The sequence below is a fragment of the Phaseolus vulgaris genome, chromosome 10 (genome assembly GCF_051622355.1).
Source record: "Phaseolus vulgaris cultivar YP4 chromosome 10, ASM5162235v1, whole genome shotgun sequence".
Classification (NCBI taxonomy): domain Eukaryota; kingdom Viridiplantae; phylum Streptophyta; class Magnoliopsida; order Fabales; family Fabaceae; genus Phaseolus; species Phaseolus vulgaris.
This window is the reverse complement of record NC_143507.1, coordinates 35924100-35996188: the sequence shown is the minus strand read 5'-3', so window position 1 is coordinate 35996188 and position 72089 is coordinate 35924100. Positions and strand designations below refer to the sequence as shown.

At 31.6% G+C, this 72089-nt stretch overlaps 4 protein-coding genes and 1 pseudogene across 5 annotated transcripts in view; 1 reads left to right on the top strand and 4 right to left on the bottom strand.

Annotated features, from left to right (window-relative positions):
* The window catches only part of LOC137819420 (uncharacterized), a 15770-nt gene extending 11509 nt beyond the window's left edge, over positions 1-4261 (bottom strand). The window contains exons 1-4 of the mRNA XM_090296142.1: positions 3341-4261; positions 1232-3265; positions 782-1039; positions 1-529 (exon numbers count right to left, since the gene is read on the bottom strand). The exon at positions 1-529 is cut by the window's left edge and continues 170 nt beyond it. Coding sequence (XP_090152268.1) covers positions 1-529; positions 782-1039; positions 1232-3265; positions 3341-4261 — 3742 coding nt within the window. The remainder of the gene's footprint in view (positions 530-781; positions 1040-1231; positions 3266-3340) is intronic.
* A 27434-nt stretch (positions 4262-31695) lies between these two features.
* LOC137818499 (F-box protein PP2-A13) lies at positions 31696-34611 on the bottom strand. Of its 2 annotated transcripts, none has more exons than XM_068621958.1 (3): positions 33620-34611; positions 33253-33371; positions 31696-32462 (listed from the first exon to the last, which is right to left on the bottom strand). In XM_068621958.1, exons 1-3 carry the CDS (start codon positions 33932-33934, stop codon positions 32051-32053), a joined length of 846 nt encoding a protein of 281 aa, XP_068478059.1. In that variant the 5' UTR covers positions 33935-34611; the 3' UTR covers positions 31696-32050. The 2 variants fall into 2 exon arrangements, with proteins under 2 accessions (XP_068478059.1, XP_090152625.1); XM_090296499.1 differs by having other exon boundaries at positions 33242-33371; positions 33620-34609.
* A 5402-nt stretch (positions 34612-40013) lies between these two features.
* LOC137817958 (protein ALTERED SEED GERMINATION 2 pseudogene) lies at positions 40014-41508 on the bottom strand (annotated as a pseudogene).
* A 15993-nt stretch (positions 41509-57501) lies between these two features.
* LOC137818304 (putative methyltransferase PMT15) lies at positions 57502-64244 on the top strand. The gene is made up of 6 exons (XM_068621636.1): positions 57502-58404; positions 60128-60338; positions 60540-60843; positions 61923-62315; positions 63076-63153; positions 63745-64244. Exons 1-6 carry the CDS (start codon positions 57709-57711, stop codon positions 63983-63985), a joined length of 1923 nt encoding a protein of 640 aa, XP_068477737.1. The 5' UTR covers positions 57502-57708; the 3' UTR covers positions 63986-64244.
* Positions 64245-66038: 1794 nt separating this feature from the next.
* On the bottom strand, positions 66039-68413 carry LOC137818999 (uncharacterized). Its single transcript, XM_068622689.2, has 9 exons — positions 68285-68413; positions 68136-68191; positions 67904-68033; positions 67599-67808; positions 67421-67504; positions 67226-67339; positions 66949-66995; positions 66419-66502; positions 66039-66294 (listed from the first exon to the last, which is right to left on the bottom strand). The coding sequence occupies exons 1-8, from the start codon at positions 68354-68356 to the stop codon at positions 66436-66438; spliced, it is 780 nt and encodes a 259-aa protein (XP_068478790.1). The 5' UTR covers positions 68357-68413; the 3' UTR covers positions 66039-66294; positions 66419-66435.
* Positions 68414-72089: the final 3676 nt, after the last annotated feature.

Here is a 72089-nt window from a genome sequence, read left to right as displayed (position 1 = left end):
TGCTTAGTTTAGGAAAGTTAAATCTGGCTCTACCCGTGATGGTAGCTTCCCTTTCGGCAACAATTTCACTCAATCCACAGCAATTACAAACCACAAGAGATTCAAGATTATCAAGACTCCTGGCTACAGAAAATGGAAATATATATTCCAAGCTGTCACCACAATCTTGTGCCCACATTTTCTTCAGTTTGTTAAACTTAGGAATCCCTATTCGGTCTTCATTATTGATTTTCCATACAAGCTTCAATTTTGGCAGTGTTTCTAAATAAACATCTTGCAAGTTATTAGCTACATCCCCAACTTGCTCACGTATGTTAAATATTGCTTGCATGGACCTGCAATTTGTAACTCTCAAGTTGCATAGACTCCCAAATATTCCCTCCATTACATTTTCAAGTTTGCCACACTCCTCAATGATTAGAGTATCTAGTTTGTTAAAGGAGTCTGAAGGGAGTTTCGGATTCCATATCTTGCTCAGACTCTTCATGCTGCCAAGTTTCATATTCTTCAATTTTGGAAAGATGCTACCCTATTTTGGTACACAGTTACTATTAGTTAATGGAATTACATGTAAAATAGAGAAAACAAATTAATAAACAGAAAAAGCATGAAGTAATTTGGTTATAATAAACATTAAAAACTATTAAAATTTAAAATGGACTAATATAACATTTATAGATCTACAAACAAACAACATCAATTATTGTACTATTTGAAACTACGATTGTGGGTTTGCAATTTCAAATCGTAACATTGAATCTAATCAGACCAATCTTCTTACCATAATATCCTTCTCTGAATCTTGTTCAGGGAAGAAGATGCTTCTCATCTTATCACATTCACTTACATAAAGGCTTTGAAGATTCACCAGACTCTTGGCCATTGTAGATGAAATCAAATATGTTAATTTCCAACAACCATTAACATCCAAACGTGTCAAACTTTCAAAAGATAATCTTTTTGAATGATGGTCGACACTCCAAATAACGTCAATCATGATTGAGGACAACTCCAGTCTCTCTAATTTTGAAACTCCAACCTGCAAAGAGACACACGTGATTAGTGTCTCAAAAAACTAAGGAATTGATCAACTTAATTTTCGTAATAGACAAATAAACTTCTTCTATTTTAAAGTTTAACTCCTTACAAACTCTTTTCTATTAGTTGAACAAAATAAAATGTGAAAAAAAAAGTTTTAGCAAAGAAATTTGGAGGAGAATTATAAACGCACCTTTTCGTGGAAGAGTTTTGTTTTCCCTCCTTCTATCGGAGGAATGGCATCAAACCCAATAAACTCAGACAAAGATTGTAGCTTCAAATAGCGTAATTCAGGAAGAGTAAGAAACTCAGTTTTTTCAGGGTTGCTTTGTGATCCCACACCGATAATTTCCTTCAAAGAATTACATTCAGAAACTTCAATTGTTTCAAGAACTTTTAAAAGTCTAACCACAGAAATTGAGAAGACATTCTTCAAATCACCACAGAGATTGATCTTGATGACTTTCAGTTTACCAAAAGAGGGTTCAGAAAGTTTACATGAGCATAATTCATTCATCTTCAGATTATTGAGACATAATGACTCCAATTTTGGAAAAGCTTTCTCAGGGTGCTGCCGGTCCTTTGGATGGATCAGAGATTGAATGGTAGAATTATTTACAATCCACAAATGTTTGAGATATGGAAATCCTTTTAAATTTAATCTATAAAAAAGGTCGTGGACAATATTATGGGCTTCATGGACACTATTATTAAGTTCAAGAAACAAATTTTCAACTCCTTCAAACAGCATTTTGATCCCCTTTAGAGAATGAATCTCAGATCCATTTTTCAATTGCAGTGCCAAAAATTTCAATGTTTCATATTTCTCTGGCATCTTGAAATCAGTCTCTAAAAATGAACTCAAATCTCCAATAACAATCTTGTAACTATATAACTTGTCAAAAAACAAATTCCTTGGCAAGTAGGAAACATTTGGGATTTGTATGTCTAGAGTTGTCAATTGATTCAAATGTTTCAGATCAGAAAGAAGAGCTATTTTACTTTGACGTGTTTGCTCTTCATCCTCCCATTGAATCAAGGTATTTCTCATATACAACTCCTCCAAACTTACCAAGCTTGATATGACACCATATGGAATTTTTTTAAGTTTAGAGCAATTACATATGTCAAAAATTTGTAGCATTTTTAACGCATTCAACTCATCTGGCAAACTTTTAATATCAGATCCTGAAAAACTAAGAATTCTTAACTTTTTCAGCTCTCCTATGATGGATAGTTCCTCATCTAGCATGCAGCATTGCTCCAAACAAAGCATTCTAAGTTTATGCAAGCATGAAATTGAAGAATCAATGAGGGGGAGATGAATACCAGTCAATATCAACACTCTGAGTTCTTTCACTCCTTTGAAGAAGTTTTTAGGTATTTTAGGACGTGTATCATTGTTGACAATTTGAAGGACTCTAAGTCTTGGATAGTTTATTCTCCTGGGAAACTCTTCAATGTAGTCACATTGATGTAAGGAAATAGCAGCATACCTTTCAAGTTTATCAGGCCATTCATCCACTTTTCCCTTTGTCATTGTAAATAAATGATTTTCCTTATATGCTATTGACAAAGCTGCGGTACGAACAGTATCCGGCATGGTAAAATGGTCACTTGAATAACTGTCAGACAACAGACCTGACTCTTTTAGCTTTGCAACCAACGTATGTACTTTGTCTCTGGTTTGCCTTGCTGTGTTAATTTCTCGAAGAAAACCAAAACCAATACAATATTTGACCAAGTCCATAATCAATGCATCATGAGCCAGGCGAGCACAAAGCAAGCAAGTGTGCTTGAGTTCCTCATCCAAAAGCTCATAACTCAACTTTGTAGAAAATTCAGGTGCTCCAGTTAAGTTTTGAGATTCAAGTTTTCTGTTAGTTTCCTCCCATACAGAAAGGCTCTTATTTTTCAGTGCCCTTGCAGTGGTAACTATTGTCATTGGCAACCCTTTACACTTCTTGGCAATTTGAGCTGCTAATTTGTCAAATTCAGAATTCTTGCCATCTATTCCAGCCTTTTTCTTGAACAGCATCTCTCCTTCCTTCTCCTTTAAGACTTCCAAGGGGAAAATATACTCTTCTTTCCCTTCCATTTGACTTAATAACACTTGCTTGATTTCAGAAATCATCAAAATCTTGCACCCTTTGTACTGAGGAACAGTTTTTTCTCTTTTCACCAGATCAGAAGCATCATCAACGGGGGATTTTCCTTCATTGGCATTCTTCAAACCACTACCAAGGATATCTATTTGTTTGACACTCTTCACCCTATCAAGAGAACTGGGGGATTTTCCAACAGTGACATTCTTGAAGCTATCAACATCAAGGGATTTTCCTTTGAAATTTGTTACGCCATCATCTTTCTCTAATTCAGATGGAATCCCCAGCAGGTTAAAGTTCACTTCTTCCCAAAGATCATCTAGGATTACAAGCGTGCTCTTATTCTCATTATTCAATATCTGGTGAATCCTAACAGCTCTTGCAATGTCACTTTCCTCCTCCAATACAACCCCCAACATATCAACAATTTGTCCTTGGATTTTTCTTACGTCAGGGTTTTTTGTCACACTTGCCATGGTCACCACTTCGAACATCTTATCTTTCAAGGCTTTCTTCACAACTTCTTTCACCAAAGAGGTCTTGCCAACGCCACTCAACCCATGAAGACCGATCATTCTAACACCTGGCTTTTGGAATTCATCAGTAATCTTTTTCACAGTGTCATTTCTTGATGTATAGCTTTCATAACCAAGGTTTGAAAAAAATGCAGCCATGGAGGGTGGCCCAGACCAATAAGACAAAATGTCAAACTTTGTATTTTGCAGCAACCCATTTGCCTGCTTTGTGATATCATCTGCTTTTCTACTTCGATGATACCTTATCCCCGGCTTCGGAAGATAACCACTTTCGAAAAAGTCAAACACTGCACAGTTATGGCATTTTTCGTCCTCGTGGAAATCCTTATATGCGAGAATGAGTTTATCCACACTCTCTATCCATTCTTTAACTTCAACGTGAATTCTTCTGCCATGTCGACGTTCTTCCTCATCAACGGTATGCTGAATAGTATCTCTCTTCTTCTTGAGCTTCTCCACAACATCTTCTACTTCACGAACTCTTGCCTCGTACAAGTTAAGTTGAATCAATTGCCTCTTTAGCCACGCCTTTGCACGAGGTGACGATGTCAGGAATTGATAACACGCGACCAGAGAAGCCATGTTGCATCTCAACTACATCTTTTCTGCATGCATACGTGTAAATCACAGTAAAATATTAATTAAGAGATAATATAGTAGAAGTAATGAATCGATAAATATAGATGAGAGATGATGAGTTTTGTTGTTCTTTGAGATAACAAAGTGTAGTTTTCTAAAATTCTTATCTCCAGAGATCGATTTCTTTTTGTATTTCACTGAATAAATTCTACAGTTCTTCTATATATGTTCATCCTTCGGGTTATAGATGATTGTCGGTCAGTTTTTCTATTGGATAGGGAAATGTTGGACAGTGTACTTGTAGCATATGAGATTGTAGAAGAAATAAGGAGGCAGAAGAAAAGTGGGATTTTTATCAAGTTGGATTATGAAAAGGCTTATGACTCATTAGTTGAGAGTTTTTGTACCATATGATGAATAAATTAGACTTTGATGAAAATGGATTTGTTGGATTAAAGGATGTGTGGAATCAACATCAGTCTCTATCTGGATTAGTGGAAGTCCTACAAAAAGTTTAAACTAACTAGGGGTTGAGACAAGAAGATCCTCTGGCTCTTTTTTTATTTTTTATTGTGGCTGAGGGGTTGGCAGGATTAATCAAGCAAACAATTAAGAAAAAAAAATTTCAAGGATTGAAAATAGGAAGTTTAGAAGTTGAAACCTTTATTTTGCAGTTTACAAATGATATCCTTTTATGTGTGAGGCTAGTCATAAGCACATTTACATTTAAAGTCATTCTTAGATATTATGAGCTTGCTTCGGACCTTAAGATTAACTATCATAAATCACATATAGCCTCTATTGGCCTGCAGAGGAGAACATCAAATTCCTTTGCCAACACCTTAAATTGCACAAAAATGGGTATTCCTTAGGATTAATGGTGGGTGGGAATCCGAGGAGAAAATAGTTTTGGGAGCCTATTATAGATAAAATTAGGTCCAAATTAAATGCATGGAAGGGGAGACATTTCTATATGGCGGGTAGAATTTATCTTGTTAAGTTTATGTTTGTTGCTCTTCCCCTATTTTATCTCTCCGTTTTTTAAAGCAAGTATATCAATATTTCAAACAATCAAAAATATTCAGAGAAAATTCATGTGGGGTGGGGAGTGATCACAATTATATAGCATGGGTAAGTTGGGAGAAACTTTGTAAATCTAAGGAAGAAGTGGGCTTAGGTATTAAGGATATTTGAACTTTTAACTACGCTTTTTTGGCCAAAAGAAAATGGCGTATGGGGGATGAGGATAAAGGGTTATGAAAAGAAATTTTAAGATCTAAATACGAGAAGGAATCAGGTTGCGTAATTAACCAAGCTCGCTATCAGTCTTGGTGGTGGAGAGACCTATGAAAAATATATGTGGTGAGGGAGAAGGGATGAATTGGTTTAATAATGGCATTGGCTGGAAATTAGGAGAGGGTGATAGAATTAGACTATGGGAGGATAAATGATTAGACCAAGGATGTCTTAAGAATTTGTTCCCTAGGTTGTTTTCTCTATGTGTTGTCTGTGCGGGGAGGAGGAGGAAACCACATCCCATCTCTTTTGTACGTGTAAAGTCACTTGGCTCGTGTGACCCAAGTGTTATAAGTGGATAGAGATGGCAACGACGCTACATAGGGAGCCAAAGAAACATTTTGAAGGCTTCAGGTTGGTTGGGGTCAAGGAAAGCGTTAATCAAATTTGGGGAGGTGTATGGATAGTAGTCATAGGAGAACTATGGTTTCATAGGAATAGGAGAATTTTCAAAGGAGGAAGGGTAGATCACGCCGAAATTTTTCATTTGGCACAGATGAAGGCTTGGTCATGGGTTTCATCCAAAACACATGGTATTAGTTTTTCGTATTCAGATTGGTGCCTAGAACCTTTGATTTCCATGAAGTCGGTCAAAGGTTCTAAGAGATTGGGAGGCCCGATCTAATAAGTCGGCCTCTTTGTTTATATTATGGCTAGGTGGTTCGAGATTGAGTATCTCAACCAATATTTTGTATAAGGGTTGGGTTATCCCTGAAATAACTCATATTAATTCATACGCTTTTTGCCGATAAAAAAAAGGTTGTTTTCTCTATCTCTAGGTCAAGGTAAAAAAAATAAAGGATTTAGGAGTTTGGTCTGAGTTAGGTTAACAGTGGAGACTCAACTAGAGAACGAATAGGTTTGAATAGGAAAATAGTTTAGAAGATCAGCTAATTATGATGTTTGAAAGTGTAAAATTGCATAGGGAGATTGACGATTTAAGGCAACGGATGGCAAATGAATTAAGCTTGTTCTCAGTTAAATCGGCCTATAAAATGTTGCACACATTTGAAGAATCTAAAATTTGTGGTGTTTTTAATTCCTTTTGGGCAATAAAAGCACTTTCGAGTGCGCAAACCCTTGCTTTGAGGGTTTTACTAAGTAAACTTGCTACTACTAGAGTTAATTTATCTATAAGAGGGATTATACTAAGTTCAACTTCATGTCTGTTGTGCCAATTAACGGATGAAACGGTAAGGCATCTATTTGTAGAGTGTGTGATAGAAAATGTTATTTAGAATAAATGTTATAGATGGTTAGGTGTTTTGTTTGTTCATCATGTGGAGTTAATGTCTCACTTTAAACAATTTCATCTTCTCAACATTAATCTAAGGCAAAACCTAGTTTGGAAGGGTGTGTTGATTGTTGTGATATGGAGTATATAGGACCATAGAAATAGGGTAGTCTTTAAACAAGGGAAGATTGATGTGGAAGAAGTGTTTAATATGACTCAATTAAAGACATGGGGTTGGTTGAAATCAAAAAATTCAAAATTTAATTTTGCTTTTTCTGATTGGATCATGAACCCACATGTATGTTTGAAAATTTGTTAATAGTATACATATTGCATCCGTTTGCTTAGCTTAATCATGTATATTCTTTTGACACTTCTCTACAAAAATTTATGTTATGTTGTTGCTCTTGGTATGTGCTTATGGGCTGAAAAGGCATATCAGATCTCGTGTTGGAAGTGCCAAGGAATTTATGTTGTTTCATTTGTTATTGTTAGGTCTAATGTTGATTCCTAGGTTCTTTATTTATGGTTTTTATTATATGTGTTGTAATCAATGGTATGTACTAAAAGGAGATAAAAGGTATTTGTTTAGATGTGATGTAGGAATATAAGAATTATTATCTTACAATTAAGGAATCCTTGTTGTAAGCAAACCAAAGATTTTCTCTGGTGGTTTTTTTTTTTATCCGCAAGAAACAATTAAATTAAATCGGCCCACTTAAGGGGTGGTCTAACCCTCATACAGAGTAAGAAAGAACAAAAATACCTTTCCACATACACATCTAACACCCATTAAACAATCACCTACTGTCTTCCCCAACACTACCAACTAAAGAAGAAACATTAAATGAAATACATACATACCAAGGGTTCTAAAAACCAGTCAGAGAATGAGAAACTCGTTGACGGTATCTTTAAAGCGATCCAAGACCAAAACCTTAACCTGTGCCAGGGAAAAGTTTCAGTATGATCAACCACACCTCCTTTAAATAAACAATTATTCATGTGTCTCCAAATCTCACTAACTAACGCTATCCAAACATTACCCTTAATAAGATTAACTAAATTAGATGCATCCAGAATTTTGAAATGTTCGAAATGTGATCCGTGGACAATAAGATCAACCGAACTCACTCCTAACCAGTCATAACAGAGATTCCAAATTAGCCAAGCAACTCTGCACCCAAAGAATAAATGATTTGTTAACTCCTTAGACATCCTGCACAAGCAGAAAAGATTGTTCTCGATCCCTATCCCTCTTCTCTCCAGATTTACCTCGGAAGCTACCTTGTTTTCAATCACCCTCCAAGATGTGACATGGGCTGAAGGAAACGCTTTAATCCTCCAGAAAAATTTGTACAGTCTCGAATCTTCCTCTCCTTTGTCTCCCATTAATATCTCGTATGCAGACTTGACTGAAAACATTGTTGTATCACTATCCTTCCAAACTCATCTATCCCCTATCTCCAACTCGAACCTCTTGTTAGAAATCATCTCTAAGAGTTGGCTTACTTGATCCTCCTCCCAAGCAAACAGACCCCTTTTTCACATTAAGTTCCACTCACATACCCCATTAACTCATAATCCACAATCACATAAATTTGCTTCCTTAAGAAAAGACAAAGAGAATAACCTCGAAAATCTACATTTCAAAACTCCATATCCTACCCAATTGTCTGTCCAAAACAGGATATCTCTCCCATTTCCAACCTCCAAATAAAACGATCTTCAAAATTTCCCTCCGCACTCCTCTAAACTCCAGACCTTCATCGAATCGCTCCACCACAAAAAAACTTTATTGTTATTAGTTTGTTGTTCCTTCAGGCCTCTCCATCCACCATACTTAGATTCGATGACCTCCCTCCATAATCCCTCCTTGTCCGATGGTATATGCAGGAGTAGTTATATGCAGTGCACACAGTCTTTGGAAGCAACATATTGACAACATGTGGGATGTTAACAATATGTGGTAGCTATGGGCACTTGAAGTCTTGGCATATAAGTTTTCCCTGATCACGACTGAAGGTTCTTGGAGGTTGATGGCTCAAGACTATGAAACAGATTGTGGTTGTGAGACATGCAGGGGGAAATATGAGGCAAAAAAAAATTCTAGCATCCTCGTGCCAAGGATAGTAATATCTAATGAAGATTGTGGATACCAGCAGCTACCAGTTGTAGATATGTACTACCTGTGATCCATGCTTGGTTGGGATAATATTTTGTTTAATATCTATATGCTTTGCTGAGAATTGGTACTGTTGTAGAGTTTGTTTAGCAATTTTGGCTATGATGTAGGTAGTAAGGAGGTAATCTTAACTCTCTTTTGTATATAGGATTGGTACATCCATCAAATATGCCTATTAATTTATTTTTTCTATCTGATAAAAAAAAATTGTTTAACCTATAAGAAAAACAATACTTTAACAATTGAAATAATCATTTGACCATATAATAATATAAATAAATAATTGATAAATGAAGTTATATCTATGTATTATTCCTCAATCGATCATTCTTGTTCTAAATCAAGTATTTTAAAACACTTATTTTAACAATACCATTAAATATTCCGTGGTTTATGTTTAGGTAAGACTTAAACAAGCACTAGTACAAGAAAATCATTAATAAATATTAATTTTAGAGATCAAAATAATTCGTCACTACACTGACTAAATTAGAAATTATTTTAAAAATTAAAAAGTTATTAGTATCTAAAATAATTTATATTATTAATAAAAAATTATAATATATTTCGAATCAAAAGATAAAGAAGTGATTATTAAAAAAATCAAAGAAACAAATATATATATATATATATATATTGTGATAAAATAAGAAAATAAATTTTAAAAATGGATACTTAGTTATGTATTCTCAGACAAACTTACATTTATTTATTTTATTGATAAATTTTTCATGTGTGTTATTGCTGAAAGTGAGTAGAGTATTGTTTTCTTGGAACATGTCTTAGAGAGGAAAAAGAGTAGTAAATATGTGGTGATGATTTCACTACAAGAAAAAAGGGTTTTAACGGAGGTTATTTAGCGAAGGTTGATATAATCCTAGGAATTTATTTAATTAACGGAGGATTTTTTAACCTTCGTTAAGTTCCAAAGGTTATTTAAAAACCTCAACAAAATAACAGAGGTTTTTTTAACCTTCATTAAATTTCAAAGGTTTGTTTTAAAACCTCAATAAAATAATGGAGTTTTTTTAACATTCGTTAAATTCCAAAGATTTATTCTAAAACATCAACAAAATAACGGAGGTTTTCTTAATCTTCATTAAATTCCAAAGGTTTATTCCAAAACCTTAGCAAAATCACATAGGTTTTTTAATCTTCGTTAAATTCCAAAGGTTTTTTCAAAAAAACTCAGCAAAATAGCGGAGGTTTTTTTAACCTTTGTTAAATTCCAAAGATTTATTGTAGAATCTCAATTAAACACTCATGATTTTTCAAACTTCAGGAAATAAATATAATTAAATATATTTGTAAATAAATAATTAAAAATTACATAGTTTTAATATATTTTATAACTAAATTCTTTAAAATAAGTGTTTTTTTTATCGGCAAAATTTTTTAAAGTGTAACTTTACATTATAAATAAGTTTTCTAAAGTTTCAAAAATTTATTTTAAAAACTCAGCAAAATAACCTTGGATAATAAGTATAATCAAGAACTAACCTTGGATAATAAGTATTTCAACAATATTTGCATATTTTTTATGATTGATGGTAGTTGGTTTATATAATTCATAGTTTTTTTTTCTTTACAAGCTCATACTTCAAAAAAATTGACTTATTTTGTTTTAACTTTTGATGTACGTATATTTTATATGTAATTTTAGTTTTAGTTATAATTGTTAATATTTAATTCTCATAATTTTGATATATTTTAAATTAAGGTTTTTATTTTAAAATGCATCTAATAATTAATTCACTGTGAAAGTGAGATGTGATAAAGTTAATTTTTTCTCGCAATATGTTCTTGCCATCTTTAGCCAAGAAGACACATGGCTTTGAAGCCCGCATCTAATAGATAATGTAATTGTTTAGGATATATAAAGTAGTGATAAATATCAGTTGTTGTGGAGTTAGGTAATAGTGGCTTGTGACCCAAGTTGGGACAGTAAGGTGATGTAAGAAGCAATATTGGAGTAAAAAGAAGATAGTGCCTTATTTAGTATTTCTTCTCCTTAGATATAATAGACATAAGTGTGGTTGAATTGTGATTCCTTGTTAAGACTGTCGTCGACGACCATTGAGCATGTGTCGGAGAGCAGTGTGTCTACGGTGGAAGAGAGAATTCAAGAAGATCGTTAGAGATGGTAAAAAATGGGGTTGAAGGTTATTTCAAACGGCAAGCATTTTACGAAAATTTTGAAACTCATGGTATTTTACGAAGGTTTTGAAACCCATGGTATTTTATGAAGGTTTTGAAACCCATGGTATTTTACGGAGGTTCTTAAACCCATGGTATTTAACAGGCTACTGAAAAGTTTTTCCTGAGGTTTAAAAGAACCCTAGGGAACATGTTCCTCAATGATGTTTTAGTGAGAGAAACTGCAACCCTGGATAAATGACTTAATAGAGGTTTTAACCTATATAATGTAAAAATAAATCCCCGTTAAAACTATTTTTCTTGTGGTCTATAGAATATGGGGCACAAGGAAGAAGGAGTTGATACTACTAAAAAAATTTGTGTTTTTCAATATTCTATAATAATATATAAAAGATTTCCTATTTGAACGCATATATTTCATATTTTTATTTTATTTTAATTATATTTTTAAATTAAAAATAAAATAAACTTTCAATATTATAATTATTATACACATTTATAATAACACGTTTCAACATCATAATTATAAATTATATACAATTTTTTATTGTAATTATTATTATTAATTTATTTTAAAAAATAATATATTCCAAATTATTTACTAGTTTTATATAATAATTATTATTATTACTATTATTATTAATTTCATTTTCTTATAATAATACAGAGGCACGGATGTGAATTCCTATTAATTATACATAAAGATTAGTTATATATATATATAATTATTATTATACATATTCTTTTTTCTTTTATGATAGGAGTTGTGTTTTGATTTTGTTATTAGTATACACATTATTATTTTAATGTTATTTATGTATATATTATTTATCCATGTTTATCCTTATAAATATAATTATTTTATTTTTTTAATGATTTGTAAAAAATTATAAAGACTCAATGTCATCTTCAATGTAATTTTTCACAAATAGTATTGTTTAAAAGCTAAACAATGTTTAATAGATCTCATCACTAGAGAAAATAACGTGGCTTTACTTCTATAAGTCATCTTTATGCTTGAGATAATTTAAAAAATGAAATTATTTAATATAAACAACTTATTGATGGGATTCCTTGTGAAAGTTGACTTAAGAAACAACAAATTTTATTAATAAAATTTCGTGCTACAGAACATGCACATGGTGTTTTCTATTAGAAAACTATTGGTTAAAATATTTACAAGTAGGTAAGCTCAAGGAGAAAATATTTTAAATTCATATGTATATTAATTGTAGGATTCACACAAATAAATTTCAAAGTTAAAATAAAAAATCATGCATATAGATGTTCTTAAGCAAATATACATTAAAATTGTAAAAACAAAATATAAAGGACTAAAATTTGAAATCATAGAGAACCAAAATTAATAATTTAATATAAAATATCTTCACCACTTATGATTGATTAACAAGTACTTAAATGAATTTCATGATATAGAGGAAGAAAATTACATTACCATTTACATTAGAGAAGATCCACAACCGTCACATGCTTAAAAATAACTTCACAAGACAAACCTGTAATATAAAACATGATTCAATCAAAATTACTTCATTTAATCATTTTACAAACTTCCAAAAATCTTAGAAATTTAAGATTTTTTTTCATACTCCTTCGGAAATATATATAATTTGTACAAATTTGGATTAAATTACTCCCATTTACTAATTTATAATTGTTTATATACTTGTAGATTTTCAAAACTACTTTCACTGCATAATCTCTGTTATTGAAATAAGTTTTGTTACCCCAACTTTGGATATAAAATAATCAGCATATATATTTTGAAAAAAAAAAAAACTAAAATTCAGAAAGTTTTGAAAAGGTGGGAGTATGTTATACTATACTGATTTCACTGAATCTGTGGCAACAAAATTTTATAAATACTGACTTATTCTTATTCACAAATTCAATCATATTTTCTCATGATTAAAAGAAATGATCGATTGAAAAATTACAGTCCAGTGTATATACATAATATGAAATTTCCTTTTCTAATAGCATCAGTAATGAAAGGTGAACTTTCAAGATTGTTGAATTCAATAATTTGATCTGTGAAAATTTTAGTAGCAGCAAAGTTAGAGAGTTGAAGATACTAAGAGGATTTAGGTTATAGATAGATTAAATATGCATTGTTCCATGAATGGAACAAAATGACTAAACCTAAACTTCAAATAAGAAAGAGCAAGTAGTCATTATAGTGTTTACCTGACTACAAAGAAGACAACATGAACAACCAGAAACTATGAAGAATGCAGACAAAGAATCATCGTAGCTTCCTCCAAAGATTGAAAATGAAGTTGCAGATACTGAGAGGATTTAGATTATAGATAGACTAAACATATGCATTGTTCCATGAATGGAACAAGATCACTAAACCTAAACATTAAATATGAAAGAGCAAGTAGTGATTATAGTGTTTACCTGACAACAATGAAGAGAAGATGAACAACCAGAAAGAAACTATGAGGAAGAATGCAGAGAAAGAATCATGGTAGCTTCCTTCAATCACTTCAAAGCATTGAGATCAGATTCAAAATGAAGTTGTCAGAACACACTCAAAGGAAATCTGCTTTCAATATACCAAATACAGCCTGGAAGCAACCTCCAATTAATGCATTGAATTTGAGTTTTACAATATATATAAATTTGTTTTGGTTTATGCATTTGCTTATTTATTGGAATACTAAAACTATAAGCGTGATGAACGTAGCGTATATAATAAAACATTTTATGACTAGTTGACTTTTCAAGTCGTCTTAGAATATTGTTGCGTGATGATATTCCTAGTGAAGACAAATAGCACAGCAAGAGGAAAGGTGTTATAAAACCAGCAAACTACACAAGAGAGTTTTTTATTAAAGAAGGGAGGAAAACAATTACAATTTTATGGTTTAGCTAATATTTAATTAATACTTTTAATTGAGCTTCTACTTTAAAAAAATGTTTTATTCAATGTTGAAAATACTTTTAATAAACTATTACTTTTGGATGGTGTAATCGTTACTTTTTGTTTTTCCGTTTACAACTCATTAATAAACTGATCTTTATCTCTCCAATGTTCTTTAACTTCTTGTTCTAACACTCTCTTTGGATCATCTGATGGAGTGGCAGTGTGGATGGACGAGTGGGAGGATTCTTTGTTTGGATCAGCATGTTTGAAGGCGAGAGTATAGATGGGGGAGTGGGTTTGATGCATTTTGTTTTCCTCTCACATATGCAAAGATGATCCATGATGTACATGTAGGATATAAGTCTTTTACCTCAGTACCATTATCCTAACTTTGCAACTGTGCATGCATGAGATGAGATTGGTCTGCGACACACCACTGTGAGGTAGAAGCTTCCAGCCCGTGAACATAGTGTGTTTTCATTCATTTGAGAGTTGGTAGAATTGTCGTGAGTTTTCCTTGTTCGAGAGAGAGTAGAGAGAATAGGGATCTTGTGAGAGTTGTGCCGTGAGTAATGGTGAACCTTGAAGTTTTTTGTTGTGGTTTAGGACGAGCCAAAGAAGACATACAAAGTAAAAACATTTTGCATGCACTGATTTTGGATTAGAATCGATTTTCTCTCCGTTCATTTTGGATTAGAATCAATTTTAATTGTATGCACTCTTAATATAATTATATATACACAATATATAAAATAGTAAAATAAACTCATAATATCACCAAAACATATATAGTCATATAAAATAACAAATGTATATAATAATAAATATTATTTTCATAAATTTTTAATATATTTAATAAATTTGTTTCAATTTAACATAAAATTATTTTTTATTATATTTTTTACTTTTTATTAAAAAATACAACAGATTGGAGAGAGAATATGAGAAGATGAAAGTAAAAATTACATCATATCCTTAATGACAAAAATCAAACCACATGGTACTAAGAAACAAAATAAAAATATATATATTTTGGACACTCAATAGAATGAATTTTTTTTAAAATAAACTTAATTGAGAATACTCAAATTAATAAATTACTTCAAAATTAATTAAACCTAATCTTATTAATTATTGTACTGGATACAAAAAGACAAAGATAGATCATAGAAGTTGTCTCTTTAGTTAGTACACAAAAGAAAGATGTAAAAAATAAGGATAAAAATAAAGATAACACTCCTTTCTACCTAATTACTCACCATACAACCAACTCTCCTATAAAATAAGGATTATCACACATTTCAATCTAACAAAACAAAGCAACATAACATAAAATAAATGTGATCTTAAAGTTTTTAGAAAAAACTCAATTTCTAATATTTCTCCTTGAGATTTCTCTTGGATATTACAAGATTTGATTTCCACAACTCAAATTTGTTCTTAGAAAGCGATTTAGTCATGGTAGAAACTGTAGTTATCGAGTTGGGCTGATCTTAGGATTCATCCAAGTCGATTCATTGTAGAAACTGTAGTTATCGAGTTGACTTCAACCAAGTCGATTCATTGTAGAAATCGTAGTTATTGAGTTGGTCCGATCTTAGGATTCGGTCAAGTCATTTTATTGTAGAAACTGTAGTTACTGAGTTGGTCCAATATTGGGAATTGGCCAATTCGATTTCTCGTAGAAACCGTCGTTTTTTCGATAATTCAATTTATTGATAGGGCGACCTCATTAAAAATCCTCCTTAGAGAAAAAAGAGTGTCACCAAATGGAAAAAACCTTAAAAGCATAAATTGTTTGTTTTGAAACATAAAAAATAAACTTTGAAACTTCTAACTAAAATAAAACTTGAGGCTAGCGGCATTCCACGTCCTCGAGATAGTTTCACCGTCAAGGGTTTCTAGCCAATAGGCTCTGTTGCCCAGTACTTTAGTTACTCGGTATGGGTCAGACCACTTCGGAGATAGCTTGTTTTCAATCTGATAAGGTTGAGCCTTCCGTAGCACTAGATCTGTCACCTTGAATTGTCGGGGATTCACCTTGGTATTGTACTTCAATTCCATTCTTCTCTTTAAAGCCTTAAAGTTGATCCATACATTGTCACAAACTTCATCAAGCAGGTCTAAGTCCATCCACATCCCTTTGTCAAAAGTGAAGTTTCAAAACCTTTGAGAGCATTCCAACACTTCCACTAGTATCACTGCATTTGTTTCGTACCCTAAGTTGAACAGCATTTCTCGTGTGGTAGATTAGGGAGTGGTATGATAAGATCACAATATTCTTGGAATCTCATCGGGCCACCCACCTTTTAGCTTTCTCGAGCCTCCTTCTCAGTCCCCTCAACAAAACTCTGTTGGCTAACTCCACTTGATCGTTTGTTTGCGGATACTCCACCGAAGCGAAAACTTGTTTGACCCCTAGTTCTTCACATAGATCACCCAATTCCCGACTTGTGAATTGAGTCTCGTTGCCCGAGACTAAATGCTTGGGTACGTCGAAGTGGCACACCACATTCTTCCACACAAAATGTTGAATATTCTGGGTTGTTATCAGGGCTACCGGTTCGATTTCGATCCATTTAGTGAAGTATTCAATGGCAACGATGAGGTACTTAATCTGGAGGATGGCTAAAGGGAATGGTCCCAAGATTTCAATTCCTCAAGTATGAAAGAGCCATAGGCTAGATAGGGAATGCAACTCCTCTGGTGGTGCATAGTGCCAGTCGGTATGCCTTTGGCATCGTTCGCACTTCCTAGTATGGGTTATGTTGTCTTCTTTCATTGTCGGCCAGTAATATCCTGCCCATACTATCTTTAGGGAAAGAGCCTGTCCACCAATATGGCTACTGCAGATTCCTTCATGAAGCTCTAACATTATCTGTGCACACTGATCTTCGCTTACGTAAGTAAGAAAAGGATGGGTGTAGTCGTGACGGAAGAGGTGATGGTCCACTAGAGTGCACCGACTTGCATTCTTCATGACAATCTTCGCCTATCTTAGATCGGTGGGAAGCAGTCACTAGTGCAAAATGTATAAACAAGTGTGGTTTATTTAGTGCGACTTTGTGCTCAAACGCTTTCGTTAAAAATGCAGTGGCATTTTTGTAATTAAGTTCATTTACAAGTGCAGCTATTAGTAAAGCCGCATTCGTAAATCAAAATGTTTGATTTACGAATGCGGCTTTACAAATAACCACCTTTTCAAAACCTTTTTAACCCTAATTCAAAAACGCGCCACTTTTTGATACTCTCTTTTCTCTCGCGCTTCGTTTCTCTTATGTGCTTCCTCCATTAACTGTGCTTCCTCTTTTCTTCCTCTCTTCTTTGCATTGTCTTCGTGCCATCGGTAAGCATTGTCTTCCTCTTTTCTTCTTCACCATTGATTTTTGTATGTTTTGCATTTCTTTTATGTTTTGTCTTATGTCATTGCTAAGGTCATGCTTGGGAATGTTTTTGTTTGCTTTCTGTTGTGCCTTCCTCGTCATTGTTGCTGCCTTGCTCTGTTATATATTTGCGTTTCATTGGGGAATTTTTATTTGCGTTTTTTGGACTTCCATTGGGATGAAATACGAAGAGGTATGATATGGATGCACCAAGAGATCAAAAGAAATGCTAAAATAATGACCATGTTCTTCGGAAAAGATCAAAAGTTGAGAACTTTGATTAGAAACCCAATAAACAGCGATAAAGAAAAGAAACCCTAAACGTCTCTCGTAAATGCGATTTATGAATGAGGCTATGTAAATAGTCGCAGTTTAAATCGAATTTACGAATGCGGCTATATAGTCGCCTTCTTATCTCTTCGATTTACAAATTTGTGCTCATCAAATACGATTATATAGTCGCCCTTATAAATGTAAAATAGTCACACTCGTTTTGCTTGAGTCCATCTGCTAGGTATCAGGCATATCGTATCATTCAAGTGCAATTATGGTTATTTGCAGGACTTCAAAGTTATTCTCTTTGTGTTGTTCTCGTGTGGTCACTCTTGGAGCCTTCAGCGTCTCCTGGATTATTGTTTGGTGTATTTCCCTCTTTTCGAACTAGCTAGCTTGGATAGCAAATCAACTCGGGAATTTTGGTCTCTGGGAACATGAACAAGATCAAAAGTGGAAAAGATTTCCATCAAAGTCTTGACATACCTGAGATATGAGGCTAACTGTGGATCATTGGCCTAGTACTCCCCAGATATTTGACCTATTATGAGCAAGGAATTTCTCTTTGCTAGCAATCGGCGTACTCCCAGTTCTTTTGCTAACAAAATCCTAGCTATTAGTGTTTCATACTCAGTCTGGTTATTGATAGCTTTGAATGCGAACTTGAGTGATTGTTCAAGTAAAACCCCATTAGGGCCCTCTAAGATGATGCTTGCCATACTTCCTTGAAGATTAGAGGATCCATCTACGGAGAGGATCCACAAAAAGTCGTCTCAGTCGGCCTCGAAAATTTTAGGGGTGAGCTCTACTACAAAATTTGTATACACCTGCCCCTTGATACGACCTCGTGGCTCGTAGTTGATGTCAAACTCTGATAGCTCGATAGTCCATCGAATCATTTTGCTTGTCATGTCTAACTTCTGAAGAACCTGTTTAGTATGGAAATCGGTCATTACTATTACAATGAAGCTTTGGAAATAATTTTGTAATTGTCGTGCCGTAAAAACTACTGCGAGGAAAGCCTTTTCGATGGCTTGATAACGAGTCTCTGCACCTTGTAATACCTTGCTGATGAAATATATCAGCTTCTGAATTTTCTATTCTTCTTGTACAATAACCGAGTTGATAACTCGGTTTGTGACCGAGAAGTATAGCCGTATGGGGAGCTTTGGAATGGGCTTGCTGAGTACAAGAAGATTAGTCAAGTATTCTTTGATTTCCTAAAAGCTTTTTGGCACTTGTCAGTCCAGATGAAGCGATTATTCTTTTGGAGGCAATTGGTCACCACTGGTGGACAGAAAATGTGATAGGGCGGCCATTCATCCGATCAACCTCTGTATTTCTTTCACATTGCTTGGACTTTTCATTTCCATTATTGTTTCACATTTATTAGGGTTTGCTTCTATTCCTCTTTCAGTTAGCAAGAAATCGAAGAACTTTCCAGCTCGAATGCCAAAAACACATTTTTTGGGATTAAGCTTTAGATTGTGCCTTCCTATGGTTCTAAAGAGTTCTTCTAGATATGTTATATGAACTTCCAACCTTTCTGACGTCACCACCATTCATCTATGTATGCTTGAACGATTTGTCCCAACATAGGTTGTAGGATCCGGTCCATAAGTTTTTTGTAGGTCACCCCCACATTCTTTAGTCTGAACGGTATGACCTTGAAGCAATAGTTGGTTGCCTCGGCGATGAACATCATTCTCTCTTCGTACCTCGGGTGCATCCAAATTTGATTATACCCTAAAAAGGCATCCAAGAAGTTGATCAAGCCACAACTAGATGTACTGTTTATGTTAGCTAGAGGATAAAAGTCATTAGGACAGCTATTGTTGAGATCGCTAAAGTCTACACACATCCTCCACTTTTCGCTTGACTATTTTACCATCACCACATTTGCTAGCCATTCGGAATATTGAATTTCCCTCACGTGACCAGTTTTGAGGATTTTTTTTAGTCTCATCCTTTATAGCCAAGTGTTTTTCTTCATTGAATTTCCTTCGTCTCTGTACAATGGGTTTCACCTTCTAGTCCATGGTGAGACGATGACATAGGAAGTCTGGGTCGATGTTAAGCATGCCTGCGACCGACCATGCAAAAGCGTCTATGTTCTTTGAAATTATCTCCTTGATTTTTTCCTCTAGTTCTTCATGCAGTGATTCACCGAGCTTGAATTTCTTGTTGTTTATCTCCACCTCCCAAACTTCTCCTGCAGGCTCGGGACGTCTTTCCCTAAAGTGGGGTGCTCCACCTAAGCGGGTTGTCATTGTGTACATTCCCCTTCTACTTCTCAAACTATTTTCGTAACATTTGCAGGCTACCTTTTGATCCACCCTCATGATGATTACTTTGCCTTCAGACGAGGGTAGTTTCAACTTCAGATGCAAAGTGGAAACTACAGCGTTCAGTTTGTTTAGTGATGGTCGTCCTAAAAGCATATTGTAGGAAGAAGGGGCATTCACCATGATGTACTTGATCGTTATGGTGTTTGTCGTGTTCTCATCTGAGAAAGTTGTCCTCGGCTCGACGTACCCTTAGACCTCCACTTGGTCGCCTGTGAAGTTGATGAGAAAGCCATCAAAGGGCTTAAGTTGATCAGGGGAATTTGTAGACCCAGATAGGTATCTCAAAACATGACGTTGGTCGAACTTCCCTGATCGATCAGAAGTCGATGCACATTTTGCCCTATGGTGATAACTGATAGTACCACAGGATTGTCTTCATGAGGAAAAACATCCCCGGAGTCTTTGGTTGTAAAATAGAGAGATGGAACCAAGAGTCGCTTGGTCTCCTGAGTTTCCAAGGTCATCACGGCCCTGGAGTAACACTTTCAGCTAGATGTCGATGACCCTTCTCTAGAGAATCCCCCTGCTATAGTATTAAAATCTCCTAGAATTGGGGCTTCATGACTTCGTCTTTTCATTGTGTATCCACCTTTTTGTTCTTTCTCATGATCACCCTTAAGGTACTTTGCTAGAAAATTTTCTTTAAAGAGTTTAGCAAGTTGATGTGATAAAGTAAGGCACCTCTCCGTGTCGTGGCCACGGGCTTGATGGAATTCGCACCAAGCATCATTTCGCCCGCCCCATGTCTGATCAGTCTTCTTTGGGAAACGTAATTTGTCTACCACGTCTTCTTTCGTCATGAGTGACCGGTATGATGTTCAGAACTTCGATCTAAGCAAATCGTTGTCAAATAGCTCTTTCGCATCGTCCCTCTTTGCCACATACGGGATGTATCATTGGTCAGCTCGTCACCTTGTGGATGTCTCGGTGTTTTTTTGGCGGTGTTTTCGTCCTCTCTCCTTGTACCTTCCTTGCTTTAGTTTCTCATTCACTTTCTTCCTTTGTATTACCTCTTCTGCTTTGATATGGGTTGTTGCTTGCTCTCTTACTTCAGCCATGGACTCCGCCATGTTCTGTATCAGTGAATCACTAAAAGGGTTGACTCTGAGTCCTTTCACGAATGCGACGACCACCATCTCTTCATTTGGGGTTTGCATGTGCACCAAGATAGCGCAAAAGCGATTCAGATAGTCTTTTGGAGATTCTTCTTCTTGTCGTCTGACATCAAAGAGATCGGGTAGTTGGGGGGTCAACCTTGTTAGCTAGGAATTGTTCTTTAAAAATCCCAGAGAAATCTTGAAAGGAGGTGATGTATCCATCCAGGACCCTACAAAACCATTGGAGGGTCGTTCCCATAAATGTGTCCATGAACATTTTGCATCAGACGGCATTTGATCCTCCTGTGATCATCATTTGAGCTCTGAACACTTTTAGATGGCTCTCGAGGTCTTCCGCACCAAAAAAATGAATAATTTTTGGAGTGATGAAGTGAGGTAGGATCGGCTCTTCTATAATTTTTTGTGAGAACGACTGAGGGTTGTCTCGTGAGAACATGCCTAGGGAACGGGCTCAGACACTTCTCCTCCCTTTCCTATGAATGGTTCTGCACAATTCATTGTTTGTCTTTTGTAGTTCTTTGTTTACTCGGACAGTATCTTCTACTAGCCTCCTAGAAGAATATACTTCTCCCATGAGTCGCTCTTGGTTTGTTCAGACTTCTTCCCAATCTACTTGGGTCTCCTCGTGCAAGCGGTCTCACTCCTGGCGAAACTCCTCAGCCTGTCTCTTTACCTCTTCATTAGCTTGTTAAAGGGTTCACATTGTCTCCATGATTTGTTGCAAGATACGGGCTTCATCCCCGTCTAGTATCTACATTCCTTGTCTCGTGTTTCTCATGTCGTCTGGCTACTAAGGTTTGTCTTTTGAGTGTTTAAGTGGTTAGCAGGATCAGTTTTACCTATCCCACGATAGACGCCAAATGTTCTCGTCAAAACTCGAAGTCAAACGCTTGAAGGTGGCCTCCGGGGTGATCTTTCTTAACTACAGCTTAGGGTTGCTTGAAGATCACAATAAAATGAAAGGAGCCCCATTTGTTGACAATACTTCGACAATCAAGTCAGTGAGAACATAAAATATCAGTGTGTAGTATTTATTGCATAGAATAATATTTACTTTGGGTTTGGGACTCATGGTCCTTATGTAGCATTAATAGATCCTTCTTCAGGAAATTATAACAACATTCTTAACTCCAATCCCCATTATTTTGAGGTGTTGGTGAACATAATATATTCCTTTATTGTGTTTTGTTTTTAAACATGTGTTTCTCGTTAGTAAAATAAACAAATTTGAATAATTATAGAGTGACTCCATCTAGCTATCAGATCTGACCCGTTATGTCAATCACATCTGACCCAATGGATCATAAGATTTGATCCATAAGATCGGGCTTCTACCCGATTGTAACCAAACAGTACACATACTTTGATTTAAGGAGGGTTTTCCTAAATTTTTAGAAGTTGATTGTTTCTGTTGTAATTCAAATGTAGTTGTTCCTTAATTCTTTTTGTTTTTAAGGTTATTGTGTAGAAATTATATAGGATTGTTTATTTCTTTAAAGCGACAGAGTGTTCCTTGTGATATAGATAATTCTTATAGGTTTCAAGAGTAATTGTACTGTGAGTCTTGTTTATAAAAATCATTCATCTTCTATCAACCATATTCATAATTCCATGGTTAATCTTTCAGGAATTACTTCCAATCTTTTTTCTTTTGAATCCTTGGTACTGGTGTCACAAACCACATATGTCCTTCAAAGTTTTTTTTCTTGTTTCTTAAACCCATAATATTTATATACATTAAACTCCCTGGTCATACTACTGTTACTACTTCTTTTTTTTTTGTTACAATCCATTAGGACATTTAACTTCGAAAAATTCTCTATGGATTCGTAATTTTGCTATACATCTTATTTATATTCCTAGGCATATTAGTATTATCAATTTCTTAGTCATTTTCTATCAATCTATTTCCATAATTATACAAAAATCCAACTTCAAGGTTATTAGAGTAACCATTTTCCAAAAACACTCTTTCATTAAAAAAAAACAAAACATAATGAGGTTAATTATCACCTCATTCTAATCAAGAACAAAAATTTTCATTCTACTTCCACAATTTGTTCAAGTTAAAAGTTTTTTATCAACAATAAATAATAAATTAAATTTAAAGAATCACTTGTGGTGATCCAACCCATAAACATATGATAATCTATTTACAAGTAATTCTACCAAAAAAAACCTACTTCAATTCATGTGAACATAAAATATACCAAAAAGCACTATTCATGAACACCCTACCCTTATGCTAAAGTTTGATTACTCAAAAACTCCTTGATAAGGTACAAACCCTTCAATCAAAGCTTTTACAAAAAATAAATAGTGACCAAAGTAAAAGGGTACGTAGTTTTGCACTAAAAAAAACTATAGATTCTCATATGTAGTATGTTGAAGCCAGCCCTATAGCAACAGTGTTGTAACAACATAAGAATATGTAGCAGCAGTATTGTAACAACATAAGAATATGAGGTACCAACTCATCCTCTGAATTTTGCGGCTTATGGTTATCAATTTGTTGTCATCTCCTTCCAGCATTTGTGCCTTCCTTTCTCACATAGATTTCTCCTGTGGACTCCAATGTTAACTTGCATTGTGTGTTCAATACAGAGGCAATACCTACATCACTGAAAAAACACATAAACCAAGCAAATAGGAAGGCATAACATGCATTCTTACTCCTTGTAAATTGATTTAACAATTACTACAAATTTCCAGGTAACCCTGTACCAATATCTAAACACCTCAACACCTTTTTCTTAAATTGTCACAAGTGGGCACTCTACCAAAATTATACGCCAAGCAAAAGATTGACTTGATGATAGTACTTGGTTTTCCAAATATTAATATATCTAAACCCTTCTTGTACATTGCTTTAAGTGTTTAAGTTTGTATATGTTGACTTCAGAGAGTATATGCTTGGGAGTTTTCATCCCTCCAACTCCATTCATCTTCTTTATCTATACCTAAGGGCACACTATCAAATTCATCAACTCTATCTCCATTACTTTCTCCCACTCGAATATTATTATCAAACCAGTTATCTCTTCCACCTCCTCCACATGTCTCTTTTTTAACTCCCTCCACCACCAAGATTAATAGTTTGAACCTTTAATGCTATCCAATGCTCTTCCTAAACCATACTTGGACTCTAAAATCTATTTCCATAGACCCAATTCCTCCCTTCCCATTCTCCTTTTCTATTTTCCCAATAGAGTCATATTGATATTTTTCCCTATTCCCCTTTCTTCCTTAGGTTTGCATAAGTGGTCCTACGATTTTCCTTCTATCATGGTCCCAACCTCATAAGAAATCACTCTCTATACTCTAATTTTTTTCTCTACTAACACCGGCATTTTAAACAAAGATAGATAGTATAGTGGGATCATAGATAACCGATAACATCAACTGACAGATGTTTTAACAAAAATCTTGTATTCAATCTTTTTTTTTCAAAAAATGTATGCAAGTTTGTGTCTTAATAATATCTATGACTAACTGGAAAAAGGTATTAAGATTACAAACTCTAAAAATAATCATTAAATATCAATTGATTTAGAGACAAAAAGTAATTGAACATTATATTAACTAATTAACTAAGTTAGATAATATTTTATAAATTAAAAAATTATTAGTATCTAAAGTAGTTTCTATTATTAATAAAATTTATAAAATAATTTTTAAATTAGTATCTAAATTACCTACCAAAGTTTTAGCTACTAATTACTTTAGACTCTAAATTATTTAAAATCTAAAGTAATTAATAGTTAAAACTTTAATGTTAGACATCAATTTAAAAATTATTTTATAAATTTTTATTAATAATAAAAAATATTTTAGATATCAATAATCTTTAATTTATAAAATAAAAATATAATAACTATTTTGTATCTAAATTAATTGATATTTAATGTTTTTTTTAGTTTTCATATTTAAACTAATTTTGTTTTCGGTATGTTATAGTTTTTTTTTTTATCAGCAAAGAATGAAATTAAATTAAAAAGGATACAAAGGGGTATCCCAACCCTTTTACACTAACCAAACTATATTAAAACAAGCCAACAAAGAGGGTCACCCACTTAAGGAAGATAGACCATTTGCTATAAGAAACTAAAGCCTTACACAAACCTCTATAACACTAGAAGAATAAACGCAAACTGTGATAGCAGCACCTCCAAACTTCCCCGCGAACCAAAAAACCTCCATCACCCTCTTGCTCTTCAACGTCTTCATCCGAATGCCCCATGTTAAGCTTTGGATGCGCCCTGTACGTTCTTACAACCATTCTTTTCAACCTGGCAAAACTGATGGCCACAATCCATGACGTAGATAACTAGACGTTTCCTCACAGCCTCCAACCTGCACGCCTTAGGGAATAAAGGCACAACAATGACAGCATAAACCAGAAAAAAACTGGGGAAGAAGTGTGTTGTTCCAACGTTCCCTCTACGATAGAACTTTGAAACAGCAGTCTGCCCAACTATTTCCCTGTTACTGCCAGTTCCTTGGTGTTGCTATTCACCTAAAAGACCCAACGAATCTTCCCTGGGATAAGCAAATCCTGCAGCATGAACACCAGTAGAAGGAACCAGACCAAAGCCTAAACTGCGCATTAGCATCAGCCACTGAAAACACTTGGGGCACCAGTGGTTCAGCACACCAAAGGGAGACCAAACCTTCAACCCTGTAATTGAACATCACAAAACCTGCAAAACACTACAAATAAACATTAGTTCAGGCGTTGTTGTTGCACGGTATCTTTATTGCAAGTTGTCTTTATGCCTGATCCAGACACGCGCTATTCACACATGACAGCCCCAACATTAGCTAAAACAGCCTTGACAGCACCACCACCAGCAAAGCATCAGTGGTAAACACTCTAAGAGGGATTTACACCTCACCGGCACGGAAAGATACTCAGCACATCATGCAAAAGATAAACAATTCAACCTATTGGTTGGGTATGCCCGAAAAGAAGGATCAAAGCTATTACTACAAGGAAGACAAGGAGTAAGCCTCCCCCGATGGTAACTGTAGCTCACACCAAGCATACAAGTGCAAAAATAACATCCCCTCCCCAGCAAAAAAGCTACTACTGTCTATAAGGTATTTTGATTTCCCACTGCCAAGATATGTTGAGAGGCGTCTAGCACAACAGACTGTATCCTCCAGATTGCGTAGTGCATAATCCCGCCCAAAAAGCCAAACATAGATCTGATTTGAAGGTGAACAATCTTGCCAAGGAGAGTTTGCCAACATCACACTTCTACCTTCCTACCACACCCCTTCTGAACCAAAGTGACATGATCTGTCGGAGCACCTAGATATCTTTAAACTTGGAAAGCACACCATGACCTGCCTAGACAGCAATACAGCATCAAAATCCCTCTCTACTTCGAAAACACCACAGGCCCGACTCGGAGGAAGGCCTCACCCACTTTCCCAAGCATGACTGCTGCCGAAAACACGAAGAAACTCCTCCTTATACCTGCTAAGAAACAACCTCCCTTCCCTGATTTTCCAGCACGAAAACCAAAAATTCAGCGAACCAAGATAAGACTCTGGTTCGGATCCAGGATCCAATCAGAGAAAGCATACGAAAAGCCAGTTGTTTTGTGTTTTAACCATAACCAGGACTGCAGTTGGGCATTCTGGAAAATCTCATCGGAGTCGGACACCCCTTGTCTGAAAACCACTAGGTTCCTGTGCTCCCAAATACAGCTAACGATAGCCGCCCACAAACCTAACCGCACCTGATTTTTTTTACCAGAGAGATGTGCTAGATGGAAATTCATAAAGTGGTTCATGAGATCCTTATTTTGGGCCCCTAGAATACCAATCCATCGATAACACCGGGACCAAACTTGTTGTGCAAAATAGCATTCTAGGAATAGGTGTTGGGAAGATTCGTCCGACAGATTACAAAGAGCACATATGGTTGATGTCACACTCACTCCTCTTCTTAACAAATTAACTCTACTAGGAATTCTATCAATAAGGATTCTCCAAGCAGTAGTGAGAACTTTGGGCATGGCTTTTGCTTGCCATAGGAGACTAAACACACTTTCCTTTGAAGCTGGGATTTGTTATAGCTTAATGCTAACTCAGTATCTTATAACACATAATGTTATAGCTTAATGCTAACTCAATTAGATACTTAGTTTTATGGTAGAGCCATATAGCTCACTTTGTATTCTTTAAGGTGTGTTGTTCAATAAATTCTTAAATTGTTTTCAGCTCTTTTTCTCGTTATTTAATATCTTTTGTTGAAGATGGTTGTTGCCCCTTCAAGACATGTGTTTGATGAAGCCATTTGTGTACATTTCATGTATTTTCTAATTTGCTTTAAGAATGTCTTAGGTAGAGTTTAGAGGTTGTTTAAGAGTAGGCTTTTTGCTGAGTAACTCACCTCTTAACTCCTGGCCATGTGATAAGAGCAAGCACAAAATTTCTTAAACTGTTTTTCACATGTTTTGCAAAAAACACCTTTACTGCATAAAAATAAATCTGTTCTTTTCTAAATAAACAGATTCTTTTTAATTGATGCATTGTCTAAGGCTTTTGAAAATCAGGTTTTGTGCATCAAGTATTTTGACTAAGTCTTCTCTCTTTCAAAACGACTGTGTTTTACTTGTTAAGTTTTTTTTCTGTTATCGTTTTGAAAAATAAATCTGTTCATTTGTAAATGAATAGATTCTTTTTAGTCTGGTGCAATGTTTATCTTAAACGGTTTTTCATTTTGTCCCTGCACCAGAATGGTTGACTGAGTCTCCTCCACATAACAAATTCTCTAACTGCTTTTGAAAATAAATATGTTCTTTTTATTTTCAATCTGTTCTTTTTATAACAGTTTTAATTGGTTTTTGAAAATCAGTTATAGGTTGTTTTTCTATAAAAAGAAAACTTGTTCCTACGGTTAAAAGAATCATACATTTTGAGAAAACAAGTTTTACATCAGAGAATTAAGGATTTGCAGAAAATTAGCATGTGTTCTTGAAAGATTTCAAAAATCAAAAGTGTGCTTGTTCTTGTTTGGTTCCAAAGCTTGGTGAGAGGTGTTGCTACTATTTAAGCGATCTGTTCTACTGGTTTAAGGCAGATTTCTGCATCCTCTATCAAGTGTATTCGTTTCACATTTCATCTCTTGTAAAAGTGTGGTTGTGAACTCTTCTTGATAGGGTTTCTTGAAGAGTGTGTGTGCTGAAATAGTGTTTTTCAGCAAGTGTACCAAAGTTCTTGTAGGGTTCAAGAACAGTGGTGTTTGTGGTTGTTTGGATTGTGATTTAGTGAATTTCACCTTGGATTAGGTGAAGACTGGATGTAGCTCAGTTGAGTGAACCAGTATAACTGTTGTGTGTTCATCTCTCTTCATCCCTGCACTCTAATTCTCGCTTATTTGTTAATCTGCCAGAAATTGAATCTGTTCAATTAAAAATAAATTTGTTATTTCTGGGTTTGTTCATACTGTTCTTATTCTCTAGAAAATCAGTTTGGTTCTGTGAAGAAGATATATGATTTGTTAAATACAACTGGAACAGGTTGATTGTTATAGGTTACCCAATTGATTGTCAAGCTAATAATTTCACTGTTTTTCTCTTAAATATCAGTGTGTGTGGCTTGCAAATCAATCTGAATAATCTTGAGAATAACTTGGCTGATATAAACGAGTTTCAAATATAAACAGTGTCAAAATAAATTTGTTCATTACCAAATAAATCGATTTATTTTCTGTGTACTGTGATAAAATCTGATTCTGTGCGAAACTTTTAAAATGTCAATTCACCACCCTTTTGAACTTTGGCACTATTAAACCCAACATCTTTTGCATCCTAACATCTCTGTGGCGTCAAACTTTCCCGTTTGCAATAACCCATTTTCCTCTCTTATGATTTCATATCCTTCTTCTAGGAATCATCAATCAGGCTACAACCTAATACCTTAATCAATATTTACTTATAATCATTTATTACACAGTTGTATAATTAAGCTCTCATCAAAGTGGATCCGGTCACTTTTAAGGATAATTTACTTCGAATTAGTTTTCTTTCGAGATATTTCATTACATGTGTGATATGTAGCACAAACACTGACACGGACACTGATAGGACACGGACACTGATAGGACACGGACACTGATAGGACACGGACACGGATACGGAGATATGTAAAATCTCTAAAATGTAGGACACGGGGACACGGATCTATATATTATATAATTATGAATTATATAAATTGACAATAAAGATTTATGTGTACAAGTATGTTCCAGATTAATTTTTGGAGCGGAAAGATGTTTTTCATGACTAGTTTACAATGATTTGTTTCTTAGTTTTATAATCATAATAACAATTTATATAATAAAGTTTGAATTTTGAGAAAATTAATGTATTTTTTCTCTTTAAAATTGTGTTAGAACCTATTAGAATTGTCAGAAATCTAACAAATACTTTTTAAATTGGACACTTCACAGATACGTCCTACAGGTGTCATATGAGTGTCGGCGTCCGACACGAGTATCGGACACCGACACACCATTTAAGAGGAGTGTCCGAGCTTCATATGTGCAGGTGTTAAAAGTAGACTAAACTAATTCTGAACTATTTTTACAGTTCTTGGATAATAAATTCTTTTTTATTCTATTTTATATACAAATTCTAGAGTTTGCACATCTTCACCAAAGTAAAATCAATCCTTATATTGCGGATTGATTGTGAATTATCACATAATTTTTTAGAATTTCTATTTGCACCTTCATACCTTCTATCTTCACCTTCTTACTTTGTTTAAATTTCAACAATAATCTTTTGAGTATGGTAAAGAGTATGGTTTTTTTTTCTTCATTTTCAAGTGGTGGTGGTGGTTGTTTGTGGTGAACGTTGGTTGAGATAAGTTTTGTAGTGTTTTTTACCAGTAATAACTATGTTTTCGTTTGCCTTTTCTTGTATAATGGATTGTACAATCCAGAAACCACAAAAAACCTAAAAAATAGTCAACAAGGTACAAAAATGGAGTACAAAACTATAAAAAGTACCTTCGGACTACGGAAGAAACTTTTGGTTCCAAGGGTTCACAATTTATTTCAGATTGCAATAACAGTCCACTTCATGAAACCATTGCAAATGCAATAATATTTATTTTCTTGGTACAACTTTCGTGATGTTGCCTGAAGAAAAAATTCTAAATACAAGAGACCAAGTCTTCAAGTAAGTGTGAATTTATCTTATAGAGTAAATTAAAATATGTCAAATGATAGAATTACTCTCTGAATCAGTGCGATTAGAGAATAATAAAAGTAGTTTAGTAGCTGGAAAGGAAGTAGAGGGTACAACCGATTATTTAAAAAGATGAGATTATACTTCATTTAAAGTTATTTAAAAATTGTAAAAACAACTTTTCACAATTAATATGGAGGTGAGAGAGAGAGTTTGCCTAAATTTTCTTTGTTGAGGTGTGAGCTTTTGCTTCCTGCGCCCAATCAATTCTAGCCTCAACCTTATTAATTTTTTAAATTCCAAAACTGCCCTTGCCTATTTTAATGTTTTATGGAATTGGAAATCCAGAATTAAAAATCTCATTCCAGAAAGTCAAATCCAAAATACAAATTATAAATTCCAAAAAAGATATTCCAGAAAAGAAAATCTAAAAACATATGAAAGACTATTTCAAAAAATTGTTCTAAAAAGCCTAATTCATATTGCAAATAATACATTCCAAAACTAACCAGGAAACAAAATCCAAAAAGGTATTCCAAAAGGTTGTTCTAGAAAATGTAACCCAGAAAGGTATTGTGGAAATCCAAATCTGGAAAGATGTTCTAAAAGCCCAAATCTTGGAAAGATGTTCTAAAAATTCAAATCTAAAATCCATTCGGTCTTGCACCCCCATTCCTATTTGAAAACTAAAAAGGACATTTTCATCGTTTCACAGTAGACTGTTTCTTCCTGCACCTCCATACCTTCTTCTCTCACCTCCATATATTTTTAAATTTCTAAAAATGTCCCTCTATAATATTCCAGATTACGTAATCTGAAAATTATTTTTTAAATTTATAATTAGCTTTCGGATTATATAATCCGGAAACCTTTTTACAGATGCATTATTACTTTTCGGATTATGAAAGTTTTATTTAGCTTTTGGATTATGTAATCCAGAAGTCTTTTTTCAAATGTGTTCCGAATTACATAATCCAGAAACTAGTTTGTGGGAGTAACAAAAAAGGATAAAAATGTATTTTCATATTGTGTATGGAAGTGGCAGAAGAAAATATGGAGGTGCAGGAAGAAACAGTCTTCACAGTAATGTTAAGATACAGGTTAGAATTGATTGGGTGCAGGAAATAAAAGCCTGATATTTGTTTAATTACTGTCACACCAAGCCCATTTCTAACACGCTAAGAAACACAGGCAATGTGAACTCATTGACTATATATATTAAAAACAAATGTTTAATGCTTGTTGAAAGAAGATAATGCTTGCATCTTAACTACTAAATGTGTGAGGCATCATCAAATCTATATATGTAGTTTCAAGCATCCAAAAGAAATATAAGATTCCCTGTTCGACAAAAAACCATCCAAATATAAGATTGCTTCATTCTTTGGGAAAACAACATCAATCAATTCCCAGTACTAAATAAAGGGGAAACATACACAAATCACACATATATTGTGCCAAAAAGGGGGTAAAACATGTGTGCAAACCTACTCAAACATTGTTCTGTCGGAGAAACAAAACATCTAAAGGGACTATGAATATGAAAGAAACAGTAACTGGAGGGAAGTGTTGTTGTTGTTGGGATATATTGGGTAGAATCACCTCTACTTACTCCCCTGCAACCCAAATGACAAAAATTGACTCAGGTGTCTTGGCTCATTTCCACTATATACACAGATTCCCTTCCTACAAAAACAACCTACACCTCTTGTTTTACATCACTATTGCATATAAAAACAGAATCTACACACAAACCACCTTTGGTATGCGTACAATCAATCTGAGCCAAGGAAAATTTGACCTTCATCAGATCATTAGGATTCTTAGAAACAAAGTTTCCTGCATGGTAGAGAACCCAGTGTCCATGGTTATCCAAATGTGTTTTGGATACAGCATGTTGGCCATCAGAAGTTGTTAGCTGAAATTTTACAGGTTTTATATCCCAGCCATGAATGTGATCACTCTTACAAACTCGACGACCTAATCTCTTGGAAGATCGGCCAAGCTGGAGTCTGAAGAACACACTGTATGTCCCAGGAGGAAATTGAAAATCAACATCTCCTTCCACTTCAAGCCACCAAATTTGTTGAAGATAAGCAACTGTATGGAATCTGTTATGGACATAAATAGTATAATACATCAAGTTTCATCACCTAGAGCATAGAAAATATGTCATAACTTAAAAAGTAAGAGGGTGGTCATGCAATTTTAAAATGCCAGCAGAAGGTGGCCAAAACATCAAAATTGAGCAGCCACAGGAAAAGCTTGACTAAGAACATCCATGGGACCATGACTAAACTGATATCGATGTCATGCTAGAAAGCAGAGCAAAGTTCGTAATAATTTTTAGTTTTGTATTCCTGAAAATGACTTCAGATTGGAGATAAAACCTTTGAAGTTAAAAATGAATATTAAAAGAATTTTCCATTTATTTAAAAAACGACTCTTGAAAGTTGACATTTAGTAAGTTGTGTATATATAAAAAGATACTGAACAGGTTTGCAATTTTTTAAATAAATATAATAAATGAAAATGTTTGTCCAAGTTATACGTGATAAACCAGTTATTCGCAAAGTATTAACATACAAATCTTTAGTTTGGTTCATTTACATAATCAAACTAAACTACAAATTTTTATAGCCATTCATTTAGTTAAACAAATAAACTCAGACGAACATTTAACATACCAGGTTCGATTAATTAACGGATAACCAAACTCATTCAGTCCCTTACATTGGAGATTTGGTATTAGATGGTAATAAATCTTAGACAAAATCCTCAAAAGGGAATAAAAATAAAAAACCAGCAAAAGAAATGTTTTGTTTTCAACTCATAAAGATGTAAAGACGATAAAACAAAGTCCGAGTAACATCAACATATTTTCACTTACAATTATCTCACCTTGACTCTTCTGTCGACATGCGACTCCAGTATCTCCGATCATCTATCCCTGTAATCCTCAACGCTTTGGAAGAAATCGCCAAACACAACCCACCAGTCCCCTTATCTAGCCAAATTTCCTGTACCAACATAACATTTTCGGCAAGTAAACACCAAGCACTTGAAGAGTATATCAAAGGATGTGATGTGAGTATAAACAAGGACAGAGCTAATAATATGCAGTTGTATGAGTATTTTTGGTATTATAATCCCATTAGAATCGGAGTTTTACCTTAAATAATTCACATGAAAAACGGGTATGCATTAAAGTTCAACATAGGTGAAACTATTAAGTCTGATCTAACACAGAAAATATCTAAAAACTTACCTTGGTGCCATTGTCTACCAAATTAGGCCTGCAGAGTCTAGCATAAATATCCCTCTTCCCCAACTCTTCTGCACTGGCATCCTTCAAAGCTTTCTCCACGATGAACTTATAATTCAAAGGCAACTTCGATTCCCAAATGAAATCAGCCAACGAAGCATCACGAAACGCCTTGTTCAATCGCGCAAGCTTGCAAATATCTGGTGGGTCCAAATACATCAACATCAACGCCACACAGCTCTCGGGTAAATCACCAAGCCTTGGCCTCAAAGGGATAGCATCTCCATCACAGACACAAGAGGAAAAACTACCACCCATGTTAACACAAACCTAACCAAATTAAACCACTGTGGTTTGCACCCTAATTTTGAAATGCCTTTTTTTTCTCTCCGATTTCACACACCCAGAAAATGAAATGAACTCAAAACTTGATCTTGAACGTGAATCTACCAATTCCACACACCCAGAATCTGAATCGGCCTCAGAACTTGAGTTTGAACCTGAACTTGTCGATCTTCTGAGAAAGGGCTAGAGAAGGAAAAGTGAAGAGAACAGAAATTGGAGTCAAATTCATGAGATTTTGAAGAAAAGTGAGAGGCCAAGACGAGATCTTGGGTGTCTCTTTCTTTGGGAATTTTTTAGGATCAAGACTTTTACAACGCGGGGTCGGGGAGTGCTAAGTGTGGTGAAAAGGAGATCTGGTACGGAAACGACATGGATGGACCAAAGTAATCGGCAAAGCGTTTTGCAGCTAAACTTGATGGCTGTGAATCTTAAGACACATGAAGTGTGAGTTGTGATGATCGGAATACGAGGTTGATGTTTCTTATCCAGCACTAAGGATTATGCCGGACTGCTTCTGAGTTGTCATTTGTGTCAGCTTGTGAGCTGAAGTCACTCACTCCCAACCTTTTTAAATCTCAAATCTTGTGCATGGTAGGGACGATGGATGAAGATACATAAACGAATTAAATGTCTTCGGTTGATTGAGTCATGAGAAAAAATGGAAAATGAATCATAAAAATCTTAAATGAATAATAAATAATTGTTAAGTTAATTAGTTGATAAGTTTCTAATCAATTTTAGTTACTTTTAATTAAGTTTTTTATCAATATATCTTATGTGTCTCTCGAAAATTAAATAAACAGTTTAATTAAGTTTTATTAAAGTGTCTTGTAAATTTAGGTATTTTTTATTAAATCTCGGTTAAAACAATTTATTTTGTTGATTATTTAAAAAAATTATCTTTTTTAATTCACTTTTTATAATGAATTAAGGTGATGTGTCACTTGGATTTTGCATTCTTGCAATATCATTAACTTAGACAACATCAAAAATAAAATTTTAATATTTACTAAATGATGTGCTTTCACATGAATGGTTGGCTTGATTTTTTTAGTATTTAATTTAACAAAATTAAAATGATATATTTTTTATACAGATAATAAGGTTTCTATAAATTTGTTTGTATTGATATCAAAGATGATAATGTCATTTGAACTCATAGAAAAATAAAAAGTTAGGAACTCAACTGAAAAATATAAAAATTTTAATTTTATATATTTAATTAAAAATATTAAATAGAATTCAGTTAAAAATATCTAATTTTATTATAGATTTAAAACTTAATTATGTAGTTTTTTTTATTTTTTATGTATAAACATATAAATAATATAAAAGTCGCACGTTAATTCTAATATTAACAAAACAAAATGAAAAGAACTCAACTGAAAGAAAAAAAAAATACTTAATTAAATAAAAATTTGTAATAAAAACTCAATTAAAAACATCTAAATTTATGAAAGATTTAAAATTTAATTAAGTAATGATTATTTTAAGTTATCTGTTTTAAATCAAAATGAAAAAAACTCAATTGAAAAAATATAATTTTTTAATACTTAATTAAATAAAAATTTGAAATAAAAACTCAATTAAAAACATCTAAATTTATGAAAGATTTAAAATTTAATTAAATAATGATTATTTTAAGTTATCTATTTTATTTGTATTATATGAAGGGGAGATATAATAAAATACTATTCATATATTTTTTAAATTATTTCTTATTTATTTTTATTTTATTATATAATTGAACATTCAATTTTATGTCTAACTTATTTCTTCTTTATTTATTTTTTATTTCTCTACTTGTAAACAAATACATCCTAACTTTGTCAGTTGTACATGCTTTAATCGTTTTACTACTAATTTAAAAAAAAGGTCCATGTTAATAAGATAATAGTAATACTACGTTAATTCGTTTAATTATTTTAATATTCTAAAATATAATAAATTTTACCTATATTCGTTTAATCCTGTATTCTGAACTTTTCATTATTATGGAAAATAGATCTTCTTACGCTATGTCCATTTAAGAATAACCACTTTAATAAAATCATCATAATGATTAATGAATAAGACAAATTTGAGTTTCGGAACACACGAGTTTGACCAAAACTAATAGAGATTTCATAAGCTAATCTAATTAATATATAGACAGCAATGATTGAGTTAATAATCAAATAATTCACGAGTAATGTTACATTATACTAACAAAAGTATATTAAATAAAAAATAAAATATTTAATGTCTACAATGTATTTAATGCGTACAAAAAAATTTGAATAAGATAAATTAGAATTATTTAAAAGAAAATGAAAAATCATTTGAATTTTATGTTCAATTGGATTGAATTGCGTTCTTGAATTCAATCATATTTCCAATGTTAAGTGTTAAAAATCAATTAAGGTTAAATTAAATTAAGTTAGCTTGTGTACTGAAGATGTTTCAATAGTTATATGAATATTTATTTTAAAACTTCTATCAATTAAAAATTCATTAACTATTATTTGTTAGTTTTTTTATATATTGTAAAAATATTTTTAACTTGTAGTTTCATGAGATGTTTGATGCTATATTAATTTATTTTAATAATAGTATTTTTAACATAAATAATTTAACATATATTCTTAGGTTTTTGGATTTTTGTTGTTTAAAAATATTTGTATTTTTATCATTGTTAATGAATGAAATATCAAAATTTGAAAGTGAAATAAAACATAAAATTAAGTCAAATAAATAAGATTTAATAAGATATTATAAATAATGATCTAAAAAAAGTTAATAATTGATGATAGTAAAATAGATTAAAAATAGGTTTTTAAGTAAAATAATATATTTATATTTAATGTTGGAGATCACACATAAATAAGAACTTTTCATACTATATGAGTGAGTGCAAACTTTATCTTATAAGTCAATTTTATAAAATTGAATTAGATTTAAAGTATATTTCTTAATATTTAGACCTTTAAGTAAATATATGTTTTTTAACTTGAATATTAATTAGTCTAGTTCCTTGATATTTGATACTTAGATTTTCAACAATTTATTTTTGTCAACTAGTTATTTTTAAAAATTCTTAACAATTTTATCATTTTTTTTAATATTATTTGGTGTTAGAATCTAATATTTTATGTTAGCTTAATTTATATATAAGATTCTTTATATTAGGAATGAGGTTTGTTCTTTTAAGGTGGAGAGAGTTGTGTTTTTGAGAAATTAAGTTTGAACAATTCAAAAATTGTTTGTTGAGTTATTAGTAAAGATCAAGGAGAGATTCACTGTATAAGATTTTCTAACGCTCAAATAAGTAAAAGTTTAGAAAATATGAAATATATGAGTATAAAGTGAGTGAGTACTCCTTGGGAAATCAATATCTATTTATAGGTTTTTGGACCCTTACTTGAATACCAGTTATATACCTAAGTTAACGATATATTTGATTTGTTATATATATAAAATAATTTTGATCCAACATAAGACATCAAATAACTTTGATTTGATGTGTTTCGATTTTATACATCAAGTTACTTTGATTTGATGTGGTTACATCGAATAACTTTGATGTGATGGGTTTAACTATATACACTGAATAACTTTGATTTATGTGTTTAACTACATAAACTAGATAAAATTTGATGTGTGATATTATATACATAAAATAAATTTAATCCGATTTGTTTAAATATGTACATAAATAACTTTGATTCAATGTCTTTAACTAAATATATTGAATAACTTTAATCCCATGTGTTTAACTATATACCTGAGATAACTTTGATCCAATGAAATAGAAATAATTCTCTATAAAATAAAAATTATTTTATATAAGAATATGTCTCATTAAAACTTGTTGGCAAAACCCTTGTTAGATAAAAAAAATGAGCTAAGGAAAACAAGTATACTATCCTACTATAATGCACTTTTTTTCACAATTTTAACTATAATACATTGTCAAATGACTTGCATTCCAAGTCTTTAGCATGAGATTATTATCTAAATTTTTCAAGCTTGTATGCTTCATTTTGGAGGAGAGTCATTATTCAGTAAGAGTCACCCCTATTACAATTAGAGAGGCCTTAAATAAGAGGGGGTAAATTGTTTTTTAAAGATTTTCGCAAGGATTAAAGGTAGAGTGAAAAACTATGAAGAATCAATCAAATTAAAAATCTTTTCAACCAATAGAAAATTGTTTTTAAGTTTAATTCCAGAAAATCAACTTGTTGTTTTCACGAAAACAACCGGTTCTTTATACTAGCAAATTTGAAAAGCAATGTTAAAACAGTTTAACGAGTGTAGGATAGAGAAATTCACACAAGATGTTTATACTGGTTCACTCTTAACCAAGAGCTACATTCAGTACTCAGCTAACCATTGAGAATTCACTATGTAATCAAACCTAGATTACAAAACACACACCAAAAGTGATGATCTTGAACCCCTCAAGAAAACACACCACTTTTGGCAAACCACACAGTTTCAAGAAACACCTTCTGAAACTACACCACACAAGAACACACAGAAATAAAGTGTTCAAGGAAGAAGAGGAACAAAATACACCTGGGTAAATCAAAGCTTAAAGTTCAGAAGTACAAGACTCAATCTTATTCCACACTTTATATGATCCAAAATCTTTTTGAAATCTTGAAAACTATTTTTGATTGATCTCTCTTTCTTAGTTAATGCATAAGAGCTTAAAACAACATTTTTCTACTCCAATCAAATGGCTAAAACAGTTAAATCAAAAACCAAAATCTATTGGAATCATTTAAAACAGATTACAACCTCTTAACAAAATTTTGTTAAGGTTTTCAGAAAAACAACCAGTTGATTTATCGAACTCCATCGAGACAGAGATAGTCGCAGGGGTAATTCACTCGAAGACAGCCCATCAAGTTTAGGAAGATCTCCGCGACCATGCCTGCTATTTTTCAAATTCAGAAGGCAATAGCAACCATGTCCCAAGGTACGATGTCAGTGGCTTCATACTACATCAAACTCAAAGCGCTATGGGATGAACTCGAATTATATCGTTTACCCATAGTTTGTAATCAAGAGCACCAAATCCAAAAGGAAGAAGATAAACTAATGCAATTCCTTATGGAGTTAAATGATTCGTTCAAAAAAATCAGGTCCAATATTCTCATCATGAATCCTCTAACAAATGTCCGACAAACGTACATAATTGCTTGCAATAATTTCATATAATTTGATAATCATTATTTCCTTAAATATTAAGGAAATATAAAATTATACGCAATTATTGTACGTAATTATTGTACGTTATTGTACGCAATTATACAGAATCAACATTTGAACAGGTTGAAATTTCACACCCTTTTAGAAAACCCATCTTTTCCAAAAGATTAAGATTCAAATGAACTTGGATCATCTTAAGGAGTGAATTAACATTTCAAAGACTACTAGACAACATACACAACTAGCAGCAAGGTCTTCAAGCTTTCCACTTGGATTTGAAGACATCAAAACACCTTGTTCAACAATCTCCCCTGTTTGATGAAGACAAATATCTGGTTTGCTTGTGTTGTAGTTTTTGAACTTGAAAGATCCTACAAAACAGAATTGTATAGCATACAAGACAAGTATACCAACAGGATATAAACCAGTTTCATAAGGAACACACAAATCTACACATACATATGCAAAAAACCATAAAACAGTGGCAAAATAGTGTTTGTGTTCCGCACAAACATGGTGTATATCAAAGCTATGGTGGTAGCATAATTAAAACCATTCAAGGCACCATAGAGTCTCGCAGATTGTAACATAGATTACAACAAAGAAACCACAATTTCTCCCCCTATTTGTCTTCACAAATAGAATAGGAGAATGGATATACTTTTTGGCAGCAACATATTTAAGAAGCTAAGTCCAGCTAAAAGAAGAAATAGTAATGGAGATGACCTTTGTTCAAGTTATCAAGAATACAACCAAGATTATCACCTCGTTTTACCATTATTAACCTCGAGATCATAGAGTATGTCACTTAATGATAATATTGTTTCACCTCGAATGTTAGAACTTAGATGCACCATCATTGGCCTAACTTTTTTTTTTCAACTTCGACTAAAGCAATATCCTTCTTCACATTTTCCACTCTTTTTGCAACTTCAGATTTGAGTGGGGTCAATGAAAGCAACAGCAAAATCCAAAGCATCTTCATGTCTATCCAATTGTGACAGTGCTTTTGACATGTAGTACAATGCTTTGTAGGAGGAATTATCAATTTTTCTAGCAGCAAAGCACTCTCCTATAGCCATATGTGCATCATTTTTCCACTCCTCTTGATCAATAGTGCAACACGAGTGCATGAGCATCATGTTTTAGTGCAGACCCAATGATATGGCTATAGCCATTCAAAACGTCATTACATGCCTCAATTCCATAATAAGGCGTCCCATTGTCCAAAGATTTCTTAGCATATTTTATCAATTTCTTGCACTTGTCAAGCTTTGCAGCAATGTTCTTTTTAATAGTAAATCCATTTAGGAAGACTTTAGACACACAAGACTGCAACTCTGTCCCATCAATTGTTGGAGAGTAAATCATCATCTTTGTTACGTCTTCTAAAGCATATTGCATCTCATTCACAACAGCGTGATTTACATTCATGAGGTAAGCATGCTCTACACTATAGCTGAGGAGAACCTCATGTCCATCAGGACTGAATGTAACATGAGTTAAGTGTAAGCTTGGATGTCCATGATCAGAAAGATGCATTGGACAAAAATAATTAACGCAAGGAGGAGGAGACATTCTTTTTCGATGTGAGCTGAGAGGTGGCAACATCCTTCTATCATATAAGCGTGCAAAGACATCACTCCCACCAACAAGGAGCAAATGTGACCTAGTTGAACTAATATCACAAGACTTTGAAGAAAGGACATGTTTAAGAGGATCAGCAAGTGATCTTTTAGATCCACTTCGTAAGTCAAGAAGAATATCTCGACACTCTTGGTGTAAAGACCCAGGTGGAGAACAAGAGGTACCTTCCTGAAATCATGTTGTCTCAGGGTCTCATCTTCACTAGCACTTCATACTACATTAGGGTTGCCATCTTCAACAACCAATTTCTTGACTCTTCGAGAATGGCATTGGTAAAGTGCAGATGGAGCAATGATTGAATTGTCGCTAGATCCACTCCAACTTAAGCAAGACAAGTTAAATAACCGAACCTCAACATCTCCAGCTCCAAATGCTACAAGCTCATCAGAAGTTTTTGGTATAAACTTTGTACGAAATATATTTGCAGTATGTCTTGTCTCAATTTTATGTAGAAGTTTTTGGCCATAATAGCTCCAAATATTGTTCCGAGTATCATTTGATCTGAATATCAACAATGAACCTTTCGAATTCCAAGCCACCGCATTGACACAACCAAGGTGGCCCTCTAACTCTCTTTCTTGAGAAAGCATCCGAACGAGAGAGGAATGAGTCTGCAAAGTGTGATTAACATCTAGTGGAGAGTGGAGATATTGTGAGTCAAGAATCGCGTGTATGTTGCCATCATGAAAGGGAACAAAGTCCATGGAAAAAGGCGGTGTTTGGTCTCTTTATTCTTGAAGTTTCCTTCTGAGCAGCCACTATGCATGTGCCAAGGATATCTCTTGACTTTCAAAGAACCTTGCAAGACATTTACAATTGAAAAGTGTAGGCAAAAGGACAATCTTTACTCTTGACATTTTCCCTTTTTGCATTCATTCTTCAAATCCAAAAGTGATTCTTGGCTGCCAAGGATACCTACAAGAAAAGGTTAAGAAGCAATATTTGGTCCCCTTATGAATGTGGGTCCAATGATGTTAGTAGGAACCTTAGGAGCCCATTTCAAAATACCTTTGGGAACAGAAAATCTCGTCACTCTGCAGAATCTGACAGTGTGGCCTCTTTTCATGCAGTAAAAGCAAATTTCAACCGGTTATTTCGACAAAACAACAGGTTGTTTTTCAAAAAAACTGGAAAAGGCTTTTGAAACAAATCTGTTATTGTTGTTTGGGTTAAATCTTAGTCCAGCCTTTCCAAAAACACAATTTTGTGATGCAAGAATAGTTTCAAGATTTGATTAGTCTTTGAAAAAACTTGTCCACAGTTTTTAAAAGATAATGGACCTTCTTTTGAAGAGCTTCACAGTTTTCACAAAAGCTAGAATCACACTTGCACGAAGATTTTTGGTAAATCATTTCCAAATTTTCAAAATCATTTTTTGAATTGTTCAACTCTTCTTCCAAAATCTTGACTCTATTTTGCAACCAGCTGTTGAAGCCTTTCAACTGGTTATTCAAAAGGGCCAACCTATTAGCTTCTTCGTCAGTCTCTTTGAAGGCATAAAAAAGTTGGCTATAATTTTCAAAATTAATAGAAGTGCTTGAACTTACATTGTTTGATTCAGATTCTTCCTTTGCCATCAAACACAGATTGGCTTATTCATCTTCCTTAAATGATGAGCTAGAGGATGAATTATCATTATCTTGCCAAGAAATGTAGGATTTTCTTGCTTTTCCCTTCTTTTCAATCTTCTTGCTTGCCCCTCTCTCATTACTCTCATTTGTGCCTTCATATGTAACCTCAAGGATGTCTCACATCTCCTTTGCAGAAACACATTTTGAGACCCTGAAAAATTCATCAGAATTTAAAGCGGAAGTGAAGATGTTCTCGGTAATACAATCATATTGAGCTCTTTTACTTTCACTCTCAGTCCATTAGGACCATGGTTTTTCAATGAAAACATCATCTTTTCAAATTTGAGTACAAAAGGGTCATTTACAATAGCATCCCAGAATCCTCTATTAACAATGAGTACAAAACGGTCATTTACAGTAGCATCCCAGATTCCTCTATTAACTGATTCAACAAAGGTTTTCATTCTAACCTTCCAAAATTGATAGTTCAATCCACAAAACAAAGGTAGCCTATTAATAGAAGCACCATCCTCAAAGGGTAGTTTTTCAGCCATTTTAAAAAGGTTTAGGATCGAAAACTTGAGTGACTTTCAAGAACTCAGCTCTTGATGCCAATTATAAGAACTAGAGGCCTTAAATAAGAGGGGGTAAATTGTTTTTGAAATATTTTCGCAAGGATTGAAGGTAAAGTGAAGAACTATGAAGAATCAATCAAATTAAAAATGTAATCAACCAATAGAAAATTGTTTTTAAGTTTGATTCCAAAAAATCAACCTGTTGTTTTCACGAAACAACCGATTCTTTATACCAGTAAATATGGAAAGCAATGTTAAAACAGTTTAATGAGTGTAGGGATAAAGAAATTCACACAAGATGTTTATATTGATTCACTCTTAACTAAGAGCTACATCAAGTTCTCATCTAACCACTGAGAGTTCACTATGTAAACAAACCTAGATTACAAAACACACACCAAAAGTGATGATCTTGAACCCCTCAAGAAGACACACCACTTTTGGCAAACTACACAGTTTCCAAAAACACCTTCTGAAACTGCACCACACAAGAACACACAAAAATACAATGTTCAAGGAAGAAGAGGAACAGAATACACCTGGAGTAAATCAAAGCTTAAAGTTCAAAAGTATAATACTCAATCCTATTCCATACTTGAGATGATCCAAAATCTTTTTGAAATCTTGAAAACTATTTTTGATTGATCTCTCCTTCCTAGTTAATGCATAGGAGTGTAAAACAACTTTTTTATACTCCAATCAAATGGTTAAAACAGTTAAATCAAAAGTTGTTTGAATCATTTAAAATAGATTACAACCTCTTAACGAAATTCTATTAAGATTTTCAGAAAAACAACCAGTTGATTTATCGAAACAACCGGTTGAATCTATTTGACAGTAAAGCCAAAACAAAGCTAAGATTTTCTAAGCCATTTTAAAAACCACTAAGTGTCAAACAACAGATTAAATCAACATTTCAACAGGTTGAAATTTCACACCCTTTTAGAAAACCCATCTTTTAAAAAAGATTAAGATTCAAATGAACTTGGATCATCTTAAGGAGTGAATTAACATTTCAAAGACTACTAGACAACACACATACAACCAGTAGTAAGGTCTTCAAACTTTTCATTTGAATTGGAATACATCAAAGCATCTTGTTCAACAACCTCAATCGAATACAATTTTCATTCATGTTTATCTTTTAAAACCTCTCTAAATTTCGTCATATTAAGTCATATTTGTTCAAAGTTCATTCCAGTCATATTTGTTCAAAGTTCATTCCCTGACACTCATATGTAACGTATGTAACGTTTGGCTGCCCAATTTTTTATGACCTCCTCTTTCACTCAGGTTCTTTTATTTTATGTTTAAGGTCTAATTTTATCATGAAGTTATCATTCTTACTACTCTTATCAAAAGTTTTTCCTTAGCCTAGCTATATTACGTAAAAAAATGTTATATTAATTTGAATATCTTATCTTCTCATTTTAACAATAAATAATTTTTATAACAAAAAGTAAGCCAAATTAAAATAAAATAATAAATTGAGTTAGATCAAATTGGATTTAAATTTAAAATTAAATTAATTGAAGAATGAAAACAAATTTTTTGTCTATTAATTTAATAAAATCTGAAAATACTTCTAGAATAAAGCGTTTTTAAACCGGATCATTTGATTTCCTTTTACCATGATATTTTGAAGAACCCACAATTATACGTTTTAAAAATTGTAATTTTGTTTAATTATATTTTTCATGATATGGAATTTGAGTGCTGAAAGCATCAATGATTGTGGAAATTTGTTTTTTTTTTTCTAATTAGCATTGGAATTTGGAATACGACAATGCACATAATATATACGGCAGATAGAATGTAGAATAATGTGTATTTTATAGGATTGCATACGTGAAGGAGATGAGTTAGTTGAGGATTGAACACGGTACGTACATCCACAATGTATTCTAATGTTTACATCTTCAAATACTCCATGCATGATAAAAACATCCACTTCTAGGTTCAGTTTTTTTTGTTTTAAAAGCTGCATTAAATTTGTTGAACTTGTTCTTATTTTGAAAAAAGTAAACATTATAATGGATTAAAAAAAAGTATTTGTTTTGTAAAGAAAAAAGTTACTTAAAAATGTTCTTGACTTAATTCTGTCATATGAAAAAAAAAATTATCAACAATGAATTAGATTATGAAGAAATACTTAAGGAGAGATCTAACTTTTATTAAAAAAATACACATAATATAACTTATTTTCTTGTAGATATAATAAAATAATAAATCATATATAAACAGAACAAATCTAAAACACCACCCCATATTACTTACTACAAAATTCTTCAAACATAAAAGTCAAGATAACATGTGACCTTGTCCATGAAACATTACATGAATACTAAGTAAATGATTAAATATTATTTATTTAAACACTAAATTCTAAACAATTAATTATCATTATTTAAATTTTTGGAAAATCAAATTTTATTATATCATACATGATAGTGATAAAAAAACTATTACTCGTTAGTGATAAAAAAAACAATTAATTATCATTATTTAAATTTTTGGAAAATCAAATTTTATTATATCATACATGATAGTGATAAAAAAACACCATCTGGTCCTAATCAGTAATATACAATACGTGAACAACAAAAACACTACGTTATCTTATATTAAAATGATATTAAATTTAAAAATGTGATTCTTAATCAAATTAATCACGAATTAGTTTTAATAGAATTGTGTATAAACATTTTTTTCAAATTTACATTCACTATATTTTTTATGGGGAAAGAATTTCCATTCACCATGATGACTCATAACGCCACCTAAATCGTTTCATCATTGCAGTTGACATGTTGGTCATGAAATCATTTATAGGATAGTGAGTGGTTTGAGAAAAATGCTTCATTTTGTTCACGTCTTTGGCTAAGTTCATGCATGTTTTGGAAAATAAACTCAAAAACATTGAATGCAGTACAATTAAAATTGACGTAAGTCTTTATTAATTTTATTTTAGTTATAATCAACACATACTAAATTATGTTGGTTTAGGGTTTAATGTTGAACCTTTCCATGCTTTTTCTCCAAATTTCTTTCTCTTCAAAATCTTTATTTTTGTGAATTCTTATCTTGATTTACCTTTTTTAATATTATTTCTTCTATAATTTTCTAAAACGTTAAGAATAAAATTATAAGAGGGTTTTGAATTCTTAAAAAGATAAATATAATAATTGATTTTAACAATATTATCTTATAACATACTTACTTTATAACTCTTCATGATTGCAAACCAATATTTTAGATGCAAATTCTTAGCCTAATTCATTTTGTTCATTATTTTATATTCATTAGTTCGTGATATGTGGTTTATAATTATGATTCATGCTTTCTTATAGCTTATAATTCATGTTCACCATCATTGATATTTTTAAAATATGTAGTTGTTTTTAATTTTGTTTAAAAGTTAATTATATATCCAAATAATTCAATTTTGAATTCTTCATCGGAAAGTGTTCGACTCCTCAAACAATTGTCGATGGTTTCGATCTTTGATTTTAGTCGGAGGTAAAGTATATGTAAAAGACACTCCAAGACTTAAATTAAGGTTCGGTATACAATAGTTGAAGTATTAAATGCTATTAAATGCATATATTTATCTCATTGACATATATTTATATGGTGCAAATGAATCATTATTTAACACAACTTATTGAATTAATCTTATAATTAAAAGAAGACACTACAAAAAATATCATGAAATAGAAACTAATTTTTAGTGAAAAAAAATAATTAGTTATTTTAGAAACTAAAAACAATTTTGGTTTCTAAATTAATTTCTATTATTGTTAAATGGTTTATAAATTGGTATCTAATTAGCAATCAAGTTTTTGCTAACAAATTTATAAACTAAATAATTGGTAGTTAAAACCTTGGTTGCTAATTAAATACCAATTTAGAAATCATTTAACAATAATATAAACTAATTTAGAAACATTTTTTTTAGTTTCTAAAATATCTATAATTTAGTTATTATAGCAGCTAATTATTATTTCTTTTCTAAAATTGGTTTTTATTTCATGTTTTTCTTGTAGTGAGATTTCAGTATATTATACTTAATTAATTATATTAAAATAATATTTATATTTAAACAATCAACCTATGTTGTGATTTTTAAAAATTTGATTCTATATGGTGATGTCTCCCCTACTGTATATACTTAGGATAATTTGATGCATATGCCATACGTATCTTCTATACTATGTAACGTGAATTCTTCATTTTCAGAACACAACTTCATGCTGAAAGAGTGTAGACTCAAGATCTCTAATTAGATTAAAAAAAACAAAAAACAGAAAGTTCATGCTAATTGAATAATGCTCTCATTCGTTTGCGCTTACGTGCTACATAGATATAGAAGAATACTTACATACTTTTCATCAACTTCTTCACTTTATTTTATAGAAAATAAAGTAGAATCACTTATTTATTATGTGATATAAAATGTGTGTAACATTATTTTATATTTTGTGTGAGAAGTGAAGTAGATTGATTACTCTATTCGGTTGGCTATGGGGAACATGGAATGATACTTTAGTCTAATTACAAAACATTGTCAATTGTGAAATACTTGTTGGAACATTATTCATATTTTAATAATCTATTAATTAATAGTTTTTCTAATGTTGGCTGACTTCATTCTTATCCATTGGAATAAAGAAATCTATGTTCCTATCCAAATACTAGGTTTTTGTTGACCTTCCCTACATTTCCTAGATAGCATCAATCATACACAAAACTAATGCAAATTTTAGATTAATTTTTTGTTATGAAAAGATGCTTTAAATAAAGGGATTTCATTAAAATAATAATAATTATACCTAACGTGATCAACTAAAATTCAAATGTTGATCCAACAAAATAAATAAATAAATAAATAAAAAATAATAATAATAAAAAAAAAATAAATATATATATATATATATATATATATATATATATCCTTTTCATCACGTATTAATCTAAGTTGGTGGAAAAAGTAATTAGAGTTTTATCAAAATATATGTCTTTAATTTAGATACTTGAATAAAATTATTCTTAAGTGTTATTATTAAATATTAATTGCTTATTGGTTAAGTATAATTGACATGAGAACTTTTAATTAAATCAGTGGATAAAAAAGCTAAAGGTATTGAAAAAGAAAATCTTATCAAAATAATAGTTTTTTTTTTAAAAGTTATCGACGACTAATTCGTATCAATAATATATTTTAAAAAAATATTATTAGATAAGAAAGTTTAAGATGTTTTAAAAGTTAGTTTTATTCTTATTAATATGTTGTGTTCTACTCCCAACGATTAAATATTTAATTTATTTTTCAAAAATTTAATTTTAATTTAAAAATTAGACCAAAAGTGGTGTATTTTTTTTTCTCAATCTTCTTAAACCATTTTATTTTATCTCTCTCTAGTATATTAAATTTATATATTTTTACCTTGATTTTTAAGATATATTTCAGTCATTTTTTAAAAATATCAACAATTAAAAATAATCTAATATCACACTGTAAATTACTTATCATAAATCTTGATACAGTCTACATCAAAATCCTTTTGCAATTATAATCTAATTTATATATCTAAATTATTTATTTATTAAAAAATCCACTCAAATAAATATGAATAATACTAGATAAAAAGATGAAGGAACTCAATATATTATTATTACTATAATTATTGTTATTATTATTATATTATTATCCTAAAATATATATTAAAAGGGATAGTTTTACTTCGTATCTAGTTCGCTAACATGTGTCATCCTCAAAATCATTTTCCTCCGAACACAAACCTAAAGCCATCAACAAAACCATTAAAGGAGGTTTCTTTTCAAAACGATGAAACAATTATTGCATGATTGACATCTTATAATATATTATATATTATATATTTAATACAATAAGGACAAATGTCCAAAACATTTGTCTCCACTTGTACATAATGTCTCTAAAAATTAAGGATGATTCATCACCATCTATATCCTTAGCTGACTCAGATACAACTATTGACACCAATTTCATTTTGGGTTCTTAAACTTAAATGTAAGAAGAAAACAGACATTAATTTTCATTTTTCTTTTATCATCAATGTGAAATTATTAAAAAAACATTAAATAAAAAATAATAATTAATATATTAATTCAGAAATTTATTAAATAAAAATCAATTTTATAATAAAAAAATAATTAATTACTATAGTGAATTAGAAATCATTTTAGAGAATTAAAAAAATTATTGGTTTCTAAATTAGTTTCTATTATTGATAAATAGTTTTTAAATTGGTATTTAATTAGCTATCAAGATTTTAACTATCAATTATTTAAATTTTTTATAGCTAATTAGATATCAATTTCAAAACTATTTATCAATAATAAATAATAGAAATTAATTTAAAAATTAATAATTTTTTTAATCTCTAAAATGTCTCTAATTTGTTGATATAACAAATTATTTTTTTTCTGTGATTAAATTAGATATTATGTTAAAAATTAAAAAAATTATTAGTATGGAAAATAATTTTTATTATTAATAAATAATTTTAAATTTTATTAATTAGTTAGTAAAATTTTAATTACTAATTTACTTAATTCTGATAGTTAAAATTTTGAATATTTATTAGATATCAATTTAAAAAATATTTATTAATAATAAAAAATATTTTAAATATCAATAATATTTTAATTTTTAAATTAATATAATAATTAATTAATATAATAATTAATTATTTTTATTTATAAAATATTTTTTGTTTAGTTATTTTTTTATTTTTTTTTTTTTTGTATTGGATGTTAAGTAAAGAACTAGAACTAAGAGATAGAGAGTTGTGTAACATTTATTGTTCTGACATCCTTTCTTCATGCTTTCTAGTTTTAGGTTATGAATTTATGGATCAGGTGGAAAAAGATTTAGGTCTAATATATAATTAATTTTTGTTTTAAATATTTAATACTTTTATTTAAGTTTATTATGTGTTTGTTTTAATTTTATTATTTACGTGTTTATTAAATTGATTTACATGTTATATAATTTTATGTCGAGAAATGCTTAATATTATTATTATTTTCCGATACATAATATAATAATAGTTACAATAAAAAATATTATAGAACTAAAAATAATTTTCAAATAATTTAAATAAAACAATTAATTTATTAAGTATCTAACTTGAAAATAAAAATTACTAAATATTTAAAACAGAAATCAGTATTTAAATCCTAAGGTTTATTTAATTTAAAAAAATTACTGAATTCAACTAATATAAGTGTGTAGTTAATTAAGTATTTATTTTAACAAATCTTTTGGTTTTAAGTAATGTTTTCTTTGGATTTTTTATCAAAAGAATAATGTTGACTTTGGTGCCTAATTTTGGTCCTCTTTTAGTGACTTGTACATACTAAGACTTGAACACCAAGTCACTAACTAATTATTTGGGCTATGGTGGGAAGGAGTGGTTTGAGCCCAATATTAAAAATATTTATTTTAGGGAAATTGCTTCCTGAACCCTCGCAGTTTGAACCTGCACCCCACATCTTCCTAAAGACTATTTTACCATTCTTTAAGGTGACTTCTGATTATGTGTTCCAGAATTTTTTCCAAAACAAATTTTCCAGAATTCCTGAAATATATTTCATAAAATAATTTTCAGAATAAACTTTTTAAAATATATATAATACCTTTTGAAATACGTTTTTATAAAATTAATATTTCAAAAAAAAAATTCAAAACACATTACATGTATTTTAAAAAGAACATTCCAAAACAGATTTTATATGTTATGGAAAGTTTATTTCAAAATGATTTTGTTTTTCTTCTAAATACAGTGTGAACTAGTGTGATGGCAGCAGCGGCAACATTGTTGGTGGGGTGCCGTGAGAAAGGAGCAAAATGGACAATTTGGTCATTATACTCAATTGCGGGATATGGGTTTAGAAACGGGGTGCAGAAAGTAATTCCTTTTATTTTAGAAATAAGGCTAGACCCAGTGTTTGGATTGGAGAAGAGATTTGAGAAAGTGGATTTAGAATGATTTGAGAGATAAATGAAGTTGTTTGGATTGGGGAATCTTAGAGTAGATTTGTGAAGAAAGTTTATTGAATTTTGTAAGTGATATGATGGTTGTCTGAAAATTTTTAATTTTTTAAAAGATATAAAATGTATATTATAAATTAATTTTAATTTTATTATTATTTATTTTTATCATTATTAATTATTATTTTTAATTTTTAATTAAGTTATTATTTCATAAATTAATTATTAATATTTTTATTTTAATTATCATTTTATATATTTATTAATATTTTAATTATTATTATTATTATTTATATTATGTGAAGAAAGAACACTGATTCGTGATTCGTGAGTTAAAAAATATTCTTCGCAATTCTTTGCATATTTTGTGATTAGTGCAATTTCTTTGTCATCTAAAATTTAGTCGTTAGATACGGACGAGTAGTGATAAAGAGTGTTTCTATTGTTCTCTACATTTTTTTTTTCTATATGCTTTGTTTTGGTTGAGATGATAATTTATTTTAAAATATGTAATATGTTATATAAAATATACCTTAATTTAGTATACATACTTTTTTAATTATACAATTGAACTATCTGAAAATTAGTATACTATGGTTAAATTTAAGTTGAACCTTTGGAAAACCTACGAGGACTTGCATCAATATTGATTTTGTTCAAAGATTATTATTTGACAGATTAAACTATCTTTGTACACAATGTTATCAAGTGGAGGGACTTTTTCTCTGGGATTTATTTTGTACATTTTTTCTATTATTTATAGAGGAACAAAAATGTCCCTATTGAATTGGTCTATGGTCCTATTCCTTGTAGGGTACCTCCACATGCAGAGGTGTGGCTCACTGTTGGAAGTGTGTGAGAAACTAAGAATGCAATGGCTATGTGATGAGACTCCTTCTGGGGGAAGAAACAAGACATCACTTCAACATATTTATGTGTATTCCTTTGTTTTGTCCTCTAATGTTACTTTTTTGTTTTTTACCTTGTTTTTACTTAATACCCTCAAACTCACCTTATTTGACTTCAGTAAGGAAACAGAAACAACAACAAAAACAGAACTAACACCACATTATTGGACCTACTCTGCCCAAATCTGGTTTTGGAAACTAAAACAGAAAGAAGAAAAAAAATAGAAACATGGCTTCTTGGTTCAACATGGTCAATTGATTTTACAAGAATACAGAAATAAACATAGAGTTCTATACTTGTAATGCTCCAATCTTAATAACAAAAAAGCATACAAAAACTTAAAATTGTTCACTTAATTTGCCAAATGTAATTTGGTTCAGTACAATAAAATATACTAAAACTATATCCTCATATATATTTTTTAAAATATGCTTTAAATTTAACACAATTTCAAAAAAAATAATTAGCATACATTTTACTTGTATATGTACTATAAGAAAATCATGAAATGAAAATCAAATGTAGAGACTAAAAATAATTAGTTTCTAAATAAGCTTCTATTATGGTTAAATGATTTCTAAATTTGTATATAATTAGCAATCAATATTTTTGCTACCAAATCTAAATAATTGATAATTAAAACTTTGGTAGCTAATTAGATACCATCCTAAAAACTATTTATCAATAATAAAAACTAATTTAAAAATTATTTTTTTAATTTCTAAAATATTCTCTAATTTAATCATTATAACAACTAATTATTTTTTTCTCTAAAATTAATTTTTATTTTATAATTTTTATTATAGTGATGGTAATTTAACTGTATATTTAGTTTAATATAAAATTTCTAACATACTTATTCCCGTTAAATAAAAAAAAATAGTAGACATTTCAAATATAAAAACAAATTGTTGACCTAACTCAAAAACTTATTATAAATTAAAATTTACCACTTATTTATATATTATCCAATAAACTTTACATCTGGTCTCTAACCACCATCATTGAAAAATAATGGTAGTGACTCTCGGTGACGTTTGGTTGAAAAAAGTAATTGGTTTTCATTAAATTTTATCCACCTATACTTGGATTTGATGACTCCGTGACTATAATTTTATAAAGAATGATGAAATTCACGTGGGTCCCATGTGCACTTATGGGGATTGTTGACCTATTGAAATGGTTCATGAATACTTATATTATGTCTCTAACTTTAAACACCATTCATTACTTCCAAGAATAATTTCTTCATAAACTAAGACAGATAAAATAGTGCAATTTTTACTCCAATGTTACAATTTTTTACCAAATTTACCAAATACACATTTCTGAAAAAAATTATGTCTAGAATTTGACTAGCTCCACTTTATTATTTTTAAGTTGTTATGCTCGAATATGATTTCAATTTAGTGTAAAAAATTTAGAAAAAATATTAGGATATAATACAATTTTAAATGCAAATAAATAAAAGAATTTAATGAAAACTTTAAAAAATTGGAATAGCTAAACTAAAACACATAAAATAGTTATAGTCTTATAAAAAAAATCACCAACTCATAGTATGTGATATATATGCTTAGTATGTCTTGCCAGCTGTAGAAAAATTGTTTGTATTTGCTCTATGTAATATATCTATCTTTATAATACCTCTTTTTTTTTTGTTTTTAATCAAATCACAGTACAATCACAAAAACTTTATTTTAAATTATATGTACAGTTAGATCTCAATAAGTAAAATACAAATAAAAAAATAAAATATGATAAATCAGATGCAAAGAGATGATGATGATGTTAAACTATAAGAAAATTAAATATGAGTATAAGAAGTCCAATAAGATGAGTATTGAAAAACTCAGTAAATAACTCTATACTTAGATTAAACACATTTCCAAATCATTACTTAAACTATACTTTTATATCTTTATATTTCTCATTCATTTCCATTATTCTGTGAAGTCTTTTTTTTTAATTAATTTATATGTTTATTGAAATTCATCAATTAATGTGTTAATTATTCATTTTTGTAGATAATTTTATAACTATTGGTAAGATGATATATGGATCACTCTTATCCTTTTCTTATATAATTATATGATAATAATTTAAATAATATATGTTATAATATTTGAATATTATGTATTAAATATTTAAATATTGTATTTTTTGTCATATCATTATACTATTATTGTTAAAAGGATATTATTTTAACATTAAATTTTAGTTACGTTATGTGTTCATACTACTCCGATTTTGTATATGTATACTCTTTTGCCTTGAGTAGGGACTCATATTTTTATACTCCTTTGACTTGAGAAAAATACGACATATCCAATAGAATGAAAAAGAAAAGTTAACGAAGTCAATGTTATAAAAGAAGATAAACTTATGTGAATGTTATTTTGATACCCGAATTTATTATTTTTATATAATTAAATGTTAATTATGTCATAATTTTACGATTTATTTGTAATAGAATTTTTTTATATTAAATGTATGATACTATTGTGTCCCTGATAGGAAATCTTTAGTTGAGTGAGTTTAGATTAAAATGTATCACATCACGTTACAAAACAAAGAGCACTAAAGAGTATTCTTTTTAAAATTCAACATATTTTACAATTATATTTACTATTTTAATTAATTCTCCTATTGTACATTTGTTACTCGTATTAAAATACTATAATTTTGAAAATGTTATACAAAATATTTTGGTGAGACTTTAGATAATTTGTCTAAAAGATATTTTAAACTTTAAAACCAAAATATTATGGGTAGAATTTATATTTTTATGATAATAAAAATTAATAGAAAAGCTAAATCTAGTTCACATAACATGCATTTACATTTGTTAAGAGTTTGGATGGTCTAAGATCCTTTAGATAAACGGTTGATATATTAGACGATTTATGACCTACTATGACCAAAAGATCATGTAAAAAAGTTTATGTTTTGATGATAACAAAATCTACATAAATGATTTTCATAGGTGGGTTTGGAAGGGTGAAGGTCTCCACACGTTTTCAGTCAACTCTGCTTATTCTCTTATCAGGAGGGATTGAGGCAGATTCTTCTTCGGTCTTCGGTAAGTTGTGGAGCTGTAAAGTCGTGCCTTCTGCTTTAGTTACTGCTTGAAGGGTGTTGGAGAATAAGATTGCTACTAGGACAAATCTGGAAAGGCGAGGGGTGTTGGTGGAAAGCTCTTTGTGTTGCTTGTGTGTGAAGGAGGAAGAGTCTTATCGCCATCTATTTTTCGAATGCAGTTTTTTTTTGCAAGTTTGGTGTTCGTGCTTTAAGTGGCTGGGAGTGTCGTTTGTGTCTCACAACGATCTTTCGTCAAACTTTGTTCAGTTTAGGATGAGTCTGTCTTCAGAGTCGGTTAATGACGTGTGGAGCACTATTTGGGTTGGGGTGGTGGGGAAATTTGGAACCACAAGAATTTTATCGTTTTTAACAGGGGTGTGACTGATGCGTTAGAAGTGTGTGCTTTGATGCAAGCGAAGGTGTGGTCTTGGATTTCTGCGAAATCACGTTCTGCTTCTTTCCCCTTTTCCAACTAGTGTTTGGAACCTTTGGAATGTATGAGATTAGCCATCTCATGTGTTCTTTAGATGCCTTTTGGTCTTTAGTTTCGACTACCGTGCTTTGGTTAGCTAGTTTGGTAATTATAGTCAGATGCTAGATTTTGTTTCCTTTGTACAAGGGTTGAACTACCCCTGAAGTGGTTCACATTTATTTATTAACTTGCTATTAGCGATAAAAAAAATATAAATAATTTATTTGAATTTTGTAGGTTCTAATAATGTTTTGTACAATTGCAATACATTGGTATGATTTTGTTCATGCTAGAAAGTTTGATGAACGTGTTGATCGAGTAACAAGTTTTTATTATAACAGTTAAACAAAATCTTGGGAATACATATATTTACTAAAAACATGTTCAATCAAAGAGATATTATATCTAAAAACGAAAATAATTCCATTTTTATGTTTTGTGGAATGACTTTATTTGACCATGTTTTTAGTATATCTCTAAAATCCATCTTTTCTTAAACATATTTGTTCACATTAAGTTTAAAAATATCTTTTAAAATATTGTGAATATCTCTACAAAATTTCTAAATATAAATAATTTGAAATTTTTTAAATCTCAAGTACTTTGTTTTCAGTATCATGTACTATTTAGAAGGAAAATATTTTTTGATTATGTTTTGATTTGTTTTTGCTAACCTATATTGCAAATATTTTTAAATTAGTTTTTTAAACAAATTTGAAGCAGAAATAAATTGAGAGATTACAAATCCAAGCTTTTTTGTTTTCTGTGTCTAACATAAAAAAGATGAAAATATGAAGATAGTGCAATATCAATTCAAGTATCAAAGGACAAATTCAAAAAAGGTTATATAAAGGGATTGGAAGTGAAGAACGAAAGTAAGGCAAATCTAGAAAAAAAGTTACCCTTATGAGCTTTGTTTATGCTCTCTTTGAGAGTGTTCTTAATCTCAATGGAGGTTAAGAAGGTGTTAACCTGGAAAGGTGCGAACACTCGTTGTAACATTACTATAAAATCATTAACTAGAAATAGAAATCAATTTTAGGGACAAAAAATTATTAATTTCTATATTAACTTAATTAGATACTATTTTATAGATTAAAAAGAACTATTGGTATCTAAATTAATTTATATTATTGATAAATAGTTTCTAAATTGGTATCTACACTACAAGAAAATCATCAAATAGAAACTAATTTTAGACAAAAAAAATAATTAGTTACTATATTAACTAAATTAGAGGTCATTTTAGAGACTAATTTTTTTGTTTGTTTCTAAATTAGTTTATATTATAGTTAAATAGTTTCTAAATTGGTATTTAATTAACTACCAAGATTTTAACTACTAATTATTTAGATTCTAAATTTGGTAACAAAAACTTTGATCGATAATTAGATATCAATTTAGAAACTATTTAGTAATAATAGAAACTAATTTAGAAACCCAAAAAAAATTTAGTTTTTAAAATGGTCTCTAATTTAGTCAATATAACAACTAACTATTTTTTTATCTCTAAAATTAATTTTCATTGGATGATTTTCTTGTAGTGCAAATTAGCTACCAAAATTTTAGTTATCAATTATTTATATTCTAAAGTTGGGAGACTCAATTCAACCTCATTCTATATTAAAAAGTTATTTTTTTCATCTCTTTATATATATATTCTTTGATATATTTTTAGTCCTTTTTAAAATTTTTGAAATGTATTATTTTCGGTCACTAAGTAATTTAAATAATACAGTTTAAAGAGAAATAATGATTTAAATCACGTATGAAATATTAAAAAGCAGTAAATATAAAAAGCTTTCACAAATAAAATAGTGTAGTGGAAAATCATAAAGAAAAATATTTTAAAAAGCATTAAAACTCAACTTTACATATTTGTAAAAAAATACATATATTTTCATTGAAAAACCAAATAGAGTTGATATCCCCTCTCTTTTTCTAAACCACTACTACCACAGTGTTATCTATACATCATTTTCCAATCTTAAAAGATATTTTAACAAAATCAACTTGATATTTAATTATTTATATAGCAAAATGAAAAGACCAAATTGAGGAAAAGAAAAGAGATTTGGCATCAACTCCACCATAAAAATTCAAGCAGAAAGTGTTGCAAAAAATTCAACCTACTCTCATTCTCTAACCAATGATCAACAACCAATAGTAGTTCATCATCTCAACTTAACTTCTTCTTCATCACCTCATCACTTCTCTCTCTCTTGAAGCACTTCAACTCAAGAAGAAACTCAGAAACCATGGCAAACACTAATAACTTCTTAACCCAATTCTTAAATTGCACTTCAAAAAAACCAAATGCTTTATTCACCAACATCTACCTCCTCACCTTCGCCACCTTCCTCTTCACCCTCTTTTACTTCCTTGGTCTATGGCACAATTACCCCACCGCCGCCACTACCGCCGCCACCTCCTCCTCCATCTGCTTCAACAGCAACTCCACCACCACCACCTCCACCGTCCCATCATTGACCCACCTCGAATTCGCCGCTAGCCACAACATCCCGGACCCGCCTCCCACGGCGGCGCGTGGGCCTCACCTTCCGCCCTGCGGGTGGTCCTTTTCCGAGTACACCCCCTGCGAGGACCAGAACCGGTCACTCCAGTTCCCGAGAGCCCGACTCGCCTACCGTGAGCGGCACTGTCCGGCGGCGGAGGATGTCCTCCGATGCCGGATTCCGGCGCCGTACGGATACAAACAGCCGCTGCGGTGGCCGGCGAGCCGCGACGCCGCGTGGTTTGCGAACGCGCCGCACAAGGAGTTGACCGTGGAGAAGAAGGGCCAGAACTGGGTCCGGTTCGAGGGGGACCGGTTCAGGTTCCCCGGTGGTGGAACCATGTTTCCGCGTGGCGCAGATCGCTACATTGATGAACTCGGAAAGCTTATTAATCTCCGAGATGGGTCTATCCGAACCGCTATCGACACCGGTTGTGGGGTACGTGGATGTTATTTCTTGAACCGGAATCCTGGTTCGCCTCTTTCCGACCCGGTTCCGTCTCAAACGCTTTTTTCTTACCACTGATTTTTTTTACTAAGCCGAAGCCATTCCTTAATATCATGCATTAACCCCAGTATTTGTCATTCGGCTATGCTCGATGCATAATTAACAAAATTTCTAACACTTTCAATGCAAGACTAGTATTTAAATCTTAGCAAACAATTGTATAAAAATCACTCTTTATTTTTAAATAATACGAAATATGTATTTAAAATGTCAAGAAATATTGACTAGAATAATTTCATTTCATTGATACTCTTTCAAGAAATTCTCACTTAAAATCTTGAAAATTGGTACAATTTTTTATAGAATTTTGGAGGGTAGAAAATTTTAGGTTTATGATGATTCATTGAGGAAGGTTGAGTACACCGGGTTTATGATGAACCGGGTTTACTTTTATTCTTAGTTTTTTCTTATTGTGCACGGATGGTATTTCCCCTTCCTTTTTTATGATGAATTTTTGGAATAATTTGATTTTTCATTTTAAAAAACTGAAATGAGAATGCAGGTTCATCTTGATATTAAATATGTAGTTGGGATGTTTACTTGTATATTCTTTTTGCAAAATTATCATTTCAATTTTTTATATATATATTTTTATATATGGAAACATGGTGAGTTAGGACATACTAGCCTATTTATTTATTATATATATTTTTTAATTATTTTTTTAAATAAGCTTATTTTTTTTTATCAACAATGAATAGTGTCCCAACCCTTGTATATATCATTATCTGAATTAAGGTTTTAAATAAGCTCATAATTTCATTATATTTTTAATAAATAAATACAATGCCTTTGACGAAAGTTCCTAAGTGAGTTGACTTATTTTCACTCGTATATGGAATAGTTGAGATAACAATGGGTATTTTTGGAATATTTTATTCTTGTGGTCGTCATTTTTTAAATGTTGGACGAAATTTCCTAAGGAGTATAGTAGTAAAAAATTGAGTTTTGATGAGATCTTATTTGTCCCTAGTTACCCTTTTTTTTTCATTTTCTATTTGGTATGAGAAAATAAATAAGTTAAAATGTCAAGCTGTTTGAGATCTCTATCATTATAAATGGGTACAAATATATGCGTATTTAATTGTATAAAATTTTACCTTTTCTCACTTTTCTTTTTCTCAAAGGGAAAAAGAGAATAATCAAGAATGGTTTTGCAAAAAATCTTCAATTTTTCCCTTCAAATCGAAGTAAAGCATAATCATTGAGTTATAAAATTTTCTCTCTTGTTGTATTCATTTGAAAGCATGTGCCTTTTTTGGCTTAATGGTATAACTAGATCTTGCAATATTAAATTACCAAACAGTCCAAACTTGCTTTTGGTTCACTTTATGGCAATCATAACCTGCTTTTCTGTTTGTGTCTTGAAGTTGTTTGTTGAAGAATAAGTGAGTGAAAAGCACAATAGGAAATTGACACATTGCAACCTAACCATCTCAATCATGCATTCCTTTTCCTAATCTATCAGTTACTTGCCCAAGACTTCACCAGTTCACCCCTCCATACCACACACCTTCCAACAAATAATGAAAATAATAATTTTATTATCATGTGCTCATACTTATTTTATATGATGAAATTATTGATTTTTGTATTAATATCTTTAAAACTCATATATAGAATTTTTGTTTGTGATATTTAAATTAAAATTCAGGTTGCAAGCTTTGGAGCTTATCTTCTATCACGTGACATTTTAACAGTGTCATTTGCACCAAGAGATACTCATATATCACAGGTTCAATTTGCTCTTGAACGAGGTGTTCCTGCATTGATTGGAATTCTTGCTTCAATCAGGCTTCCATACCCTTCAAGGGCCTTTGACATGGCTCATTGTTCACGGTGCCTCATTCCTTGGGGCAAGTATGGTACACCCTTTAGTCCCTGAATACTCTAAGCTCATACTTTGATAAACTTTTCAGTGAGTGTAAAAGAATAGAAAGTTGAATTGATTAAACTTTTTCTATAAATTAAAATCAGTTCATATCTATATTTTGTAGAGTTTTTCTTAGACTGCCAATGATTTTGTGTGTGTGAAGGTGACAGTGCATTGTTTGTGGTCTTGGCAGATGGAGAATACTTGACTGAAGTAGATAGAGTGTTACGTCCAGGGGGGTATTGGATTCTATCAGGGCCACCAATAAACTATGAGAAACACTGGAGAGGGTGGGAAAGAACTCGTGAGAGTCTCAAAGATGAACAGGATGAAATTGAGGATGTGGCAAAGAGTCTATGCTGGAAAAAGTTGGTGCAGAAGGACGACCTTGCAATATGGCAGAAGCCAACCAATCATGCACATTGCAAACTCAAGCGAAAGATCTTCAAGACTGGTAGACCCTTCTGTAATGAGGCACAGGATCCAGACACAGCATGGTAATATCACATTTTTCAGATTTCATATTCATCTCATCAAGGCTCATCAGTTGAACTAACTAGATTAACATATTGGACTGGTAAATTGATAATTATCATAGTTTGGTTGGAAGAAAACAGTTTCTACTTTTATTTTAGTTACAAAATGCAATCTTGTTTTTCTATTTTAAAAGATTTATCCAAGAAACAATGAAGGTAGAAAATGAAGTTATAAAAATAATAGAAAGTTGTTTTCTGCTTGTAATTAGAAGTACAGATATGTCTCATCAAAGGGAGTTAATTTAATTTGTTGATAAAAAAATTATCTGGTAATATTCTAATACATGCATGATTTATGATGTGTGTGTATATATATACATATATACACATTATTGACTATTAATTTTTTCTATCAACTACTAATATTAGTTACTTTACTCTTCAAAAGAGATGAATCTTAAAAGTTAAAACACAAAATGATAAATCAAACATCTCGGTGTTTTGGCTCCCTTTTTGGTACATGTGTTGGCTGCTTTTCTTGTGCTATAGGTTTTGGCTTTTGAGCACCTTTTGTTGTGTATCTTGTCAAAAGAAAAAAAGAAAACTGTTTTTGATGCCAAAGAGAACTTAGCAATGATACCAAAACTAGTTGGATGATAAAGAGACTTGGAAGCACAATGTGCTCTGGCAGATGTCAGCTTTAGTTAGTAAACCTATGTTTGATACACTATGTGGTGCCACCTAGCTCCTTAAGCTTGTATTGCATATTCTTCGTTGTTCCTTACTACATTTCTGAAAGTTCCATCATCTTATTGAGCAGTTCAGAAGATGATAATATTCTTCTTTTGCCCCTCCGATGTAATGTTCTTTTCTGAGAGAAAATAGTCTATCTAGTGTACAGTTTGTTCTCTAATTATAAACTATTATGTATAATAAGTTTATTGATTTTTATAATAATGTCCTAAAAGTTTTTTTTACATAGTTTCTGATCAGTGGCCAATGTAAATGTTTTATTAAGATAATGCATAGTAATTATACTATTTTTTTCAGTGCACACTTTCCTTTAGGTTGCTTGCTTCACCAAGCCTTTTTCATTGCAGGTACACTAAGCTTGATACATGTTTGATCCCACTTCCTGAGGTAAAGGACATCAAAGAAATTAGTGGTGGAGGACTGTCTAATTGGCCTGATAGACTAACTTCAATTCCCCCAAGGATTAGGAGTGAAAGTTTGGAAGGAATAACAGCTAAGATGTTCACAGAAAACACCCAGTTATGGGAAAAGAGAGTGGCATACTACAAAAAATTGGACCATCAGCTAGCAGAACGTGGGAGATATAGAAATGTTCTTGATATGAATGCTTACTTGGGAGGCTTTGCAGCTGCACTGGTTGATTATCCTTTGTGGGTTATGAACATTGTACCTGTTGAGGCTGAAATCAACACCCTTGGTGTTGTATATGAACGTGGATTGATTGGAACCTATCAAAACTGGTATGCCTTTCTTCCTTTGCAGGGGAAACCTGAGTTGTTTGTTGAAAGAGAAGCAATCTAGGTAGATAAAGTGAAAAAACATCATTTTTGTACGCATAATTAGATGACCATGCAAGCATTTTCTTAGTTGATAAATTGAAACTTTTTATGTGGTCAAGGACCTATCACTTATAGATTAAGTACACCCCTTCTAGTTGAAGTGTCACAGTTCAAATATGTTTTTCACACTGACACTAACACTTGTCTGATAAAATCAGTGATCAGACACTTCTAAATTCTAATTAAATATTTAATTATAAAATCATTTTGATCGGTTCATACACTTTTACAAATATAAATAATAACATTATGGTTTTGTTTGGATGATTTATATGATGAGAGTCATTCATTTTTTTATAACATTTTTTCTATTTTCTTAAAAAAATGACAGACCATATTATGAAAGATTACCTTTTAATTTTTGTAACACTCATTTAGGGTATCCTTTATCATGATATTTTGTACATATACTGTGTTGTGTAGCGTGTCCGTGACAAAATCCATCTTTCACAGCATACCAACGACAGCAACATTATGACAATGGAAGTTTAAATCATGTCTGCTTATGTGATACACACTGCTTATTTTCTATCCTTTGTTGTCCTTTACTGTAGACAGAACACTGTTTCTCCACTCTTGTACTATAAAAGTTAAATTTAAATTTCTTGTATATGGATGGTATAGTTAAAATCCATTACTCACTATTTTTGTCTTCTTTCAGGTGTGAAGCCATGTCCACTTACCCCAGAACATATGACTTCATACACGGTGATTCCGTTTTTAGCCTCTACCAGAACAGGTAATACTAAGAACCAATTAGATGTAATGGCCAAATCTAGAGAACTGGTTTAGTCTAATATGTTTCTAAATCTTCTTTCTCAAATTAATCAGTTTTCTACTGTAACACTGACAAACAAATCTCCTGATTAATATGACAAATAATCTGTATAAGTTAGATCTACTCTCATATTTAATTTGATATTAGAACATGATTTTTAATTTTAATATGATATTAGAGCATAATCTAGTCATTGTAATTTGTACATTTGTCTTCACCAATAAATTATCAAGTTGTTATTAGACCACATATTCATATTTAGTTTTACAAATTTCACACTCGATGTAATGGGATTGAGTTAGACCAATCAGGTCCTCAACATGAATGGAGCATTAGAGATCCACTGTCTACATTGATTACAATAGGGGGTTGAATTAGGATAAACTCAAGTTCTAAAAATTATTAAACACAAACCATTCCTAAATAACATGACCTGTGTTTCTTTCTAGTTACCTTTAAAACTAAGAAACACCTCATCCCAGCAGTGTGACTAACTGACTATAAGTAAAAAATTGTGAAACTTTGCTAATTTGTTGAGTTAATGTGTTACAGATGTGATATGGTGGACATTCTTCTAGAGATGGACCGGATTTTGAGGCCACAAGGTACTGTCATTTTGAGAGATGATGTGGATGTGTTGACGAAGGTGAAGAGCATTGCAGATGAAATGCAATGGGATGCCAAAATTACAGACCATGAAGAGGGACCTTATGAGAGACAAAAGATACTGATAGCAGTGAAGGAGTATTGGACAGCCCCTCCTCCAGAGAGAAACCAACAAAGCAACCACTAGTTTGATTCTATTCTTCTTTTAGTGTCAATTTTCTGAGGAATCAATTCTCTCAACCCCGATTTTTGTGAGTGATGCAAGGTGAAATTTTCTTTGCAAATTTATGGCCCCTGGAATGTTGAGGCATTCTTTCTTCAAATTTTAATCTAAAGGCAAGGGATGTATATTGATAGGAACAGGAAAAGAAACTGACAATGAGTAAATACCAACTGTAATGTTTGATTACTTTTGTTCCCTTATTCAAAAGCTATTAATTATTGAATATCATAATGTCCTAACATTTCTATTTATGTCCATGCAATGAAACATCAGAAAAATTGTGTGCATTTTCATGCCCTTGATTCCGTTTGCTATTCAATACTTTCTTCTGTCTTAACATGTTCAACCAAATAACATCAGAAAAACACCTTTTATGCGTAACTTTCAAGCACCAAGTCCAGTGTCACTGACTGCAATAACTGGATATAAAATGGGCTTGGTGTCTCTATGAGTGTAGTGAAGTTCAGGTCCTCTTAACACTTCCTCAAATTGAGATATTTAGCAGACACAAGAAAATGGAGATGACAGGAGAGAGATGCTAATTCAAGAAATTGGGAAGGGAGAAAGTAAAACACCATTCAAAGTGAAAACCAATTCAAGCTGAAAATACTCTTCAAGTGCTTTGGCAGTTAGTGATTTTTACTGCATCACATGATGCTGACTTTTCTGTCAATGTTGTCCAACTTGATAATGCTTGAATCTGTAAGGACTCAATTAGCACCCCAAAAATGGATCCTATGTTCCCGAGATGGGTTACACAACTTATCAAAAACTGTGTTGCAAAAAAGAATCTTTTTAAATTCTTCAAATTGAAGAATAGTTACTGAAATATGAATAAATCTCTTCTTTCCACTCTTAGCTTGGACAGAATAAATTTAAGAAATAAAAAAGATAAAAGGATCTACGCATTCATTCTACCAAACTAAAATCTCAGAAATAATCTTTTCACTGTATTATAAACGAATGATGAAAATAGGAAATAGAAAATGAGATGCATCAAATGATCATGTACTTTTGTTCCATAGCAAATCCTTTCATTTCACAGTGAATTTGTTTAAGCTTAAAAATCAAGTGTTTTAAAAAAGTGATGAAAAAAAAGTGATTTTTACAACAACAAAAATTAATGTTTTTTTTCATTAAATATGTCTCTTTCTTTAAAAGTAGTTTCCAAACCAATTTATTTTAACAAGTCATTTGAAGTGGCTTATAAAAAAAGTCATTTGAAGTGACTTATAAAAAAAAGTCATTTTCAGCTTATTTTTACTTTCTGTTGTTTTCCTAAAAAAGTTTAAGTAAATATCTAAAAAAGAATATTAAGTGCTTTTTTCTGTCAAGGAAAGTGATTTTTCTAAATAATGAGGATATCTCTATAGATTAAAAAAAATGCCTCACATTGTCTTCAATGATATCAACTGTGACATTTTTTCTGGGATTCACTTCACAAACAAACAGAGTTGCATTTTCTCGAAGGCCAACTTCACCAAAGGTTGGTGAATCTTGATCATTTCAATATTTCGAATTATAACTAATCATCAAGATAACAGGTATTATTGTTTTGCTCAAAGGAAACTTTTCCCACTAAATATGTTTCTACAAAATTATAAAATTTACAAATTTGAGCCTAATTTATTCAATAATTCACCCTAAATCATTCTCAATTTTATTTTTTCTTTCAATATAACTAAGTTAACGAGGTATATATATACACGAGTTACTTACAATTTTGCATTCAGTATGAAAATTTTATTGACTTTTCATTAAAAAACACATTTTTTTGTCGGGATAACAAGAACATGCATTGTTAAACTATCCAACAACTTGTTTTCAGTTTAGTCTGTGGCCATCATAGTGTATCTGTTTGTACCTCATGATGACTTTATGTTTGTTTTCAGCAGACACAAATATGAGATTTATCTCTTCTTTCAATCCCTAAGCCTCAACTGAATAAACTCAAGAAAATAAAAGATGAAAGAATCCACACATTTTATTGTACCAATCTCAAACTATAATACCAGAAACGAACTTTTTCACTTTATTAAGAAAAAGTGATGATGTATGTTTGTCCTATAGGCAATTATTTCATTTGAAAATATAGCACTTGAAAAGTAATGAGCATATCTATGAACACAAAAAGATGCCCTCCCATTGTCTTCAATGAATATCATCCATGTCAAAGTTTTTTCTGGAGTCCACTTCGAACACAGAAGACCTAGTTCTTCAAATGTTGACGAGCCATGTTCCACACTGTAAACACCATGTGGGAATTGAGCTACCTGTTAAAATATTGCAGAAGTGACAGTGGATCATTATCTCAATCAAATTGACTGAAACTAAACAGCACCTTTAGTTACACCATTGACAGAAATCATGTGAATGGGGAAAGAGAAAATCACAAACCTGTATTCCAGACATTTTCAGCATTCTGTGCTGTCACGAGCCGCGCAACACAGTAATACTCCTAAAAGCAAAGCATGGCAAATGCTGTTCCAAAGCAATAAAAAAGTGGACAATGAAGAGATGGTCAATGATTGACTAAAAAGTGCTTGAGCATCCAAGGAAATGATGATTTTGATTTTGAAAGACTTTGGTTGTTGGGATGATAGGAAAATGTACTGTCAAAATTAACAAGAGAAGTGACAAGAAGAAGGAGAAATCGATGCTTCTATGCCTAGGTAGAAGTAGAAGCCACAAGAACTATTTGTTTGAGTGGAGAAAGGATCTAATTGTGTTGTGAGTTATTGACCATTCCATCTTGCATAGATAGAGAATATCAAGAGTCAAATACATGCAACCTTTAATTAGCTCCAATGGTTTAAGGTTACGCTTTATATTCATATCAACTAACAGCAGAAACAAATATTCATGTCACAAGTAAGGGCAGGAACAAAGCCAACAGCTCAGAAACTCATCAACAAATAATGTATTACCATTTCTGCGATTCTTCAACAGCTTGTGACACTTGAGGGTCAGGGACCTGAAAAAAATTATGACAAGCAAAACCTTGATCACACAGCCATCATCACAGGCAAGAATCAAAGCATATCAAAAAGTTTAAGGGCATAGAAGTGGACAGATATTGAGTTCTACAACTGAAATGAATATACAAAAACCTCAAAGGGCAACATTTTTTCTTTTTATAGTAACAATAACAACTCATCTTGTATATGTCTCTGAAAAATACGATAGAGCTTACAGAATATACACCTCTAGTTGGTTTCTGCTACTGTTGGTTTTCTTTTTCTTGTCTACTAAATCATGAACTCCAAGATCATCCTCTTTTACTAGAAGCTTAGGTACTGCTTTCTCTTTGTTCTCCGTCTAAATTCAACACAGCTTAAAGAATCAGAAAGATTGGAAAGAAGAAACTCAACAGTACAAATATAATGAGTATTCAAAAACCTGAATGGAAGATGCAATTGCACTGTTCAAATTGCTATCTTGTTGTTGAACACGAGTTTTAGGAAGCCAACCTTGAGATAAATCCTGAAACAATGTTTCATTGAAAGCAGGTGGAACTTTAGAAAGCATACAGAATGAAATTAAAAACAACATGGCATGTTTCGATCTGTGAGTATACATTGCAAACAGTTTGCTTCCATCGTGAAACTCCTTCCCAGAACTTTCTTGAGGCCTCTGCTGCTTTAATCCTTTCTTTCTCGGAGTCATTCCTCATCAACCCTGTTTGACGAATCGGTTCAAATGCAGCAACTTTCGTTACCTCTTCCAGATGGGAAGTAGGAGGTGGTAGGGACTCAAAAGGTTGAGGGAGCCCATCATCAGATGAATCCTGAAATAATTTTCATTGAAAGCAAGGTGAATTTTAGAAAACATGTAAAAGTAGAAGTAACAAACAATATGGTAAGGTTCTTGCTGTGAGTATACATTGAGAATATCAACTTTCACGGATGAAGAAGAACATTCTCCCTTCTCCATTTTTGCGGCCTGTATCCATGGTTGAATACTTGCCACAGATTGTGGAGCAGCTGCAACATTTTTTCCTTCACCCAATAATCTAGTCACAGATTCTTAGAACATGTTTAGTACATTTTCATTTCCAAGAAAATCATTAAGATTAAAGGAAATAAAAGAAGCTCTATGAACCAAGTTGTCATACTTGTGCTCTTCAAGAAAATGGGCATTCCTAGCGTCATTCAAATTGCTCGCATATTTCTGCAAGCAAACCAGATAAGCAAAAAGTCAGAAAATATGAAAAAATGCACGAGATTTTCAGGATTATGAAGAGAAAGACAAAGAGTGGTGGACCTTCCATTTCTGGACTGGGACAGACTCCGGTGCTCCGGTGATGTTGATGGATTCTGCGACGCCGTCCGACATGGCTATGATTAAGTTTGTGTTGGTGCAGAGAAATGTGTAGTGTTATTCCAATATTTTCGTATGAATATGATAATGATTTCGGGAATGCATGCAGTTTTATAGTTGAGCTTTGTGATGGTACCAAACGTTTAACTCAATCCTAACTGCCAACACTTTAATCAGGTTTTGCGGTTTTTTTCATCATGTCTTCTGGTTAGTTTTAAGGTTTGTTTGTAACTACTTTGGTTTTTATTAAACAGATTTCATTAAATTTCAACTGTTTCATGAGTAGCATACGATGATTATGTTCTTTTTTGTATGTTACACAATTAATTTCAACTGCTGGATCACTTCTTCCAAATAATGACATTTTATCAATATATGTATGTATTTTAGTGTAGGTTTAACTGAAATTCTGCAATCTACCACCTAAATTTCTCAGTTTTTGCTAATTTTAACTTCTTTTTTTCTTCATGTGCCACTGGTATGCACCTGGTGTCACTTATACAAGTGTTATATTCAAGTAATACGTTTTAAAGTGACAAACATTATTAACGTATATAAAGACCACATTTATATTTATACGGAAGTGTATCATGTTGGATCTGTCTTTTATATAAAGACCACGTGTATCTATCCATCTTTGAGGGTTCAAATTCAGAGTTTGAGGGTTTGCACTCATGAACATGTAAGAGAGGGTAGAGTTTAGTTACATGGTTAACTAGTTGTATAGATACTTAGTCATAGGTGGATAAAAGATGGTACAATAACAAGGTGTGGGTCTTGTTATGTTATGTTTGGAGATAACATTTTGATTGCCTTATATCGTTTTTGTTTGGAGAACCACCAAAAGGTAGTTTGGGGGTTTATATGTTGGCTAGGGAAAATCGATGTCTTAAATCTTAAGGAAAGGTTAAATGGGGAGAATAGAAAGGAAGGATACTATGTTGAGGTAGGTTTTTCCTTCAAAGCGGAAGATGAAAACAAAAGAAAATAGATCTAGGTATAAATTGAATTGTCTCGATAGGTGGACCAAGTCATAATCAAATTGTGACATGTTTGGACAATCAAATTGTGTTTTATGCATGTTTTTGGGTTTATATATCCTCCTCATAGGATCAATTTGTTGATGTTGACAGTTGGTTATTTGGAGCTCTTCAGCCTGCTGTCAAAGATCTTGTTTAGTAGTTAGATTTTAGTCTTGTTTGAGGGTGTAGTCTCTTTGGTGGGTTGATGTAATTGTATTTGTTGAAATTTTGTATCTTGATTTAGTAGGTTTATGGTTAATGTGTTGTAATGTCTAGTGGATCCTTAGCTGGTTAGGTGCTAAGAAACTTGTTTTTGGTGTTTTGTATAAGGGTTGAGACACTCCTAAAGTGTCTAATTTTATTTTATTTATTCTTTGCTGATAAAAAAATATAAAATAAAAAATGTTTGGACTATTATGCTCTTAAATAAAAAGAATTGTGTCATGACTATCAATTATAGTTTTTGGCCTAATGTTAAGCACTCGATCCAACAAACCTTATCCCTAATCTAAAACCTAAATTTAAGTTTTTGCAAAAAATGTAATATAAAATGATATTAAAGAAGTATTTTAAGAAAATATTTTGATGACTGTTTTAACAATAATTTAATGACCGTATCTATGAAAGACATTTGTGACATGGATAACAATAACTATTGGCTATGTGTATTTCCACTACCAAGACGTGAATAACATAGATGACATGGTTAATGATGTTGATGTGGAGTTCAATTTAATTTCACACTTCAATAACAAACACAATTATAGATGAAAGCAACAACATTAACTATCATTTTCATTGTTACTTATTGATTGAATATATTGAATTTGTTAAGTCATACCAACAACACTATTACAAAGTTCATACCACAAAAAAATGTTGTTAGCAAAAGTTGATGTCCTGCTTGGTGTCCACTGAACAATATATTTTATTTTTCTTTAGTTTCAAAATTTGAAGTGAGAATTTCGTAGTTCACCTCTTATACTCTTTGTTCAACTTTTTCGTTTGCATCTAACATATTATTTTTAGAAAGAGAGTCAACATTTGACTCATATTTTAAAGTTTTAATTTAGTCAAACAAAACATTTATCTCTATTTTATATTTTCTATAAGCTTGGGACAAAATAGGTGACTCAGAGAGAAGTTTATGGTAAACTTGTATGAGTAAATGAACATCAGTAAATCTAGCATTCAATATGAAAATTTCATCGTCTTCGGTCAATATCAACCATGTCAAAGTTTTTTTTTCTGATTTTTGGAGTCCACTTTGAATACAAAAGTCCTAGTTCTTAAAATTGTTTCACACTGCAAACAGCAGGTGGGAATTGCGCTACTAGTTAAAATATTGCAGAAATATAGTGGATTTCAATCAAATTGACAGAAACTAAACAACACATTTCTGATATGAATGATCGTGTGTAGAAGCGTCTAGGTCCTCTCGTAAGAGATTTTGAAGAACGATTAGGCTTTGGATAAAGGGAACCTTTAGCTGACCTCCGATTATACCAAGAACAAGAACAATGATAAAGAATTGAGAAAAGGAAACAAAGTGCATATATTATTCATATCTCAAATAATAGTTCAATACTCTATTTATAGAGTACTAAAGATTACAAATGATAGAGATAAGTTATGTTAATTAAATCTCAACTAAAGATAAATGATAAATGATAGAAACTACTAATTAAATCCTAACTAATTAAATCTCAATATCTACTAATTAAATCTTAACAATCTAACAATAATATTAATCAAATCCCAAAACTTTAGGATATAACACTCTCATTGAGAAAAATCATGTGAATAGGACAAGAGCCATGTGAAGGAGTATTCTTTTGAGTGAAGAAAGGATCTAATTGTGAGTTATTGATAAGGTTCTTGTTATGAACATACATTGAGAATATCAACTTTCACCGATGAAGAAGAACATTCTCCCTTCTCCATTTTTGAGGCCTTCATCTTGCAACAGATTGTGAAGCAGCTGCAACATTTAGTAGAATTTCAATTTCCAAAAAAAGCATTGAGATTAAAGGAAATAAAGAAACTCTGAACCACGTTGTCATACTTGTGCTCTTCAAGAAAATGGGAAATCAGTGAAGCAAAAAGTCAGAAAATATGAAAAATATGAATGTTTTTCTTGTTAATGAAATACCCAATATAAAAAACAAATAACAGAAAATAACTAACAAAAGAATTTAAATTTAAAGACGAGATAAAGAAAGATGCAAGCAAACTAATTAAAAAAATAAAAAATATCAAGCTTAATGTTATAAGACATGGTTGTCCATTAATTGACCTTCCTATACATATTGGGAGATATAAGATGAATATTCCGAAAGTAATTAGTAGTGTAAACAATTGTGACAATTAATTGAAATATATGTAAAATGAAAGTGGTTGAGAATAATATGTTTACCTTTTCTTTCAATTTCTGACCAAACAATTTAAGTAATACTCATTCTTATGAGTATTATTGCAACTAATCATAGGAAAGATATATGTTAATTCATTAATTGATTGAGTACACGTATGTTTTTGTTCAATTTTCATAGTTTTTATATGGTTATTAATTTTTTAACCTTTTCTCTCTTTTCTTTCCTTATATAATTTTTTTCTATTTTTCTCAATTGTTCAACTTGTTTAAAATTTACAAAATTTTCTTAAATTTTATTACAATTTTAGTTATATTTTTTTTTCTTTTTGTATGATTTTTTTCAAATAGTATA

What these genes read in the sequence shown, in the direction of transcription:
- LOC137818499 (XM_068621958.1), bottom strand. Translation starts at nt 33,934, where the DNA reads ATGGGTGGTAGTTTTTCCTCTTGTGTCTGTGATGGAGATGCTATCCCT. An exon ending in TGGTAGACAATGGCACCAAG is followed by an intron (nt 33,372 to 33,619) that starts GTAAGTTTTTAG and finishes ATGTTGGTACAG; the next exon opens with GAAATTTGGCTAGATAAGGG. An exon ending in ATGTCGACAGAAGAGTCAAG is followed by an intron (nt 32,463 to 33,252) that starts GTGAGATAATTG and finishes TGTCCATAACAG; the next exon opens with ATTCCATACAGTTGCTTATC.
- LOC137818304 (XM_068621636.1), top strand. Translation starts at nt 57,709, where the DNA reads ATGGCAAACACTAATAACTTCTTAACCCAATTCTTAAATTGCACTTCA. An exon ending in ATTGGAACCTATCAAAACTG is followed by an intron (nt 62,316 to 63,075) that starts GTATGCCTTTCT and finishes GTCTTCTTTCAG; the next exon opens with GTGTGAAGCCATGTCCACTT. An exon ending in TTTAGCCTCTACCAGAACAG is followed by an intron (nt 63,154 to 63,744) that starts GTAATACTAAGA and finishes AATGTGTTACAG; the next exon opens with ATGTGATATGGTGGACATTC.
- LOC137818999 (XM_068622689.2), bottom strand. Translation starts at nt 68,356, where the DNA reads ATGTCGGACGGCGTCGCAGAATCCATCAACATCACCGGAGCACCGGAG. An exon ending in CATTTTCTTGAAGAGCACAA is followed by an intron (nt 68,034 to 68,135) that starts GTATGACAACTT and finishes ATCTGTGACTAG; the next exon opens with ATTATTGGGTGAAGGAAAAA. An exon ending in GGAAGCAAACTGTTTGCAAT is followed by an intron (nt 67,505 to 67,598) that starts GTATACTCACAG and finishes ACATTGTTTCAG; the next exon opens with GATTTATCTCAAGGTTGGCT.